The following is a 59,975-nucleotide window of genomic DNA, read 5'->3' as shown; positions in this document are numbered from 1 at the left end:
GCAACACTGTGTGGATGCCTTACAATCCTTTTGTATTGATTGGGGCCTAAATGTGAACACCAAGAAAACACAAACTATGATTTTATCAAATAGTAAAAATAGATCTTTATTAGATAAACATTATTTTTATTTTGGTCCCCAACCATTAGAATCTGCTACGGAATATAAATACTTAGGTATAGTCTTCAACAATAGAGGTAAACTTAATATAGCAGCTGAAAATCTTGCTGATAAAGCACGTAAGGCATATTTCGCCTTGAAATCAAAATTACCATATTCTAATTGTATTGCAGTGGAAAAATGGGTAAGACTTTTCAACTCATTAATTTCACCAATTATGACTTATGGATCTGAAATTTGGATCTCAGATTTTAATATAAATCTTGACACTGCTGATAAACTACCATTTGAAAAGGTTCAGAATATGATTATGAAAAATGTTCTTGGTGTTCATGGTAAGGCTTCCAATTTAGCTTTACGTACAGAACTTGAGCTATATCCAGTGTGTTTTATATCATATAAACTAATGTTTAAATACTATGCTAGATTAACTGACATTGAAGTTGGAAACAACCCAAAATTTGTTCTATTAAAATCTGCATTCATTGAAGATAAAAAACTGTATACACAAAAGAGCGCTTGCTGGGTACAGTCCTTACATAAATTAAAAAAGTTAATCAACTTTGATTCACTTCAAATATCACATAATATGTTTGAGGACTCACTGAAAAACTTTTATAAATGCAAGATTTTGGGTCAACTTGAGAATATTAAATCTAATAACACAGGTAAACTAAGATTTTATAGTAAAATGTGCTCATCATTTGACTTGAAAGCTTACTTAAGATTTGATATTAAAAAATATGATAGGTCACTGCTTACAAAAATTAGAATAAGTGCACATTCACTTGCAATTGAAACTGGGAGGTATAGCAAACCAAAAATTTTAGCAAGTGAAAGATACTGCAAACTTTGTAAAGATAAAGTGGAAGATGAAGTTCATTTTCTTTTACATTGTCCTCTATATAAAGACCTTCGAGAGAAGTTTGATATTTTCAAAAACCTTAATAATGATGATGATATTAAATCAACGATCTATTTACTTAACCCAGTAAATCTAGTTAACACCAGACAAATATGTAGTTATTTAAGTCAAGCTTTTGAAGCTCGTAATAATAATCTAATGTCAGTTGGTCTACCATAAGTATAATACTATGTAATACTGTGATATTATATATATAATTGGTACTTCAAATGTTTTCTTTATGTTGTATTTGCATAAATTGTCATGTTTAATGTGTTTATATCTTGGAATACGCATTGTATCATATGTGCTTTGTCCAATAAAATATTTGAATTTGAATTTGAAATAAACACGAGGAGAATGAATGAAGTTCAAAACGGCTGACCACAGTAGTTTATTCATCTTGTGAACTGTCACTCTCGATAACAAATCGGCGTTTCTTCTGAGGAGGCTGAACTGATGGTGATGTATTGTTAATATTGATATTAAATGTCCCTCCATAAATAGGTGCCCCAAAGATATAGTTCATTCCTGAACGCGGTGCATCGTGACTTTGGCTTTGCCCAACCACGAGTTGTGTCTCTGTTTGATGAACTGCTTGACGTCCCATCGTAACCGTCCTCGTTGTCTGCGAAGACTGTATTTGTTGCTCATTTTCATCCTGGTTACCTAAGATGCATTGACGTCCCATCGTAACCGTCCTCGTTGTCTGTGAAGACTGTATTTGTTGTTCATTTTCAGCCTCATGATCCTGGTTACCTAAGATGCATTGGGCTATCTGTTTATGTTTCTGAGGGTTCAGTTTTGAGTAAGTGGTGATACTCTGTATGTTTTTGTGTCCAGATATCTAAAAAATCAGTAAAAAAATCATAAACTTTCTAGTATGAACCATATGTGAATTTTTATGAAATAGTGTGGATCTGAGGAAGAAGTAAAGGTGGACTAGAATTTAGAATTGTGAAATATTAAATAAGGGTGTCTCATTGACAGATTGAGGGGTTCTGATCCTGGATCCAACTTACTGTTTTGTCAAATTCCTGTATCCGCTTACACTATGTATGTAACTTTGTAAGCAATTCTCATTTTTTGTAAATTCTTGTGTCCCCCCTAGTCCAAATAATTATGACGTCTCGTTAGGCTATTTTTTTATATTTTTTTTGGGACGCTGTACATTGATGTACGGCGTCCAAAAAATTATAAAAAAATAGCCTTTCAAGACGTCATAATTATTTGGACTAGTGTCCCCCTAGACTTCCTAACACAGTACAGTACAATAATTTGACTAACATGTGTCATGCTCTCAAAGAGTTAGCAATTCAGGGTTGCACTTAGACCCTAATGAGATCCACAAATAAAAAATAAATAATCCGACAATTTTAAAAAGGATTTCTTCAATTTTTGTGCTATTTTTACATTTCCTGACCGGTGTGAGAAAAAATATTTCTCCTCACTAGTGAAAAATCTGTTCTTGGCAAGTGATTTATTGAATTTCAATGGTTCAAATTTTGCCGTTATATAGCCTTTTTGTGCTAATGCGGCGTCAGCTGTGTGGCGTAAAGCAACTAACAATGAATCAATGAATTTAATCTTTGATAAAATTAGAGAAACAAATTCCACCGATATGTGTTTCCACTTTCAACAGTTAAATTTTTAATATTGAAAAGCTCAGCAAGCCTTGTGTTTTAAATTGTAAAATTTAACGTTAACTGTCTCGAGTGGAGAATTTCGTAACACTCTGTGAAATCTATATTTTCATATCTCCAGTTACAAAATTTTCTTATCAGATGATTGTTCAAAATTCAATCATGACAAAAATTGAGTGGATGAAAACTGTAATTAATGTAGTCAAGTGGTGTTGTAGTAATATTTTTATGATTAATAACCTGTTTGATATGATTATGTTCAATTCCCTCATCGTCAAGCTTCTGAAGCATAAACCTTCTAGCTGAATGGTTGGTTAGGCGCCTGTTTGTATTGTCATCTAGAGGTTGGTTCTCATCATTTTGATTGTGTTCTTTAATAATACCTACAAGTATATGTACAGTATTAATAATTAAAAGCAGTGATTAAAAGAACATGCTGGTTATACACATGTACAGTGTTTATATGGGGAAATTCAAATATGGTATCAAATTTTCTTGATTTCTTCTGAATTTCCTATTGTGACGTCATGAAAAAAGACAACCATGATGACGTCACTTACATGTATGCCTTCAAATTGATATTTTATTGTGTGTTTTTCTATGTTGTGATGTTATACTATTCAGTTTTGTGTCAGTAAAAGGGAGAAGGTTTGGTACCATTAAAACATTTAATCCCTCTGCAAATGTTTGCACCTGTCCTAAGTCAGGAATCTGATGAACACAACAGTAGTTGTTGTTTGTTTATGCAATTTATACATGTTGCTTGTTTCACTTGTTTTTATAAAAGACCATTGGTTTTCCCGTTTGAATGAATTTACACTTTAAATTTGGGCTCTTTATAGCTTGTGTTATCCAAGGCTACATGTTGAAGGCTGTACCTTGACCTGTAATGGTTTACTTTTATAAATTGTAATTGGATTGAGAGTTGTTTCTCTAGTTTTCGTGCTATTTTCACCTTTCTCGACCGGTGTGAAAAAAATATTTCTCGTCTCTAGAGAGAAATTTGTTCTCAGCAAATGATTGGTTGAATTTCAATTATGACATCAAAATTTCTTGCATTCTTCTGAATTTTCTATTGTGACGTCATGAAAAAAGGTGATTGGGTTGAGAGTTGTTTCTCTAGTTGTCGTGTTATTTTCACCTTTCTCGACCGGTGTGAGAAAAATATTTCTCGTCTCTAGAGAGAAATTTGTTCTTGTTCTCAGCAAATGATTGGTTGAATTTCAATTATGACATCAATTTTTTTTGCTTTCTTCTGAATTTTCTATTGTGACATCAGGAAACTAGGTGAATTTAAAAATTTAACTGTTTGAGTGGAGAAATATTGTAGTACAGTCTTGATGCAGTTGTGAAATCTATATCTCATTGGCACTCATACCATATCTTCCTATGCATGTACATTGTACCAATAAAGAGCACAACTTTCAGCAAATCTCTCAAAAGGAATATCTCGTGTATTATATTTCTCCAGTCTTGACAGTTAAATTTTAAATATATTCAAAATATTGGCACGCCTTGCATTTTAAATTTTAAAATTTAACTGTCTCTCGTGGAGAAATATAACACGTAATATGTGTCTTTGTGGCATGTACAAATGTTTTATGCTTGCGTTAAAACTTACATGTAATCTTTTTTTTTAGGTTAAAGGATAGGGTTAATTTTGGATTTTTATCAACCTTAAACAAAATTTTAAGACGGCAGGGTTGAGGAATTTTCTGGATATATCGAGAATTTTTTATAAAAAAAGGGGGGAAACATATCAACCAAAGTATTGAGTATTTGACACAGATTATTCTACATGTACATGTATTTAAACTATCCTTGTTAGTACAATGGTCAGTACACTCATCTACAGATGAGGGATCTGGGTTCGATTCCTGGACTTGGAGTTTACATGTAGAGTCAAAATGTGTCTATTTACTCTTGCTTAAATTTGAATAAAAATGTACAAGTAACTTAATTTGACCATTGTTGAAATTTTAATTATCAACATGTTGTTCACAGTTCTACCTTCATATTGGTAAATACTCAATGATGACTTTCATTTTTTTTTTAATTTCAAAATTAAACTGATTTATAAAAGAAACAGATTAAACAGTTATCTGTCACTGTTGACAAATAGGTTTCTCAAATCTTTCTCCAATCAATGAATTTGGGAAAACCTGCACATTTCTTGAGTGGTGTGAGTAAACTATTTTTCACCACTAGTAAAATATCTGTTCTAAATCAAAATTGATTATGACGTCATCATGTTTTGTTTTTTTCAGAATTTTCATATTGTGACGTGGGGGAAAAAAGGCGACCTTGCCTGATGACATTGCATATATTAAAGGAACACAAGTTTCTAAAAATCTTTGAAAAAGAATGATACAAATCATTAAACAAACTAATTTCGACACTATAAGTTATAACTCGTGTATTACAATATTTCTCCACTCGAGACAGTTAAATTTAATTATTTAAAAAGCTCGGCAAGCCTCGCTCGTTAAATAATAAAATTTAACTGTCTCGAGTGGAGAAATATTGTAATACACTTGTTGCAGTGTATGAATCAATATATACATTAATAACAAGTAAATGTACCTGTTTACAATATTTTATTACCTGTATTTAAAGCCATTTTCTTCATGAATTTTCCTAATTTATTGATACCAATTCTTTGTGCCTTAAACCAAAGGGCTGACTTGTCAGGGTTGTTGTTCTCCTGAATGTAGAAGGGATCTTCAGGCTTACTATATTTTGTAGGTCTTTTTGACTTGTAAAGCTTGTATGCAGCTACAGGACATTTTGTTTGATCAGTTGTGGCCCAGGCCCTTTGAGGAATTTCTCTTGTGTTTTTCAGATTTGCTCCAGTTCTTGTTTTAGTATTTCTCTCGTTCATTTGCAAGTATTCCTGACTTTTAGAGTCTTTACATAGTTGGACATCCCCCCATGTCATCTGATAATGTTCAGTTACACCATGTAGGCCAAAATATATTGTGTTAAAAAACCAGAGAGTGTGCAATAGAGTTGTAGGATTGGACAAGCCCAGCTGCCCAGTTTTAAACATTGCTTCAATGTCATCATCAGTGAGTGTTTCAGCTCTTTTATCACCATTTCCTTTACCCATTTTTTTTAACGCTATCTGTTTTGCCGTAAGAACATCTCTGGTTTTAGCAAATTCTACACTTTTACTTAATTCATAGCCATAATCATTGCTCCTCAGTATTCTATCAAATGAACACATCATTCCACGTAGTGAGGATGGCTCATACTCTTCTCCATCAGTTTTTCTCACAGAGAAAAAGTACTGACATAAAAGACTGTTTAATTCTTCAGGTGGAATTTTATAAATTTTTCTTTTTTCATTTTTCTGTTGTAGGAACTGTGTAAGTGTGCGCATATCACTTATATTTTTTCTGGCAGTGCCTTGATTTTCCTGATCTTTAACAAATTGTTCTACAGTTGATTCATCAACTGGAACAAACTGTCTTGGTTTTGATGCTTTTGAACTAGGCTTTTGTGTAGGTGCTTGAGGTGGTGCTGACACATTTACAGGAGCTTCATTTGGCGTTTTATCAACTTCATTCAACTCTGGCTCAAACAGATACAGGAGTTCATCAGGAACATGTGGTGGGGAGTCATGTTCTAATGGGTGTGTGACTGTTCTGTCAGGCTCAGAAATAATGTCAAACCTGTATCTGGCCTCAGTTACAAGTTTACCACCTTCTAGCTGAATTTCCCACAACGGAAACCCAAAGTTGTCTGTTTTACCTTTTATAACTCCCATTTGCCCCCCTACAAGTCTGACTTTTTGTCCCCTTGTCAAGTTTTCGTTGAGCGACATTTCTTTCTTATAATGAAAATTGCAGACGACGAGTTCTCGATAGTTTGTTTACACGTTACTAAGATGTTTATGGAAGAAGGCCGAGAATTCTTGTTAACCTTGAAAAAGTAGTTCCGACAGGTCACGAACTTTGATTATCCAATCAATTGCTGAGAACAAATTTCTCTCTAGAGACGAGAAATATTTTTCTCACACCGGTTGAGAAGTGTGAAAATAGCTCGAAAATTAGAGAAATTCAGATATACAACAGAACAACTGGTCATGGAATTAATAACTTTAAATTATGCATAAGACTATGAAGGAGAAGTCGCAATTGATAGGGAATTTAGTGTATCAGTTTTTACACCCAGTGACATGTACACATGATGAACATTTATTCAACTAAAGTCTATTTAGTAGAACTTTGCCATTTCTATAATCTCTGTCTTTTCAATACGACCTTGACCCTGAATATATAATTGAAATTAAATTTTAGATTGACATATGCAATCTTTATTTCACTTCTTTTTTCATTTTTTCCTTTTTTTTTTGAGGATTGAGGAATACTTCCTATTTCGTGCATACTCTATGTTTTGGCTTTGATCATATCTGAAGACAAGACAATAATAGAGCAGTATTTGAATGTACATTAAAATAAATTCTACGAAATTAAAGTAATCACACAAAAAGATGTCACAAAGAAAGTTAAAGCGATAACCTCTCATGACAAAATTATCGCTTTTATATTCATATCAATCGTAAGTTGAAAAATTCGACTAAGTAAGAATAAAGTATTCTACCTGTTTCAAATAACTTGAAGGGATAAGCCGACTGAGTTCTGCCAAGCAGTTATTCATGCGATCTCTTCGCCTCTTCTCTATGATTCTGTGTGACATTGTGTCCTAAAATAACGTATCATAATGGTTTTTTTAGAAAATATATTAGTTACGATAACCATAGTACTTATTTTAAACTAATTGAATTGGCAGCCGGTACTTAAGTCAGTTGACATTTGTTGGGTCTCCAAGTTCAACTGAAAATTCGAGTTTTTCAAAGAGAGTTTCAACCTTTATTTAGTACTATAAAATGACAAACAATTGAAGCTTGACATGTATCATTGTAATGATTACAGAACAGAAATCCAAAGTTACAGGCAGGTCATTGGTAGCAATATCAAATAAGTTGTAGTAATTAAATGTACGATTCCATTTAAGATGCGCGTTACACATGTTTCTACAATAACATTCATCAAGTATAATAGAACCTAAAGATCAAATATTTTTACTGTCCCGTCATGTAATCAATTCCGTTGTTAATGTCAACAATATTCTTTAACGAAAACCAGTTCTGTTCCTTTGTATAACATTTTGACTTTTAATACGTCAATTTTCTTTTAGGAAATTTATCAAGGGTCTTCTTCTCAGACTTATCAAAATGTTGACAGACTAATTAGTATGTTTGCATTCTCAAGCGTACCAATCCGATTTATCTCGGACAATACTTTCCGTTTTGATTTTTCCTAGGAGTTCAGTATTTTTGTGATTTAACTTTTTACATTCATTAATTGCATTGTATTAATTTAATGCAAACATACCAAGCAAACACAGACATTTTGGAGTTTCTAGCTAAAGGAACTATTTTAATTAGATATATTAATAGGACACAATAAATTTTCGAATGCTTGTAAATATATAATTTTTTTTTGAAGACCATGTCTCTGATTTATCCAATCAACAATGGAGTTTTCAAGTCACTGCTGTATGTGCTTCTAGTTTACTTATTGTTTTTTCGAGAGCATACTAATTATCCAATAAGATTTTACATTACATTTGAACTAACCAATTGTCGAGAAGACCGCGGGACCGGCAACGTATCTATATCGTAACATTGTATCTAAGGTCGACGTCACCCGGTGACGTCACCTTATATTTGGTTAGTAACAAGTAAACGCAAGCTGAAAAGCTGTTGTGTATTTATTAGAACAAGATAGTAAGATATCGTCCACACATTTTTGGTGCCGTGACCAGGATTAATCTTGTGAAGGATACCGAGATACAAGAAGATTCAACGATTTTACACGCGTCAGCACAATTTCACTCAAATGTATTGTTGAAAACTGCCGCGTGGCTTTAGTCAGATCGTCATTGCACTGATACGAATAATTTGTTTGATGAAGGCGCTCAGAGATCTTTTGTAACGGTGAGTCTTGCGCGTAAATTGAATCTACAGAGAGAAGGAACCGACAATATTCAACTCTCATCATTCGGAGAAACCAACACTTATGCTAGGCGACTTGATAAAGCCACAGTTTATGTTGAAAGTGAATCAGGACATAAAATACCAATACAGGTTTTAATCGTTCCAATGATAGCTACGCCGTTAAAGAACCACATTCGTTATATTGACAGGAACAATAATTATTTGAATGGACTAAAACTCGCACATCCAGTTACGCAACAAGATACCTTTGAAATTTCGTTATTAATTGGAGACGATTTGTATTGGGGAAATAATTGAAGAAAAAGTTGTACGCGGAAACGGAAATCGCAGTCAAATCGAAACTAGGATACCTACTTTCTGGACCGTTACACTCAGGACAGGAAAATCACAGTACTCAACAGCGTTTAGTATTTTCAATGTGCTTATTTCACGTAAAACTAAGGAACACGACTTAGAAGCGTTTTGGAAGCTCGAGTCTATAGGAATTGAATCTCCGGAAGTACACGAAAAAGAGAATGATTACATACGTAATTACCAAGAATCTTCAATTGAATTTCGAAACCACAAATATTACGCAAAGTTACCCTGGGAAACCGACCACGATGAGTTAACATTAAACTATGCTGTAACAAAGAAAAGAAGAGAAAGCGTAATAAGAAGACTGCACCAAGAACCAAGTATGTTAATGAAGTATAACGATATCATAACGGATCAGGAAAACCGCTGATTCATTGAAAGAGTATATGAAACTGAACCGATTCCGAACAAAATTCACTACATTACACATCATCCAGTAAAAAAGGACTCAAGAACGACGCCAATTAGAATAGTGTACGATTGTAGTTGTCGGATTTCACCAAACCATCCCAGTTTGAATAACTTTCTCATGAACACTCCGCCGATACTGAATGATTTAACGAAGATTTTAATTCGGTTTCGACTCAACCGTTCTGTTATAACAACAGACATTGAAAAAGCCTTTCTACATGTTGGACTACACGAAGACGATAGGGATGTCACACGTTTTCTATGGCTAAGCAATCCATCAGATCCTGATAACCATTTGATTGAATACAGATTTAAAGCTGTATTATTTGGAGCAATTTGCTCACCTTTCATTCTAAATGGCACCTTATCAAAACATTTACAGCAAACCGACAATACAACAACGAAATTATTAGAAAGGGACCTGTATGTTGGCAACATATTGTCTAGCTTAAATACAGAGGATGACGCCATTGTTTATTTCAAAGAAGCTCGTACATTAATGAACAAAGCCGGTTTTAATCTGAGATCTTGGACTTTAAACAGCGAAAAGGTTCGTACATTAGCAGCAAGAGAAAACATACTCGATACAGATGAACAAACACAGATTTTATAAATGTGATGGAACAGCGTAACCGATGAACTGTTTTCCCCAAAACGAGAAATTCTTAATTCTTCACAAATAGTAACCAAACGAGAAATTTTGAAACATTCGTCACGAATTTATGACCCTCTCGGACTGTTAAGTCCAGTTACAATTAGAAATGAAATACTTTTATAAGAAATATGGAAAAGAGGATTTGACTGGGACCAAATGTTTGATGAAGACATATGTATTTCATGGATGGATCTTGCCAAAGACGTTGAACAAGTGACACATGAGGTATTTAATAGATACTTATTTTCCAAAACTAGTTGTACCTCAACAGAAAATAATTTACATGTATGTGTTGATGCTAGCATAAATGTGTATGGTGCAGTAGCATACTTGTGTAACGGAAGTGATAGCACACTCGTGATGGACAAGACAAGAGTAGATCCGCTTAAAGAACTTACGTTACCGCAACTTGAATTAATGGCCGCCGTTATAGGAGCACGTTTAGTAAATCACTTTAAATCCACATTAGAATGTTCAAGCATAACTCTATGGTCCGACAGCCAGATAGTCCTACATTGGTTAAAAACAAAAACGTTAAAACGTTTTATTACAAATCGAGTGAACGAGATAAATGATTTGACGTGTTCTCATCTATGGAAATATTGCCCAACTGACTGTAATCCAACCCGTGGTATAACAAGCGAGAAGTATAAGGAAAGTACAATATGGAAAAAAGGACCCAGTTGGCTAATGGAAACTTCTAAATTTCCAAATACGACAATTGTAAGCGACGAATCATTGTCTGTTTTAATCAATGACCAGGAAAACAGTCAAGCGACAAGAGACTTTTCAACTAATGGAAATGAAAATCAATGCAAAATACCCATATATACTACCATCAAATACGCATTATCTGAACTAATCATAATGGACGCGCATAGGCAAGTTTTACATTCAGGCTGAAATATGACAATTACTCATATAAGACAGACATTTTGGATACCTACAATTCGACAAGTTGTTAGAAAAATGCTGAGAAGATGTGTTACATGCCGTAAAATAATAGAGAAGCCATATTCAGCACCCGATCCCCCTCCTTTACCAAAGATAAGACACTAAGAAGCGCCACCGTTTAGGCGTTTTGTTAGCAGGAAATCTTGACCGCGATTGATTCTATCAGACACTGTATCTACTTTTGTTTCTGCTTCAGATGAAATAACACGACTATGTGAAGCTGAGAAATTACAGGAAGCATTTTCTTTACAAGGAATTGACTGGCGGTTTATACCGAAACGCGCACCATGGTTTGGAGGCTGGTGGGAACGCCTTGTTGTTTTAACAAAAAACTAGCATACGAAAGTTACTTCGGAAGTCGCTAATTGATTTAGAAACACTTCAAACAGTAACAACGGAGAATGAATCTATTCTCAATGATCGACCCTTAACTTACATTTCTTCAGATTTAGTGGATTCGGAACATCTTACTCCAGCTCATCATTTATAACAACAACAATACAACAACAATACTTTATTTTAAGAGGGTTACACAGTTAGCTGTATAACTAATCTTCCCTGAGGCCCTCGACATGAGAAATCAAACAAAATGCAAACATATACATTGCATACATTAGTATCAAAAGTCAAGTATGATAATAATGTTCATACAACTTGATAAAATGTGATGAAAAAAATAAACATGATGACATGATCAGGTTTTTTTTATATATTATTGATACAGCTAGATTGATTTCAATAAATGATCTGTTATTTTGTATTTGAAAGAATTAACATTTGTAATATTTCTTAACGGTATTGGCAAATTATTCCACAAGAATGGTCCAGAATACATAAAAGATTTTTTGAACAATTCTGTTTTTGGTTTAGGGGGTATGAGGTTTCCTTGAACAGCATTTCTCAAGGGGTATGGATTTCTGTCTGAAACATAATGAAACTTGTTATTAAGATATGATGGGGCATCACATTTAATGCACTTATACGGACGAGAAGATATTGATATTTAAAACTATGATTTCATGAACATTAAGAATTTAGATAAACGTGCAAAGAGACAATCGTTAATAATTCAACAATTTTGGAATCGATGAAAATCAGAGTACCTGACTTCCCTCAGAGAATTTCACCAAAAAAACGGGAATAATAAAAGAAGGAATGAAATCGGAGACTTAGTACAAATTCACGATGAAAAACCGCAATTGGTGAGGATTTAGTTAACGGAAATGACAGACACGTTCGTTCAGCAGTTGGAAGAACTAAGAACAGAATTACAAATAGACCCATTGTAAAGTTATATCCGCTCGAAATCCGTATAGAGAGTGAAAACACGGACACGGAACAAAAAACAACACACCCGATGAAGAAAGACGATGTTACAGAACTACAGTTATCCACCAAAGAAGCGTCTAAGCGTGCGAAAGAGAACACTAAAACATTGTATTACCTTTCGAAGTAAAGTGATCAAGCATATTTGTTTAAAAATACGTTGCGCCAAGATTATTACTGTTAATGTTATGCGATTTTGTTTTATGAACTACGTTGCGCCATGATTATTACTGTTAATGTTATGCGATTTTGTTTTATGAACTACGTTAGTTCAACTGTGAAAGAACTGTGAATTTAGTTTTAATTTGAGAGACTTTAATTTTAATTTAATGTAATTTATATATTGTATTTCAATTTTCTTTTCTACGTAAAGTATTTTTTTAGGCCCCGAGAAAGGCGAGAAGACCGCGGGACCTGCAACGTATCTATATCGTAACATTGTATCCAAGGTCGACGTCGCCTGGCGACGTCACCTTAAATTTGGCTAGTAACAAGTAAACATCAAACTGAAAAGGGTTAGATAGTAAGATATCGTCCCCACACAATCAGCTCTTATAAGAAGAGATTTTTATCAAATTGTATTCTTTTCCCCAAACCTGTGTGTGTTCAGTTCCAGAATCACCTACATTAACTGTTAGTTTAATAACCAATAGGTACTAATTGGTTTCTATATTTATGAATATTCAATTATCACGTATTGGTTGCTCGTCAAATCACCTTGCTTTTCGCTCATAACTCAATTTTAAACCGTCAAGTGCCCAGTTTGAATTCTTGGCTGGAAGAATTGATCATATTTAAATATGTGTAATAGTAGCATCATTATGGACAAGTGACATCAGGGTTTAAATGTGCTGTCGATTGTTTTGTAACATATTGAATATTAACGATAATGTGCATCAAAGTTCTTGGTTTTCAACAGAACGTCATCTTGTTTGTAGCAAGATTTCTTATTGAACCATTTTCTTTTTGTATACCCCCAGATGTCTTTCCATCATTTTTTTCAATTAAAAAGTTTTTAAAATAAACATCTGCTAAAAAATACTTTCATATATTATAAGTTGCATCTTCTTTTTTTTAAACCCCATAGACATACCTCTGTTTCCAACATTGTGTGCTTAGATCTTAATATCTGAATAAAGTTTATTTCTGGGAAATGACTAAGAACATCCCTTAATTTATATGCCAACACATTAGATTCAATGAAAATTATTAATGCTGTTTTGACTGAACAAAAACTTATTCAAATTTCTAGAATTTTTTATTAATCAAGATGTTTCCTTTTCAATTTTGTCATTTAAATCGTATATCCATTCAACTGTTATTTTATACAGATTCTATAATACTGCAATTGTTGCACCTTTATTTATTTTCTATTTATAAGCATTTACCAGATACTCTCTTTCATTGTTACAGTACTTATTGGAATCTTGCTCCATTACAAATTTTGGACCTAAAACATTTTAGAAAAATGATAATCAAATTCCTTTAGGAACCTCATATAAGGAGTGGACAGACAATATCAGCCATGTTGGCTTATTTGAAATCCTCTCATACTGATCATGTTGCCTTTTTAAAGTTTCTCTCTATGTATTAGTTTTCAAGAAAGAAAAATAACATAAAAATCTTCAGTAAAATAGTTTTTTTAAGAATCTTATTCAAATAGACATAAATATTCTTCATATATTTGCCACTGTTATAGTTCTTCTATCTGCAACTGTTTTAAGACAACAGATAACAGCATCATTTGAACTTTGGTAGATAGTTGTCATTTTGGCAATCATACAACATCTTCTTACTTTTATATAAAAAAAAGCGTTTTACCCCTGCGTTCTATTTTAACTAAATAGCCATGTTGATAATCAGGCAAACCCATTTGAAACGTTCTTTCTAATATAATATATGTAATGTTCATACAAACAGCCATTCCAGCTCACACTTAATAATTAATATTACTTAAAAGATGCCTAAATCCTGGACAAATTTATTTAACATGCAAAGACCACATGTTATACCTGGAGGTTAATTTTTTTGGCATTTAACACTTCAAAGTTACAACAACATTCTGACTGTCAGACACACTAATCTTTTCTTAAATCAGATAAATGTCAAATTGCTGTTGTTGTAATCATTATTGATACATGTTCTAATTATAGGTAAAAGAAATATTATAATTCAAAGTCATTGCTTTGTGTTTCGAATAAAGTGTTCAACCCACTATTTACTTAAAATGTCCTGTACAAGCCAGGAATATGACAGTTGTTATCTATTAGTTCGTTTCTTTGTATGTTGCATTGTTGTGTTGTTTTTTTTTGTTGCACTTCAGTGTTATGTTGTTTCGTTGTTTTCCTCTTGTAAGTGATGTGTTTCCCTCGTTACTTGTTTGTAACCAGGATTTGTTTTCTCAATCGATTTATGACTTTTGAACAGCGGTATACTACTGTTGCCTTTATTTATTTATCAACCTGTGTTCTCACCTGACATTTGACCATTAGATGATTTTTTCATCATTTGTTTACTTTCAGCAAAGGCAATTAAAGATTGAGATGAAACCAGCATCATGAAGATATTGTATATAAAGCAATAAAATGTTCTCTAACAATTGTTATGTCTACCTTGGTTGCATTTGCACTCAGTTTGGAAAAGTTTTAAGTAAACTGTTGTTACTGGTGAAAAATTACTTTACTCAAACTTGATATATGGCTTCTTATGATATAACTATATACCAAATATCTAACCAAGAGCTCACTGCAATACATAACAAAGTGAATTAAACTGAGATTTTAAGCTAATATCTCTTTTCTGTTAAAGTCTTTTAAAATTTTAATTACTTTTTAATAAGTTTTGAGGACTTTAACTTGTCAATGATAAAGCTATGAAAAGTCAAGAGAGAACATTTTCCCGCCAAAATTTCAATGGCTAGTAATATATCGAAAACGAGCACGGTGACCTATATTTTTTTTGCTCTTTGGATTCCTTTATTTATCCCCTATCAATATAAGCTAGTTTTTTGAAAGCTAATTACTTTGAAACTGAGAAGCGAACTCCCTTAAGATTGGAGTTGAGTGCACCTGCACGAGCGGGGTTCGAACTCACAACCTCAGTGTTGACTGGCTAATAATTACAGTAGTAATTACTTAGATTACTTAGATTACTCGGCCACCGAGGCCCCTCTCTTTAGTGGATGTATTAAACAAAGATGTCCCCATGACAAAGGAAATTATATGGATATTATCAAGACTTCTAGAAATTTTCTCATCAGTGTTTGTATTAATTTCTATCTTACTCTTTCATTAGTTTATTTGATTTTAAATTGGTCTCGTGATAAACGCATGAATTGTCTATCTTTTAAATCATGAAGTTAATATAATATGATGTAAGACAGATTGGGTATAAATAATAAAAAAAATTAAAGCAATGATAATAATAACACTGATAAAGTTATTAAATAAACTATTTAACATTATATCTAGTCTTAAAACGACAAATTAAACAGCAACACAATCTATTGTTTGATGGTAGATGAGAAAACTTGATGCAAGAAAAAGAATTTCCTCAAAAGAAAATTTGATGCAGCAAATTTCCTGACAGGAAATATAATTTTCTCAAAGGAAAAAAATATTGAGCAAATTTACTAAGGGAAATCTTTTTCCTTTGAGGAAGAAAATTTCCCTTGAAAACAATCTTTTCCTATTAGGGACATTTGATTTCCCTTGAAATTGTTAAAAACAAAAGGGCATATCTTTTTTAACAGTGGTGCTAGAGCCAAAAATTTTAGGACAAATATCAGGGAACAAATAACAACCAAGATATTAACTTCATTTTGACCTAACTCCAAAAATTAAGGTGACACATTTAGCACTCAGCAGACTTGCAAACTTGTCCAGGAGACTGTTCATTTCCCGATTAATACTGGGTAACGGCTCTTTTCGGGCAATTTTTGCTTCTCTGTTACATATTTGATGGGGTCATATTTGTATGTTTTTAAGTGATTAAGATTGATACATAATGTTGACTGCTGTATTTTTGACATTTTTACCTATTATGTACGTTTGTTTTGTTCATGCATCGTTGTCAATATAATGGAATTTGATGCTTTTGTCATACAAGTGACAGGTTTAGCTAGCTATAAAACCAGGTTCAATCCACCATTTTCTACATAAGCCTAACCAAGTCTGGAATATGACAGTTGTTGCCCATTCGTTTGATGTGTTTCAGCTTCTGGTTTTGCCATTTGATAAAAGACTTTCCGTTTTGAATTTTCTCTGAGTTTAGTATTTTGGTGGTTTTACTTTTTCTTAATGTATCATTTCCACATGTATTCCCCTATCCACACATTGCAACTGCATTGCAGAAACATATATACATTGGTGTTGTCTGGTCAACGTGCAAAAGTAACTGTTAGTATTTTAGTTTATTTAATTAAACTAACGTATATTGCATGCCTTCGAAATGGTTAATTTCTCCGAGGAAAAAGGTGTCACTTTTATATGGTTCTGTATTGAAAATTCCAGATTTAGTTTTCGTTGTGCATTTAGAAATGAGTGATAAAACTCCGCAGGCACTTTCTTCTGACAATAAGGGGCTGTTTTCTATTCCCGCTCGTACATTTTTTGTGTGTATTGTAAGTTATTCAAACAGTAATTTTTTATCATTTGACATGTTCGAGTTTTTAAAATTTTTAGTCTCCTGATAATGTTTAACGTTTATCTATAAGAAAAACGGAACTACCCGGAGATTAAATGTTCATCAGATCAAAACAGTCAGGTCAAAAGTTATCTACCCTGAAACTGTATGGCACCCCATTACCGGTTTAATGTGACTACCGATTTCTTACGGATATAAGTTTTAAAATAAATAATAGTTATATTTAGAACGACTTTGAAGACGTCAGCAAATTTAATTTTATCAACGACATTTTCCATGAACATATTCTAATACTACCTTCAGCAAACAAAAGAAAGATAAACATACGATTTCATAACATTATACATTTAAAAACATTGCAACATATATAGATTTTAGGATGTTGTTTAGAATGTCCAATATTTTTTTTTATTTGCTGACTTGGCAACGTTGAATGAACACAATTTAGAAAATAGCCAATGTAATACGTTCCTTGTCTCGTCATGAATACAAGTATGCATAAACATTGTTGAACGTAAGGCATTAACAATTAAGTAATCAACTCATTTGATTGAATGATTGTTAATTGATTTACATCCAGTTGCAAATGTGTCATACATGTGCAGAACAAGAACGCATACTTAATAAAAATTGGGGTGTAAAAGCGTTGACGAGCGCTTCATTCTTAAAATGTGCGCACGGTCAACGCTTTTACAACCCTATGAAAAGAAGCAATCAATGCTTATAATTACAGTTTTTAGCTAGGATCAAGAAAACACGATTTTTTTCATTTTTTTTTATTTAATTCACCTGTGCACTTTATTGTCGGACCTCGTGTTATCATGAATGATAAGTTTTATTGTGTAATTAATGCAATTGCTTAAAGAATAACACGTGATGTGCAGTTAGCCAATCAGAATAACGTATTATAATGAAACATATATCTAATGTAATTATCATGGCATATACTCAACACACGAGACATCGGATTTAACTCTGATCGGCTCCTATTTTTTTTTATCGGATCCACATTATTTGGAGTTTCCCTAGTGGATCATTAATTTGCCTAAGCTCTATGTTTAACCATATTTGTATCGACAAATCCTCCTAAATCTAATTTAATTCATTATAATTTTCTTTCTTAGATTCGTTAACACAAATGTAACTTTAGCAATTGAATTGTTCTTTTTGTAATTTTATAGATATGAAAAGCGTTGATCGTGCCTTGGTCAAAACTTTTGACCCGAAGTAAATTGCAAAAAGAAGTTTTCAATAATTCTTTAAATTATTTTGAAATTTGTTAACGATAATTTTGAGCAGTAAGAGTTTGATATACAAGTTTTCCATGTGATTTTACAGGTCAACAGCATGAAGACATCCATGTTTGTATTTAAAAAAAGAATCGGATAAATACCAGAGAGAATCTTGCGTCTGAATGTTAGAAACACAAGGAAAAGAGCAAGTGAACAGCTTTTCCTTGAAGACAGTAAAGAGAAGCAAAATCCGTCCTTGTTAAGCAAAAATGAGGATAAGGTCTAGAATTAAACTAGTGAATTCCTTTAATGCCTTTGAGCTGGGTAATAACATCAGATTTGAAAGAGTCTGCTTTCTTCCAAAAACAAGCTTATATCAGACGAAACCAATAAGTCTGTATACATATGTAAAGCAAATGAAAGTATTTTAAAAAGGTTTACTTTCGACGATAAACCATGTGACGTCTCGGTATCAATTGGTCTAAATCGAGCCTTTGTTAGTGGACTTTTCGGTATTCAGGTTATTTCAACTTTACAGTTAGTTAACCAATCAGATCTGACTGTGTGAAGAAAGATACATGGATAATTAAGGAAGATAAAAATACCCTTCACAAGGTTGACGTGAACGAGGCTCCGTGAACGCAAAACTTTGACGAAAATGAAAGTAAAAACTCGTTTATGGGTTTTTTTGTCATTTTGTTTGTTCGGATACTGTTTATTATACAGGTTTATCTGACGAAATGATATACAGAGTACAGGGCGACGGAAGTAAAGAGGAGGTGTTTTACAGCAGCCCTGGACTAGACTATCCATATGGTATTGCCATTGACTTGACAGCAAAGATAATATCTACGTAGCAGGAAATAGTTCCAATACGATTCACAGGATATCAAGTGATGGCCATGGAGAAGTTATATTGACGGACAAAGATGGAATAAATAGTCCCCAGGCACTTGACTACAATCACAGACATCACACTACGAATGAGCTATTAGTTATTAATAACAGTCTTAAATCAATTTTCATTTATAAAAACTATTTGACTTAATTGTTATTCAACTTATTTTTAACAAAATAATCAACTAAACAGAAATATGATAGACATGAACCAACGACCACCATGCACTGAACTACAAACTACAATTATACTCCTGACTTTGATCAGGTACATAAAGAATGCGGGTGCTCAAACATGTTTGCGGGCGCTCAATCGATTCATCCCCTAACCTGGGAAACTGGTGTAACGGCATAGCATAAGAACAAACTATAATAATCAGTTGGAAAAATCTTAACTAATCAGATCCACACAGAGTAGAAAAAAAAACCGGACGTTGTAGGATATTTGTTCACCCTCATCCATTTGCTCATCCTTAACTACAAAAAGGACACAAATTACAGATCTGAGAGTACTCGCAGTAGCTGACAGCTAGTTATAAGCTAATAACAACTTATAAAAAATATCATGTACCTTAAACTAAAATATCAATCAGTACATATCCACTATATAATGGATTAAGGTGGATCGGGACTATTCGACTGAGCATAATTTCACGCATGGATTACAAGGCACACGAAAAGTATGTGTCGTAAATTCGATCATATTTTTTTAAACATTTTGATTGATTAGAAATGTTAAATCATTGTAGTTATCCCTAAAAGAATATTTTCGTTAATATGCGTATCTGTGAAAGGCTTAAAATGTCATTTCACCCATTTCCCCCATTTTCCCGCCAAAATTTGTGTTTTGAGACAAAATATGTCTTTTTCCTTATCGGTGACCTATGTTTTTTATTTGCCCATTCTTTGAAGCTATATTTCAGCTTTTTATATTACAGTTTAGGACCAAGTGTCGTAGAACGTTTTTTTGATATTCCGATAAAGATATGTTATCACCTCTATTTTCCCTATCATTTCATTGAAAAATGGTCCCTTTTACATACCTGTTTAAAAGTAAAATTTTGAGCTTAAATGGTCCGTGAACCCCAATTTTTTCGATCAATTTGATTCATTTTCTGTAAAGAATATAATAACAAAAAATACGGCACTTCTGATAGAAACTTCGAATTGGCGTATAAAGACGTCATCAACAGTCAGAGAGAAAAACATGACATTATCCTCGAGGCCCAAAACATAACAAATAGATAATAAGGTTTTGGCAGTATTTGGCCACAGCTTTATCTTGAATAAAATATAACATATATGATATATAATATGTATTTAAATTGGCAATCTTGCTCTGAAATATATTTATCAATGTCTGTATTTAATATATATGTAAATTATAATGTGGCTACCGCAAATTATGGCAAACCACTAATATAAATATATTTAAGTAATATGTCTGGTACGAGAAGTTGACTGATGAGCCCTGGTAATCAGAGGCTATCATTACTGTTCACTGAATATATGAATGTTAAATCCAGCGCAGCGAAATGTGCCAAATGTGCTCTGCCAATGTCCACTTTTACATCTACATTGTGTTCACTAGTTGTCTCCTAATCTCCCATCTCAGTACCATTAGCAGAATTAAGCTGAAATATAAACTTAAAAGCAGTATCTGGTTTCTTACTTCCATTCAGAACAAATACACATGTAACACAAAATTAATTTACATTGGGAGGGTGGTGGGTTTTTTAAGAAGATTATTTTCTCGTCCAATTTTCGTCTGCTGCAATCTTGCCGACGTATTTCGAAAAGACCAAAGCGAGGTTGCGATCAAACTAATAAACACAAATGTTAAATACCCAACAGTGAACCACCACCTGCCCAAATTAAAATCTTCGAGTTTGTACCCAATGGATAACGGGCTTTAAAATTGTAGATTTTAAATCCTTTTATCCTCGAGGCCCAAAACATAACAAATAGATAATAAGGTTTTGGCAGTATTTGGCCACAGCTTTATCTTGAATAAAATATAACATATATGATATATAATATGTATTTAAATTGGCAATCTTGCTCTGAAATATATTTATCAATGTCTGTATTTAATATATATGTAAATTATAATGTGGCTACCGCAAATTATGGCAAACCACTAATATAAATATATTTAAGTAATATGTCTGGTACGAGAAGTTGACTGATGAGCCCTGGTAATCAGAGGCTATCATTACTGTTCACTGAATATATGAATGTTAAATCCAGCGCAGCGAAATGTGCCAAATTGTCCGATAAGATCAGGGTAACAACTTGATCTGATTGGACAACCGCCACTGAAAAGAGGGGGTGTAGCTGCGCGAAGCTGTGCCAAATACAATTTAATATATTAACTTTCAAGTTACTTCCTAGTAACTTACTTGAAACGTCAGATATAAAATGTTAACATAACAGTTGTATCTATTTACAGTCGGGGAAGGTTAAATTAATGCCAAGATTCCTGATGATCATTTCTAATCCTCCCTGGAGGGTATTCAAAAAAATGTTATTTCCCAAAGACGTCAAATGCACTCCATCTTTCATTAAGAATAATTCATTAGCCTTTATATCAGGGTAACGGAGGTAACAACCATCTGTTTTGGTTAAAAATGATGCTATAGAGGTATTAACCCTCATTCTACATTTTTCCATGGCATTAATATTGTCAGAGTAACGCCAACTTGATCTCGGAATAATTTGAGACCAGACAAAAACTGTGTCCAACATCAGTTGACGCATCCAACTGAACTGTTTCCTTATTAGTTCACAAAGAGTTTTTGAACTTTTTTCCCCTATATCATTGCCTCCAATATGTAAAACTAATATAGTTGGCGGATCTTCATATTTTAACATGGTTCTTATTTGTTGTTTCATGTCCAGCACTTTACCTCCACATTTTCCCTGCCACCAAATATTTACTCCCATCCTCTGCAGCCCCAAGTTTACCCCTCCCGGTCTTCCTCTGGCTTCCCCAAAGGCATGCTTAATAATCGAGGATCCAACGATCCAAACTGTAGCATGTCCTGCAATTCTTAGAAAGCAATTATTACTTGCTTATATTGATGCAGGACATACCATTTATTTACATAATACAATATTATTTAAATGCCAGCTCAAGACTGCATTACAAAATAAGCAAATATAGAAACATATTTACACAAATAAATGTACATATATGATGTTCAGGCATTTAAATCCTAATGTAACGCAAAAAGGCCTGTGACTTCCAACGTCCCATTTCTTTAATTTGTTCATCAGAAATACCTTCTAATGCACATGTAGTTGCCATGCCAATTCTAAAGGAATGGGACTTAAATCCATTGTTTTCTATACCAATTACTGACAGAGACCTTTTTAATAATGCTGAAAACTGGTATCTTGTAAGGGGGGATCCATCAAAATGACAAAATAAAGGTCCCAGATAAGGTGGGCGAACTTTAATAAAATTAGCCATTATTTGTACTGGACATACATTTTTGTTTTTCTGCTTAGAAATAACGATTGTTGTTCCAGAACCAAACTGATCAGTTTTAGATGACGTCAATAAAACCTCTAATCTTGCATCACAAAGCTTTATATTTTCAAATTTTACAGTATGCATCTGCTTATTTTTACAATCAACTGTTATTTCACCTACTCTCATAAAACCATGAAAGGCTAGCGAAAATGAAGCCATAAACAGTTTTGTCTCATACCCGTTTTTGCAAATCACCGCCAGTGACCTCAATAATTTTTCCAATAAATCTCTCGTTATGGGTAATCTAGTGTCCTTTTGATTTGGGCCCCCCAACCTTTTTATTCCTTCAATCAATTTTCTGACAACAAATTTCTGTGTATTGTCTTCTAAATTGTTGATTTTATTAAAGTAACTTAAGCCTGAAATATAGCCAGATACTGTTGAGTGGGACAATTTCTTTCTAAACATATAAACAATGAATGATGTCAAGTCATCAAGCGGAATAGGCCAGACATCAGAAAAACCATGATTTTCTCTGAATTTAACAAATATGTCCATGCTATGCAAATATGCTTTCTGTGTACTGGGTGCTAATGAATTTATAAGTAAATGATTCATTTCAGTTCTGAAATCATCGACAGGAATTCTTGTGGGATTGCTGCTGGAGAACTGTCTGCATTCGGGACCAAGTCCATAAAACGTTGTTCCTGAAATCGAGAAAGAGCATCTGCGATTGCATTATGCTCACCCTCAATATGTTGTGCCCTAAATTGTATGTTATTGTTCATAGTGAGAAAAACTAGTTGTCTTATCAATATCATAACTCTCTTTGATTTTGATGTTCTTTTGTTCACAATGCTTACTAATGCCTGATTATCTATTCTCAACAGAATCTTTTTATTTCTAAATGAACGACCCCATATCATGAACGACAGCACGATGGGAATAAGCTCCAAACATGTTATATCCAATAAAATGCTAGTATCAGCCCAACTACTTGGCCACTGGTATTTTACCCAGTGACCTTGAAAATAAGCTCCACAACCTAATAAAACATTACCTGCACTATCAGTGAATAATTCCAGACTTTCATTAGTCGACCAAAATCTATCAGGAAAATAACACTGACCATTGAATTGATCTAGAAAATTTAGCCAAACTCTAGCATCTGCTTTGACCTCTGAATTCAATCTGACAGTATAATAAGGCTTTCCATTCTTAACTGAAGCTATCAAATCGTAAAAACGACGAATAAAAGCACGGGCTGATATAATAGCCCTTGAACAAAATGCCATTAAACCAGTAATTGATTCAAGTTCCTTCAGTGCCATTTTCTTTTTCGACAAGACCTGATCAAGCATAAATTTAAGTTTATCCAGTTTTTCAGGGGGGATTCTAACCAACATAAGTACTGTGTCAATTTCAAGGCCTAAAAATGTGATACATGTGGTAGGACCTACTGTTTTATTCTCTGCTAGTGGAACACCTAGCTGCCTACATACTTCATTAAAAGTGTCCATCAAAATGGTACAATTATCCGTTGAACTTTCACCAGCAAAGAAAAAGTCATCCAAATAGTGGTCTAAAGTCTCAATGCCAGCTTTCAATGCAACTGTTTTATGCAAAAAAGTGGCAAATTTTTCAAAGAGGGCACATGATATAGAACAGCCTTCAGGCAGACATTTATTAATATAATATTTCCCATCAAAGAAAATTCCCAGAAGGTCAAAATCAGCTGGGTGAACCAATAAAATTCTAAAGGCCTGACTAATGTCCATTTTTGCGCAAAGCACGTTATTTCCTAATTCAGAGATCATCCCAACCACTTTATCAAAAGAAGAATACTTTACTTTACAAATTTCTGGATCAATGAAATCATTCACACTCCAGTTTAGAGGATATGACAAGTGAGTTATAAGACGCCATCCACCGTCATTTTTTGAAACTACCCCAATAGGAGATATTCTTAAAGTTGAAATTGGTATTTTTGAAAAGGGGCCCAACATTCTACCAAGATGCACTTCTTTTTGTAATTTTAAATTCGTTTCAGTTTTGTGAACTTCTGCCGAAATGAGATTGCTTGCAAAACTCGAGATCCTTGGACCAGTATAGTTTAATCTAAACCCCTCTATAAATCCCAATAATAACATTGCTGCATCAGTTTTGTTTTCATAATTTGACAGTAATTCTCTTAAAGATTTAATTTTGACTGGGGTTTTGCCTTTGTCCCATAAATGCTCCAGGAGAACGGAATCTTGTGTTATTTTGCATTTGCCTAGGTGCAAAGGGTTGAAAATTAGATGCTGTTTTTTGTGGTGCTTGAGGCCGGGCTGATCTGAATCTCTGAACAATCCCAGGTGACTGAGGATTATTAGAGTTAGTCACTTTGCTATTAGTGCAATATATAACCGGATGTACCCCACTGCATTTTAAACAAGCATGTTTGTATGTGCAATATTGTTGGGTGCACGTCCCATTATAATTATATGCATAGCATTTAAGAAAATTGTTTGTTGGTTTTTGTGCAATATTGAACTCTGGCCCATTAATTGGACCTGCTGGTTGCATATACAATAACCATAGCTCAGTGTCTATGACAGACCAGGATCCAGCAGGCTCCTGTGATCTACGTAGTCTAAACTGTTCATCATACAATTTCCATCCTAAACCTGCATAGCGTTTAGCCCCTAACCTGACAGTTTGCATATACTTCAACAGTTCTTGGAACTGAGATGTATGTATAGTACAATAAATACTGATATATATTAAAAAGGCATCCGTCCATATACCTATTGTGTTAATTCTTGTATCCTGTTGCTTAGGTTGTAATATAATCTGTCCCTGATTAAATGTAAGTGTTTGATTCACTCCTGTTATGTTTTGTGAATTATTTAACAAACTGCCCATATCTACATATTCCCCATTTATTACTTTTTGTTTGACATTTTGCGATACGTTTCGCGCTATGTCATCTGACGCCTTAACCGTTTCAATGGGTAAGGCATAACCTGTGTTAATTAGGGGTTGGTGTAATGTTGTATTACCTGGAGCAGGGTAAATTGTTTCTGCTGGCAGTGTTGCTGGGATCATTATTGGACTGTGTGGTAGTACATTAGTTGTCACTGTGTTTGAGCCGAGCTGTACAGGTGGTGTTCCACTTGTTCTAGGTAATCTATCTGCAATATTAGCAGTCGCCTCTTCCTGTTGCTGTTTCGACTTCTTTGCAGCAGCCGCTGCGCCTCCATTATTTGCCCTGCTTGTCGGCACCCTTTTTCTGCCGGACCTCCTATACATGATCTGAAACTTAAAGTGTATGTGTTATCTTCATTCAAATACATGTGCTTTACCTTATATATATATATAAAATATTAAAAGTGAATATCCAAAAACATACGTATTTCACAAATCTCTCTCCGATTATATGCCTATAGTTTGCTCTTTCGTGTTATTCTCAGGATATATAAACTAAGAATCAATTACTACTTACTAAAATGATTGTTTTGCCATTTGTGCAAATCCGAAACATACGAGTTTATCAAAGCCGGTTCCGGTTTTTATGCCCACCGTTAACCGGAAGTTTGTCATTACAAGTTTGTCAATAAATAGAGTCGAAACACTCAACTTTTTGCTCATTTTTGTCCTGTATTTAGATGAACTAAGTTATCGACTGCATCAATTTATATGCTGACAATAAGCTATTTCAAAATTTCATTGTGAAAATATTTGGTTGATTTGAAAACCCCTTATATCACTAAAGTACGGCAATAACAGTTATAAATTCCTTTTTATTTTTTTTTAAGAAGATTATTTTCTCGTCCAATTTTCGTCTGCTGCAATCTTGCCGACGTATTTCGAAAAGACCAAAGCGAGGTTGCGATCAAACTAATAAACACAAATGTTAAATACCCAACAGTGAACCACCACCTGCCCAAATTAAAATCTTCGAGTTTGTACCCAATGGATAACGGGCTTTAAAATTGTAGATTTTAAATCCTTTTGTGCAATGCTAAAATAACGATATAGACAGACTGTCACGGTAGAACCGTTATAATGCATATGTGTATAACAAAACTATATATTCAGTATGATTTTAATTTAATGATATCAAAATCAATAATTATATACCAATAAAACAATATTCAAAGATGAAATAACAAGAGTGAAATGGTAAACCTTTTAAAATAAGTGATAAATTTACCCAGATCGTGTATAAATTTCCGGGCTCGGTATACAGTATCACTTTAAATTTCGGATCTGCGTTTCCGTCTGAAATAAGTTTGTTTCAGGTACAGCAAACTTGCAAACCAAATTTTTGTATTTATGGAAAGATTAAGTTAAGGATTTACATAATTTGTGGTAACTAAATCCTTGACTGAATAACTTACAAAGAGTACGCTCATTGAAATTCGAATGCACTACAGACACAGGCATAACGAACAACTTGGGATATATAAACACCGTAAGATGGTGCTTGAGGAAAATCTCCGTCCAAAAAAAGAAAATTAACAATAATGAAAGATAAATTATAACTTACTTCGTAAAATTTTGTTTGGAGCTTCTGGTGTTAAACTTGATAATCTAGGAAAGGACACTTATTTTACAGCAAAGAGAACACAGAGAACATCGTGAAGGCTGTAGAGCCTAATTGGAGCCTAAACTTTCTTGATTATCTGCTTTGGCAGAGAGGCTCAGTTGCGCATCTTTATGCTAGTGATTCAAAAAAACTTCACAACGTTTATTTAGCTTGACAAAATGTTCACTATATAGTTAGATTGGTACTCGAGTTTTAATCACACAAGATATGAGGTCCGCGTCTCTGTGTTTTTTGTGTTAAATATATCTCACTATTTTGATAAATTGCATTATCTGTTCTCAGTCATTCGATGGACAAGGCCATTTGAGTTTAAATATTATATATTAGAGCACTGGACACGAGGCTAAGCGATTGGAGTTGTAGTACTAGTGTATCAAAGTGTGAGTTTCGATCCTGTTCAGGGACAACAGCTTAAAAATGTCATTATCATAATTTGAGGACTCTCAGGAAGATAACTGATTACTAGTAGTTTTAAAAAATAGGATCATCCTCTTGAACTTTAGATTATTTATTTATTTACACACAAATCAATCAATTATTTTATCATATACTTAGACTAAATAACAAATGATTTTTACTGTATGATACTAACATTAAATTAACGTAAACTCCATATCTTACGCATTAGTGCTTAGCGGGCTGATATGAAAAGTTTATCACATGCTTCGATTGTTATCACATGCCTTTCCGTAACGTTATCACATATTAAAACATTCCGGTGATACTCGGATAATATCGGAAAATATGCCTCAATGCTACGTGTTCAGTGACAAGCATTACAAAGTAGTATACAACACAATTATTTGGATACTGGAAAGTATATTCTGTAAAAACAAAAAACAAAAACAAAAAACAATTATTAAATAAATGCATTTTTTAAGTTTCAAACATAATTTAGAAAGGTTACTTTAAAAGAAGTTGACTTTTCCAAACAGTGTTCATTATGTATATTGTTGAATTATTCATTTTGTTGATTCGTCATATTAAAATATTTTTCTTCTCTGTTGAGGCATATAAGTTATCATATCGAATGTTCTGAATCTGGGGTCCGACGTCCGTGAACTTTTCAATCTTTGAACTTTTATATTGGAACCACGTAATAGGATCAATATATGAATCTGTTATTTTTCTCCATTGTTGAAGCATATGATAAAAAGATCCTAGTAACATGTAATTTTTCATATCTCATGTATTATCAGACCTCGGTCAATATCAGCCATCGAGCCATTTTTCATATCGTATGTATTAGATCAGCCCTAGGTACATATCAGCCCAAGAGCCGCATGGCTCGAGGGCTGATATTGACCGAGGGCTGATAAAACATGCGATATGAAAAATGACATGTTATGATCTTTTTATCATATGCTTCAACAATGGAGAAAAATAACAAATGCATGTATTAATCCTTTTACGTGGTTCCTAAATATAATTTCAAAGAATGAAATGTTCACGGACGTCGGACCCCAAATTTAGTACATTCGATATGAAATCTTTCTATCATATGCCTCAACAGAGAAGAAAAATATTTTGATTTGGAAGAATCGAAAAAAAAACCAATCAATTCAACAATATACATAATGAACACTGGTTGGAAAATCCAACTTGTTTTTAAAGTAACTTTCTAAATTATGTTTGAAACTTTTAAAATATGCATTTACACGATAAACGAATATTGAAAAAAAAATCTAACACGTTTCTTTCTCCACAATTTGTACATTGAGCTACACAAACGTAAACATATGAAATAACCATCGTAAACACGATGCACGAAAAGATCTCCTTTTACCATACACTCCTCTATACACTCTCATTTAATAATATTTATCAAATATAATCCTGTTTGTTTACGTTAATATTTCCTGACAAGTCAATAAGATTATATAACCATTTGAATCTACAGAGTTAAAAATTAGAACGCTTAATTCTATTTATCTCGTTGAAAATTACAGTATCCTTGATGTAAACATTGACCGATAAATCCGCGTTATTCAGTATAGTTCATTCAAGCTGTTATTTGCGTGAAAAAGATGTCAACGCGTGGTGAGTAAAGCAATTCTTATATATGTGTACATATTTTGTAATCGACCTATCTTTTTAGCATTCTAACATTTTCATGTGTTTATTTAACAACAAAACAACACCAGTTATCTTTTTGTGAAGGTGCAATTGAGACTTAATTTTAGAAGTTGTTCGACCCATATCTTAACCTAATTATTTACAGTTTTATTTTTAACTTTTATTCAAGTGCTGCAAGATATAGAAAATCTATAACAAAACTGAAAATAATGCAAAATATATAGATTTTGCTAAGCTGTGTTGTATTTTATTATTGATTTCCGCGTGTGTAGTGTACGTAACGCACGGATATCATATATCATTTACTGTAGTGTGTTAATTGTGTTGCGCTCAAGTGTTGCGTTATATCATATAACTTATATGATATTTATACTGTATAATAATACTAGTCACTGATTAAATGGAGGGGTTAGTTGAGAATACAAAGTAATGGCGATGTATTTCAGTGGTATTTGTCTCTTCCGTCAAGTGCATTGCATTATTTGTACAGCTTCATTTAGAAATTTTATATGGAATAAGCTAATAAAAACTATTTCGGGAATATTACGTAAAGTTTGGTTGTTGTTGGGTTTTTTTTTTTTTGGAGGGGGGGATGGGGGAGGGTTGAAAGGGGGCAGTAGGATTTTTTCGGATTAATCATTTATTTTAATCTGTTGTTTTGCATGCTTAATTTTTTGTTTCTCTTTTGTTCTCGTAGAAAGTCCTGACGTATACTGAACCGCTATATAATAATAATAAAAGTACGCACTTAGGTGAAGAATTTAAAGCATTATCTATATTTACAACGGTAAACATAATATTTGTCTAAAGGTCATGATGAAAAACAATAGATAAAACTAAGTAATCCACTTATTTACTGTAATCCCATATAAGAGCTATTAGTACATATACCAGTTGACAAAAGAAATGATACAAGAGGGGGGCAAGGGGGGTTCCAATAACAGCAAAACAGTAAATTGATTTGGCTTAAAACAGATAACAAGGAATTGAAAAGGGACAATAACAGATAACAGTAAATGAAATTTTAAAATCAGTCCGGTCCAGGACCAATACAGTACAGTCAGTACATCTTATTATATAACTGGTTGTATGGATTGCTAGGCCTTAACAGAGACAAATATATTCACTTATTTTAAGGATATTTTGTCGAGAAATTAAATATTTGAAGCTATTAAAGACACATCTTTATTTGCAGCAACAGTTTCTGAGCTTCACTTTTCATTATGTGAACCAGTTAAAAAGTTATCGAAAAACTGATAGTCAGGGTTCTCTTTCATGTAAATACAAAGAGGAGGAGTAGCACTTCTAAGTGTGAATGCTAAAGAAATATGTCGTGTAATTCCCAAAGGCAACATTTCACTCACATGCTCAAACAAATGATACATATATACTATTTTTGTATTTTGTAAATAAGTATAAAAGGAGATGTGGTATGATTGCCAATAAGACAACTATCCAAAAGCGACAAAAAGACACAGAAATTAACAACTATATAGCTCATCATATCACCTTCGACTATGAGCAACAAACCAATACTGCATAGTCAGATATAAAAGGCCTTGAAATGACAAACGAAAAACAATCAAAACGAGAAATTTAACAGCTTGATTTATCTAAAAAATAATAAACGAAAGAAACCACTGAATTGCAGGCTCCTGACTTGGGACAGGCACATACAGAAAGTGGCGGGGTAAAACATGTTAGTTGGTGCCTAACCTTGGACAGTGGTGTAACAGTACAACATAACGTTTATTGTGTGGTCATTGAATTAAAATTATATACGGTGTATCAAGGCTTTTTTTTATTAAAAAAAATCCATATGATAAGTTATTGTAAAAGTTATACATTGTTAAAAGTGATTTTTAATCAAATTTTATATACAAATTGTCATTTTCACAAATTATAATTTGTACAAAAAATGTGTACAAAGTCAAAATACAAATTATAATTTTTAGAAAAATGTGTACAAAGTAAAAACAAAAATTATAATTTGTACCTATTTTATGTACAAATTATAATTTGTACAAAATTTTACATCTAAAAACATGTTCACAGACAATGGAATTTATTACAAAGAGTAACAATAATGTATACGGGAATGGTCCTGGACCCCACTGTTTTTAAATATGTTTATGTGATGTTTGTTACTGGAATCCTTCTGCAAATATGTCACCTCCATATCACCAATGGAAAGACCCCAATAGTGATAATAAAAAGATGTGGTATGAGTGCCAATGAGACAACTTTCCATCCAAATCACAATGTTCATTTTCTTCAATTTCTACTTAAGATTGGCTGTCAAACTGCTAACATTCCAATTTTCAATAACAGTTAACAGCAAAACAATCTCACAATAACAGATAACAATAAAAATAATAGTCCTATAACAGATAACAAGGAATAAGACAATAACAGCTAACAGTAAATATATTTTCAGAATAACAGATAACAAAGAATTAAATTACCCCATAACAGCATAACAGTTAAACCCCTTGCCCCCCCCCCCCCCCCTCATACAAGACAATTATATATATTTGTATTTTCAATACCATTGATTTAAAAGGCAAACACGTTTTTTTCTTAATTTTTTTTTTATTTCAAAACATTCTAAAGCAAGTAATAGCTACACATGTCCTCGGGCGCCTGTCATTTTTTTTTTTAATTTGTTAAGTTTTGTAGTTGTTCTCAAGTTCTAGAACTTTAATGCCAGAAATAAAGGGAACGAGCACACAGAGCACTCAAGAATGTCGCGACTGTTTTCTCTGTATACAATTTATGCCTAGATACATAATTATGTACACACTATGCATATAACGTGTGTGTGTGTTACTAAACATGTTGTTTTCTTCAATCTATTTTGTTTTAAATCCCTGACCCAGTTTAGCGTACAAAAAAGCATGACATGTATACATAATATTATCACTAGACTAATAGACTAGTATAGTAGGTCATAAAAGCGTGTATTAAACTGTTAACAAAAAAATTTTCAAAGGCAACTTAATTAGTGCAAAATAAGTCTTTGCAATTTGAACAATTATAAATTATAAAAACAAGTATGTTCTGATTATGAATTAAATATACCAAAGCTTTATACTTTGGGAAAATACTGTGATGATAGTCAGTCTGACATATTCGTCTTTAATAAAACTATATTAAGGAATATATATGCCAGGGGCGGATCCAGTCATTTTGAAAAGGGGATGGGGGTTCCCAACCCAATAAAAAAAGGAGGGGTTCCAACTATATACTCCCATTCAAATGCATTGATCGTCCCCAAAAAAGGGAGTTTCCAACCCCCGGACCCCCCCCCCTGGATCCGCCAATGTATATATTAAAGATTGACATTGCATGGTTGTGTACATTGTTGAAATATCGAGTTAAGTACGTAAATGCCTTCTGGTTGATCACCCAATTAAAAGTCATTAACTTGCATGTAATATTTGTCGCTGGTCATTAAGATTACCAATGAATTAATTTCTCTTCATTTATGAAATCATTATCAATTGCATTTAAGGATTGATTGAACGTTTAAAGAATGGAGAGTGTATCCTTAATGCGGAGGGTTACATGTGGGAGTTTGAAAGAAGAGGATATCTTAAGGCAGGGGCTTTTATCCCAGAAGTTGTATTAGAAAAACCGGAACTTCTACGACAGATGCATTTAGAATTTGTACATGCAGGCACAGACGTTGTCGAGGCATTTACTGTAAGTTTGGTATAAATTGAATAGAGATATCAGCTAAAAGAAAAATGCAACCCCTCCGTCCTAACAAAAATGAAACAAAAAACAAAACCTATTAACAAACAAAACCCAAAACATGAAAAGTATACCTTAGGTGTTCAATATGTCATGTGTCGTTTCCATGTGTCAACCTTAAAATAAAGACGACAACAATAAATCGATGTTAAATTCCCGTAAATCGATTATTGACTGATAATTCGATTTTTGATTGATAAATCGATTATAATTGATTGTTGTTGATTCGTTTACTGTAAGTTTGGTATAAATTAATTGAAAGGAGATATCAGCTAAAAAAATCAAACGACTATACTGGAGTAAATAGACCTAAGACCGATCAAACATGTCGCTAGTGAGTTGAGACACCGACAAAACGATTCTAATCGCTCAAATATAGACAAGTTGTAAATAAATTAGATACAGATGCGATCTACCATCATTATCGATCCTAAAATAACAAAGCATAAGCTCTTAGGATATATATTCAGTGGAAAAGGTCAGAATGAAAGTACTTTAGTTAAAAACATCTCGATATAGATAATACTTTGTTCAAATAACAGCTGGGCTGACTGCTTTTTCAGCTAGTTAAATAGTTCCTGTGGTATTTTATTTGTTTTCTAGTCTTGATGTCGTTTTCGTAAAGCAATTTTGTTAAAAGTTACTTTCGAAATGTTCAATACGTACGATAATTAACTAGTAGGTTCAGTCAATTTTAAATGCTACAAAAAAAACCATTTCCGACGTGAAGGCTACGGTCTTTTAGACGAAGTTGCTAATTTTAAACTATTATTAAAACTTGTTCAGTTCAAGTCAACTCTTGATTTCCATTATATTATAAAAATTACAGTACTATGGTCATAGGGAAAAATTACGGTTAATTGGTCGTGAAGACGATTTGGAAAAACTCAATCGCATTGCCTTAAAGATAGCCAGAGAAGTCGCAGACGAAACTGGAACGCTAATGGCGGGAGGAATATGCAACACAGGCATATATGTTGTAGGGGATGAAGAGGCCAGCGACAAAATACGAGCAATGTTCAAGGTAAATCTGTCATAAATACAGTTTCAATTGGAACATCATATAATAACTACATAGATGGATGAATAAATATTCGAAAAACAAAAATCTGTGGCGTATATAATACTGTTAACTTCTATTCATATTTTCCATTTAACAGACTATACTGCATGACACTGAACGAGGTAATTGCAATCTGGGGGAGGAAGGGGGGGGGGCATATATATATGCTTCTCTTTTTAATTCCACATTTTGGTGACCCTCAAAAACCATTGTTCATCTTTTTATACTATATCAATATGGCCCCGATCCCATGTTCGAATTGCTGTCATACGCCTATAATGTTCCCGACTGTCTTGACAATGAAATTACAGTCTGGTCATGTCTTTGTCGGTTTTATAGAATGGACAAATTATACGGGAAAATATTACCCAAAAAATCAACAATAGAGAATAATCATAATGAGCCGGCAAATCTGCAAAAAATGGGCCAAATCTACAGAAATATATTAAAAAAAAAAAAAAATTATGGGCAAAAAAATACAGAAAATTTCCCTAAAACGTGAAAGAATACTGAAATGATGTCTAGAACACGAGATCGAAATATTTGTTTTACATTTCCAGGAACAAGTAGAATGGGCTGTAGAGGAGAAAGCAGACTTCATTATCGGAGAAACTTTTAACGACTTAGGGGAGGGCCTGTTAGCATTAGAAGCAATAAAGAAATACGGCAATGGTTTGTATCGTTTTATAAGTCGCCATTTTAATTTAAAACACATTGACATTTATCAATTTGCACTACAGTCCTACCTCGTGTCGAATTCGGTTATGTCGAAGTCTGATGAGTCGAAGTAATTTTTAGGTCCAGGTAAAATTCCCGTTTGATTAAAGCATTATGACCTCTGATGGTAATTTTGGTGAACGGTACAAATACCTTGCAGCCGTTTAGCGATGAAAATGTTTGGACTTTTATCTTTTAGCATATGTTTACTGAGTGTATGTATATTTTACAGTACAAATTAGTATTCAGTATGATTTGGAATCCATTACAATTGTAGTTGCAGTTTATACTAGTAGAAATTTGAATACTAATATAAATCCAGTGCAAGACAAAATTCCGACATTTTCTTATTTAAATATTTATGGTGAACCTTATTTCTACATTTTAATTCTTCTTAATCGCATCAGTTGATACAAATGCCATAGGATCAATATATATTGTTTTTTTCTGGAGCATATAAAATAAGTTGACAAACTGAAACCATCTTCATCTATCTAGGTCGTCAACTTGTAAAAGGTCGTATATTTTGGTTATTACCTGTAAAAGGTCATTGACCGATAGTACAAGTACTATATATAGGTACATTCATTACATCGATTATCATATGATAGCTTTAACGTATTGCGTATCGGTGTCAATTTCTATACTTGCATATATTTATCAGCAAAACGATCTGATTTTGGCAATTGAACTAGAAAAGTATAGCGATTCATACTGCCATACAAAAGAGTTGATAAGGTATTGATTTGATAGGGAAAAAAACTATCCATGCATATCTACAAAACATTTTCAAAAATGTCACTGCACCTGGAAAATTGAATATATTATGATGTCACTTTTCCTGTTTCATTAAACTTATTGCTGTTATAAGAACAAGAGAAAAGAAAAGAGAAAAGGTGATATAGTCTTTGTAAAATGTAAAAAAAAGGGGCTAAAGATAACAGCAGGACAGTCAAACTCGTAGACCGAAAATAAACTGACAATAAAATGGCTAAAAAAGAAAAATACAAACAGACAAATAATAGTACACAAGACACAACATAGAATACTAAAAACTAAAGCAACACTGACCCCTGCATAAACTGGGGGTGATCTCATGTGCTCCGGAAGGGTAGCGGCAGATCCTGCTCCACATGTGGCACCCACCTTTTCGCTCATGCTATCACAAAACTATTCAGATCTAATCAGTTAATATCTTCAGGTGACGCCCCTCAGATACGAGAAGCTATCATCTTTTATCGATTGTTTGTGCATTTTTCCTTTGATCTTTTTTGTGATAAGTTTTCATATCATGCTACTCGCTTGAGATGAATTATCGCTAAAAACTAAGGAGGCACGTGGCGTTGCTAACGAAAATGACATGAAATTGACAACCTCGTCATAGGTAAAATAGCGATAAACAGATTATCATTGGTCATCTCAACTCTTTTGCATTTCTCGCTTTCGCCGTCCCGGCTCAAGCGAGAAAATCAATCTCGTTGAGATGATCAACGATAATCTATAAGTACATAAAGTTTTTGTTGCAAATATTGGTCCGTGTTACAAAAAGGAGATGTAAATTTTGAAAATGAAAAATGAAAAAAACAAAAAACAAAAATGATTTTAAGCAAATAAAAAGGATGCCGGCGTACATAACACTCCACATAAAACTGAAGATGCAGCAACAAGAACTTCGCCAAAAAAACGGGATAAACTCAGGGACTCCAGATGAGTAGGCAGATCCTGTCCCATTAGTGGCACTTGTCGTGCTACATGTTGCTTTCAAATTTTTAATTTAAATTTCCGGTTTACAGATAGCATTCAATGATGTCATAAATCAGGCATATTTGTTTTATGAAAATATTTTGTTTTATCGAAAACATAAAAAGGGTTAAATATATTTTTCTAAATGGTAATGTATTGGAAATCTTGTAGGTGTACCCGCTGTAATAACTCTAACACCATACATTCCCGATGAAACAACTGACGATGTACCCTTCCCAGAAGCCTGTCGTCGTCTTGAAGAGGCTGGCGCAGATGTTGTTGGGATTAATTGTGGCAGAGGCCCAAGAACTATGCTTCCATTGTTACGAGAAATTAAAAAGGTTTGTCAGGTGAGTATCTTATAAATATCCTTTTGTTCAAAGTTATTTTATGTTTTGTTGTTACACCACTGTCCCTGGTTAAGGGAGGCTATTGCGGCTGAGAAGCGTTTGCGGATCACGAAAATATAAAAAAAAAGTCTGTAGAAAAACGGATCACGATAGCGAAAATTCGCCGATCACGAAGAACGAAAATAACCCATCAGGCCCCTCTAATATAGGAGATAGAGAATATCATAATTTAACAAATAATCCACCGAAAAAAATCATGGCTGAAAGATGGAATGACATACGTGTTGTCATATTATTTGAACTTGATCTTGACAGTATATTCCGCAGAACAGGCTGACAATACTAACCGTGGGATCTTGACAGTATATTCCACAGAACAGGCTGACAATACTAAACGTGGGATCTTGACAGTATATTCCACAGAACAGGCTGACAATACTAACCGTGGGATCTTGACAGTATATTCCACAGAACAGGCTGACAATACTAACCGTGGGATCTTGACAGTATATTCCACAGAACAGGCTGACAATACTAACCGTGGGATCTTGACAGTATATTCCACAGAACAAGCTGACAATACAAACCGTGGGATCTTGACAGTATATTCCACAGAACAGGCTGACAATACTAACCGTGGGAATATGTTTGCATTGTGATGAAGTTTTACAAATATAATTTTCACACATGCACGACAAATGTGTAGTGTCTATAATTAATACAGCGTAATAAAAAAAAGTTAATGTTACAAACTGTCAAGTTTGGTAAAACATCAAAGCCAATCATCAATGCACACTATATTTTTTTCGTTTATCATATACTTAGACTAAATAACATATGATTTTAACTGTATGATAATAGGATTAAATTAACGTAAATTCCATATTTTTCGAATTGGTGCTTAGCGGGCTGATATGAAAAGTTAATCACATGCTTCCATTGTTATCATATGCCTTTCCGTAATGTTATCGGATGGCATTCCGGAAAATACACCTTAATGCTACGTTTTCAGTAAAAACATTACAAAGTAGTGTACAAAACAATTATTTGGATACTGAAAAGTATCTTGTATAAAATAATGATATAAAAAAATTAAAAAAGCATACAAATTATTACATAAATGCATTTTTTAAAAGTTTCAAACATAATTTAGAAAGTTACTTTTAAAAAGTTGACTTCAAAGTTCCAAACAGTGTTCATTTTGTATATTGTTGATTTTTTTGTCGATTTGTCCATATTAAAATGTTTTTCTTCTCTGTTGAGGCATATATATGGTAGAAAGATTTCATATCGAATATACTAAATTTGGGGTCCGACGTCCGTGAACTTGTCACTCTTTGAACTTCTATTTGGGAAACACGTAAAAGGATCAATATATAAATCTGTTATTTTTCTCCATGATGAGTGCCAATGAGACAACTCTCTACCAGAGACCAATTGACATAAAACGTAATAAAATGCAATGTTTCCCCATTTAGATCCGAAAAGGAGGAAGATAGTCTATATTTTGCTTTACTATAAAAAGTTTGTCGGGAATTACCATAAATAGTGTACCCCGAATAGACAACGTTGAAAACGTATGAGAATCGTCCAGTGGACAAACTTGCAAGACATTTCATTTCTTTGAAAACTAAGTCGGTTTGACTACGCAAATTATCAAAAAAACTATGTAGCTGTTGTTTTTCAAAGTTAAAGCACAATTACGGAAAAGCACTATGTAGCATGCAACTAATCTAATTTTTCAATGAATAGCGTCGCAAATATCAATTTATTTGTAAAAATCGGCAAAATCCGACATTGGACATCTTGCAAGACATTTGTCAGAAGCCGTTGCATTTTTATATGAAGTGCGAGTTCTACAAAAATTCGATTCTGATATAGTCTATGTATGTACTTTTGTGAGCACAATTTACACAAACGAAATATCATATAATCTTATATTTTAAAACCTATAAATTTTGATAACTTAACATTTTCCAAAATCTTAATGACCACTATTTGTTTTTACCAAAAAATAGCGTTGATCGTTACAGGAACGCATATTCAGTAATATTGTAATAATTTATATATAAAGCATATCATTCATTCGAATTTTCGTGAATATAACACTGTTTTGAAGAACACACACACCCCTGCTAAAGTTATTATGCGTATAGTCTGTTACGTCTGACACGCATATTTTTGACGCTATGTCAATATGTTGTCCTTGTTTTAGACTATAGAAAAGTATGATAAAACAATTTGCACTTTTTTTCGCAATAGTATTCACCTGTCTAGTCTATGGATATAAGTTTTATATATCTTAACTGTTATGATTTTAAAGAAAAGCTGTTTATTAGTGTGGACTTGTTGAATACACAGTATTGACGCAATCAAGTGCGTAACGTCATGTACAAAGCAATGAACGTAAAGCAAATATGATATACAGCAACAAACGACAACACAACTACAGGCTTCTGACTTGGGACAGGCATATACACTATGTGGTGGGTTTAAACTAGTTTGAAAGCGCAAACCCTCCCCTAACCTAGAATAGTGGTGTAACAATACAACAGAAGAACAAACTATAAAAATCAGTTGACAAGGGCTTAGATCGATTCACAGCAGAAAGACATCTAACATTAAATGTTTCTGATTTAAAACCTTCTTAGAAGAAAATATACAAGGATGTTATAATGTAATTTTTTTTATTTCTCCATGTATAATAGTCAAGCATAGATTCTAAAGAGATATTTCGTATTTGTTTTGTTGTAGTATTGTTTCATATCCTTAATTTGTCATTAACAATTATTTAAGTGCATAACTGATATATTTTAGGGTCCAGTAGCTGCAATGCCGGTACCTTTCCGAACAACAGATGATCATAGAACATTTCAGTCCTTGTTGGACCCAGAAACAGGTTGGTGTGTTTAACGTTTGTCAAATATTTATAAAACAGCGAAGAAAGTAAGCCTAATTCCCTTTCTATTGGTTATTTTATAGAAATATCTCGATCAAAATTTACTGTATTACGACATTCGCTTTTAACTTACGGTTATAACGACACAGGCGCGGATCCAGCTATTTTAAAAGGGGGGATGTCCCAACCCAGAGTAAAAGGGGGGTTCCAACTATATGCTCCCATTCAAATGCATTGATCGGCAAAAAAGGGGGTTTCCAACCCCGGAACCCCCCCCCCCCCTGGATCCGCCACTGCGACATGACGCATGCATTTCTTAACATTCAAAAAACATCAATAAAGACAATTGACATTTCAATGATTAAATTGAGGACTAATACATGATAATTGGAAAGGTGGAAACGTTTTTAACTCTCTTTCGAGATTGTGTTGGTAAATGGTCAATTATTTGTAAGTTAACAATGTGAGGAATGTTTTCTGCTTATTGGTAGGATTGTTGTCTTTGACACATTCCCAGTTGCATTCTTTGTTCTACTGACAAGTTAACTAAAATGTGTAAGTGTTATTACCTAATTTAACCAAGATTTTATTCTCTCCGGTTATAATTATTTAAATATCTTTCCTATTACCCTTCTGTACAGCTTTCTAGATGTCAGACCAACAATTTAAAATCCCTATCTTTTCAACCAAATTTTGCAATTGTCTGCGTCTACTTTGCAGTGACCGCCTTCAACACGTTTTCTGAAAATTTTACCTTACTTTTAACTTCATATAAACCAGGTATATCATGAATTGTACAGTTATCACTTTTCTACATGAAAATTGTCAACCCATGTTTAAAAACTTCCAAGAAAGAGATGTCTTTCGGAGGACAAGTACTACTAAAAATAACCCCTTGTTTTCTGGAAATATTAAATCAGTATACCATGGAGCGCATTAATTCTCAATTTTAATGCAAACTCATAATCAAGTAAATGTTGGCTCAAAATGATTATATTTCTCTTTCACCAAAAGTTTCATTTCAGCAAATTTTTTTGTTAGTTTAAGTAAATTATGACATCAACAGCACTATTTTGTGTCCGAGTAAGGCTACTTGTACTTCTAATTTGGAGGGAGTAAATTGAATAAATCTTATTGTGTACACTATATTTAAGATTGTTTACGTCTTTTGTAGGTAAATCTTTGTATCCACTAGATTTAGCTTGTGCTATGTGTAGCCGTTCAGACATTCGACAGTTCGCAACTGAAGCAAAAGAAATGGGAATAGAATATATAGGATTATGTTGCGGAAATGCACCAAATTATTTCCGAGAATTGGCACAAGTTTATGGAAGACAGCCTGAAGCATCAAAGTATTCACCCGACATATCTCAAAGCTTTATATTTGGAGAAAAAATTAGTAAAAAATATTCAAGCTCTGACAAGCTAAGGCAGTACATGGTTACAGGAAAACCCACCGAATAAGCTATCATTTAAATTGCAATGAGTTTAGTTTGAAGCTTCTTGCACTTGTTCGCTGCTTTTTTGGCTAGTAGAATTATTGACATATAACATATCATTTCATTTGTAATATTAACAAAACAACGTTCTTCTTTTTTATATTCACTACATATCTTGCTAAATCTAAGATGACATGCATGTCAAATATATCTATACTATTAAACGAGAAGACCTCATTTTGTGTGTCGCTTCTATTCCTTCCACAATAAATTAATCATCATGCCTCTGTGTTCTTTAGGTAACGTCATGCATAGTCGCATTTGTCATCCGTTCTTATGATTATTCAGATTGAGTTATTTTGGGAGAAAAACGACAAAATAGGTGTCCGGATATTGTTTCCGTTATCAGACTGACTTTTAGTCATAGATAAGACTTCCGGTTTTAAACATGCAATAGAACAACCAATCGTATGATAGATTACAAAAATGAAAAATAAATAAGCCAATCAGAGCGTTCTCAATATCATGGTTTTTAGATCGCAAGAACCACAACTATTATACCTCCTTAGAGACAATTATTTTTTCGCGTTTATCCACCTGTAAACTACAATTATACGATTATACTCATTTATCATATGTTTAGTAGTAAATACAGTAGTTTTGCATATTTAATAAATAGCCTGCTGTTTAATCCATATCGCGCAACTTTGATGCGCACCCTTTATCGCATACCCTTTATCACACCCCTACTTTTTAATTTTTTTGGCACACTAAATGCAACTATAAAAAATACAAAACACACAAATAAATACAATAAACAAAATATTTTTAAAACAACGTACAGCACGCAAATTGTAAGGTAACCCAGGTGCTTCGGATAAGTCATTGAACAGTTCTTTTAAGGCCTTTGAAACAAGACAAAAGTAGAACTGAAAGCTATGGATCAGAAAACAGTTCATATACTATAATACTCTTCTGTTGAAATATATGATAAAGCGTATAATACATGGCCAAATCCGTATCACATGCCGTATCACCCTCGACCAATATCATCCCTCGGGCCCAAAGGCCCTTGGGCTGATAATGATGTCTCGGGATGATACGACATATGATACGGATTTTGCCATGTATTATTCTCTATATAATAAACAGAGGCTCTCTGTATTCTGTCTACTTTTTTCTAAAATATTTACTATCTAATGGGTCATACCAGTTGCATATATATATATTGAAATAAGTAAAACATGTGGAAACAAGAATGTGTCCATAGTATACGGATGCCACATCGGCACTATCATTTACTATGTTTAGTGGACCGTGAAATGGCGGGGGTAAAATCTCTAATTTGGCATTAAAATTAGAAAGATCATATCATAGGGAACATATTTACTAAGTTACGAGTTGGTTGGACTTCAACTTCATCAAAAACTACCTCGACAAAAACTTTAACCTGAAGCGGGACAGACGGACGGACGAACGAACGAACGGACGAACAGACTAGAAAACATAATTCCCATAAATGGGGCATAAAAATGTATTGTTGAAAGTGAAAGTATGTGTTTGGCCAAAATGAAAGTAGGGTAGAGATTAGAGGGAGGCAGGACTTATTCGGGACGTCGGGATCGGGTGTTTTTAAGCTCGGGATTTCGGGATTGATCTTTACGGGATGCAGGAATGTCTTTTTTAAATTTCGGGATGTCGGGATATAAATTTCTTTAAAATACGCACCTCGGGACTTCATGTTTTTAAGCCCAGGATTTCGGGACCAGGGCCCCTCAGACCACCTCTCAAATGAGACTTGGTCATTTTTACGAGATTCAAATCCTGCCATTGGCATTTTAACTTAATAGGGCTCTCAAAAGGAAAAGCACTGATGGATTGTCCTAGAAGCACATTTTATTAGAATAATAATGGTCTATAAGCGGTTTCATTTATTTCATGTTTGAAGCGGTGCAAATTTTTAATTTAAATTTGACTTTTACCAAATGCATTGTAGCAAAGGGGAAGAATAATTGTGGTATAAGGCCAGAAACACGAAAAATAATTGAATTTAACAGAAAGGAAACACATAACGGACTTAAAAGGGAGAGGGCTTTTGATACCTTGTATGAAATTCTCCAGTCGTAATATCTTTTACAAAAATTCATCCTACAACAGTTAACAAGCTGTATATGCCCGCGATTTCGCGGATGTATTCTAGTATATATAGAAAGGAATAAAATATAACGTTCAGAATGCTGTCGGCATTTATTATTTGATTTTTGTCTCGCCTTGACGGAGTCAAAAGGCGAGAAATAGTTATTTTATTTGCGCGGCGTCGGCGGCGGTATCAACAATTGTATTAGTTTGTGATTAGGTCTAGATTATGGTGAACCACTTGTTGTAATTCAATGATATTTGGTATACAGTTGAATGATCATTATGGGAATCAAACCCCTTTTCAGCTTTCTACGACAAAAAAGTCTGCGTACCGTGAAGTACACTTTTTATATTATTTCATCCATGAAGAAAACCAAATGCTGGTTTGACACCCCATCTAAAATTCATAACTATTTTCTTTAACAGGAGACTTACCGTTGTTCGATGCAAACTTATTTTTTGTACCTTCTTTATTTGTGCCCGACCCCACTCACTTTCTTACCGATTTTCGCCACGGGGACAATCAATTGAAAGAATTATCATTACCCCCGCTCCCCTAAAAAAAACCCAACCAAACCCAAACCATCCAACAAAAAAAAACAACAAACAACCAAAAAAATTCAATGGGTGTTGATTCCATCGAAGTGGTATGAGATATTACTGATTTAACTGTGAAATAAAGTTTATTTTACTCCGATGATGAATATAGGCTCAAGAGCGCTTATACTTTGTTCTGAAAACAATTTCCAAAGCGTATCACTTCTCAAAAATTTGCAGTCGATTTTTCGAACTCTTCTGAGATGTTGCTGACGTTATTTAACCGTTGACATATAATTTATTTAACTCTAACTCTGATGAATGATTGCACCAGAGCTCTTGCAATAGTGACTTTTCTCCCCACAAATAATTAGACGACACTTATCGAATTCATCCCTTGATATTTCTGGTGTTAACTTTTGACATCAGTTTCATTGTACCGATGATAGCCAAGATGTTAAAAGTAATTATTCATACGTGTATATATATATATATATATTTTATTATTTATACGTGTATATAATTCTTTTTTTTTATATTCATACATGTCTTGTTTCGGAGTGGTAAGGTAAAATAAGGTTTGCAAGTTTTTTTTAAGTTAATATACTCGGTCGTATATGGATTGTTGATATGGGTTGTGAGTTCGAACCTGCATGTGGTAGGGTTGACTTCAATATTGATACTTAGTACTGACTAGGATTGTCAGTTTTTCTACCGAAGTCGTGTATTCTAGCTTCGTCCTTCATCAAAGACTTGCCCTCACGAAAATGACAATATTACTGAAAGTGGTGTTAAACACAAAATAAGCAATCAACCAAATGCTCAAAGACCATATATTGATATATGATGATGTGGTTTAAGTGTCAATGAGACAACTCTCCATCCAAATCACAATTTGTAAAAGTAAACCATTATAGGTCAAAGTACGGTCTTCAACACGGAGCCTTGGCTCACACCGAACAGCAAGCTATAAAGGGTCCTAAAAATTGCTAATGTAAAACTATTCAAACGAGGAAAACCAACGGTCTAATCCATAACAAGAGGCTGTCACAACGACAGCAAACCGGATTTATTAATATTTATTTGTGTCCTGGCAATATCACAAGAACCATTACTGATGAATGGTGAAAGTGAAAATCGTCAATATCAAATTTGACCTTCATTTTGTCATCAGTATCAACATCTTAAAATTTGAAAAGCTTAGATTGAATGGTTCATGAGTAAATGCAACAACGTGAATGGAAACGCCATTTCACAATCAAAATCGTCATTATTGAACTTGACCTCTAATTTGCCATCAGTAACAACATATAAAAAATTCAAAAGCTTTGCTTGAATGGTTCATGAGAAAATGCACTGACACGACTGGAAACACCATTTTTCAATCTTTCAAGAACCATAACTCCTGAACGGTAAAAGTCAAAATCGTCATTATTGAACTTGACCTCTATTTTGTCATCAGTAACACCATATTAAAATTTGGGAAGCGTTGGTAAAACAGTGCAAGCGTAAATGCATGGACACGACTGGAAACACCATTTTTCAATCTTTCAAGAACCATAACTCCTGAACGGTAAAAGTCAAAATCGCCATTATTGAACTTGACCTCCATTTTGTCATCAGTAACAACATATTAAAATTTGAGAAGCTTAGGTAGAACAGTTCATGCGTAAATGCACGGACACGACTGGAAACTCCATTTTTCAATCTTTCAAGAACCATAACTCCTGAACGGTAAAAGTCAAAATCGTCATTATTGAACTTGACCTCCATTTTGTCATCAGTAACAACATATTAAAATTTGGGAAGCTTAGGTAGAACAGTTCATGCGTAAATGCACTGACACGACTGAAAACTCCATTTTTCAATCTTACAAGAACCATAACTCCTGAACGGTAAAATTCAAAATCGCCATTATTGAACTTGACCTCCATTTTGTCATCAGTAACAACATATTAAAATTTGAGAAGCTTAGGTAGAACAGTTCATGCGTAAATGCACGGACACGACTGGAAACTCCATTTTTCAATCTTTCAAGAACCATAACTCCTGAACGGTAAAAGTCAAAATTGAACTTGACCTTCATTTAGTTGTCAGTAACAACATATTAAAATTTTAAAAGCTTTGGTTGAACGGTTCATGAGTTAATGCACGGACAACATTTGATTGACGCCCGACCGCCCGCCCGCCCGACCGCCCGCCGTACATCCCCAAATCAATAACCGACATTTTTGTCACAAAAATCCGGTTAAAAAGTATGTATTTCTCAGCTATTCGTTTCAGTGTGTCTATCGTTTGTAAGGGTCATGTTTCGATTTATATTGGTTAATTATTAACATTTTAATAACAATAGTTTAATGAAAAAATAACAATTTAGTGAAAGTCTTTCGATCATCTAGCATCTATATACATGTTAGAGTCAATCTGTCTTATCTTATTGTCTAGGAAATTTGTAATCTTATTTCTGACAGCATCATATCTTTCCATTTCCATGGCTATTTTTTGTCTTGATCTGAGTTCGTCTTCATCAATAGTCTGTGAATTTCCTTCTGTTGAATTCTTTCTACGATGATCTAATCCACTGTTCATTGAAACATTCGTGAGACTTCGTAACATTCCGGGTGTTGTCGGAATAGGTGGCAGTGCTGCTATGCTCTGTGACCTTTGCAAAGCAGGAACGCATACTGAATGTCTTTTTTGTTGACTCTTCAATTTTGACACGTCAGGAATACTGGCCATTACCGATTGACGACGAGGGTCGGACATTTGCTTTTCCAGAGCAGCAAGTTTCCTCTGCATAGAAGGCGGGAGTTCATAATTTGAATTTGACTGTTTTCGTTTCCTGTCAATTTTACGCTTCATTAGTGCACATGCGCCGTTTGTATAAACATTCAGATCCCCGTCACTTCTTGAAGGTCTAAGAACCACAGTTAACGGAGGTTGATGTTCATTTGCCTTCATTCTCGTCGATATATTTTTCCGCAGTATTTTGACTGCGTGTGTCATCTTGACAATTTTGTTAACGTCTAAATCTGTCACATTTTCTTGCTGATAGAGAGGAGTATCTGGGACTAACTGTTTTGAGTTTTGGTTTTTAGGGATAGTTAAAGCAGTTAAAATCTCAGGAATAACAGATGATAGTTTTCGATGTTCCTCGATAAGATAATCGTTAACTGACAAATCTTGTGCAGCCTTAGCAGACGTTCTTCTAGCACGTGCTCTTGTCGCTGTGTCCGGTATAAATCCATTTCGGTTATATTTTCCCATTGCATTATTTAACTCGCTTAGTGTTATCTGTTTCTTGCTATTTTGTTTCCATTCTTTCTCAACACGGTTCTTTGCAAGATCCATTTCAATTTCTCGATCACGTGATTTCAAATGAAGTTGTTCCAATTTATATTGTAGTTGCTGGTCCTCTTTATGGTTTATAAACAACATTTTCTCCATATATTTTGGAGGACCGTTTTTCCTCTTCTTAGAAGAAGACTTTGAACCCATTTTCATCACTTTAGCCTGAAAAACAAATTAAAAAAATGATAGTTGTGCATGTAGGAAATATACTATTGATAGATACCAGGATTGAAATTTTGTATTTGCGCCAGACGAGCGTTTCGTCAACAAAAGACTTATCAGTGACGCTCGAATCAAAAAAGGTTAAAAACCCCAAATAAAGTACGAAGTTGAAGAGCATCGAATCCTTTGAGGCTGATCAGCACTTGTAAAGGCTAAAATATAAATACAATTTTATAACAGCCAACCAATATTAAAAAAGATTTATTAGTTTATATTTGTTGGAACGGCAGATTCGTTTACAAATACGGCTTACGCAGACATACAAGTTTCCCCAAAAGTTTACGCTGTCTTAACTTTAGGATATAATCTATCATCTTCCCTTTCATGAATGTGACCTACCGAATAAGACTATTTACCGGATTTGTAATCACATAAGCAACACGACGGGTGCCACATGTGGAGCAGGATCTGCTTGCCCTTCCGGAGCACCTGAGATCACCCCTAGTTTTTGATGGGGTTCGTGTTGTTTATTATTTAGTTTTCTATGTTCTGTCATGTTTACTATTGTTTTACTGTTTGTCTTTTTCATTTTTAGCCATGGCGTTGTCAGTTTGTTTTAGATTTATGAGTTTGACTGTCCCTTTGGTATCTTTCGTCCCTCTTCTACATATATATATAAGAAAAAATGCCCATATTTCAGGGGAAACACCGGATTATTCCAATTACATAACACTTTAGAAAAGTGTAAACCTTTAATATAGGAAAATTGATAAATTAGACATATTTTTTTAACTAATAGGAGGAGGTTTTCTCTATGTTAAAAATTTTAATATATAAGTATGATTTCCTGTGATTACTGGTCAAAACATCTATGGCAACTTACGCGCTTTAAAGCTTTTTAACTAGAATTTACAATTAATTTTGTTTTGAATATTCAATGTGTGTTTTATTCTGTTTGGCTTTGAAAGAAAATGGATTCAGTTTTCTTTTGTTTTCACACTTTTAGGAAAACGATTAGAGAAAATTAAATTGTAAATACCATAAATGTATCTGATTTAAATTATCCAAATAATTTCTAACGGCAGGAACTATTAAAGCATTACCTTATTTTACGACTTAATATTCCAGTATATACATGTGATATGTTAAGATTCGTCAGAGTATACGTTTTTATCACCAAGTAATCGAAACAAGCCTTCAAACTAGACATGCGAAAATGTCTCATGCATTGGTATTGTTTTGGTTTACAACAATCTTTAAAAAGTCATTTATTTCCAAAATTTATCAGAACTTGTCTTGAAGTTTATTTAACCACAATTATATTGAAACATTTGATGTTGATTTTCTACATTCCCTGCCCAAGATAAGCCTTTCACATGGGGTGTCGAACACCTAAAGTTTGGTGATAACAGCGACGTTGATTTATACACATTCGGTTTTCTTACGTGATAGTTTGGTACTACTTAAATAGTACGACTAGCTTTACATGAAATATATGTTCCTTAAGGTAAAACATACATAAAAAGGTCAACCTTATTTCGAAATCTTATTAAAAAATGATAATAATAATGAAAATGGAGAGGTCTTAAGGAACGGAAACTAAGATTGATTTTCGCTCCGTATACGTAGGGTTGATGATCCAGTACTTTTGAAGGAAAAACAAATTACGCGAATGGAAATTGTTTATGAGACTTTTTTTGTGACAAAAATAATTCAAATACGGATGGAAATGAGCTTATCATCCCCTAACACTAAATCAGTACCGAAATAATCATTTTGCCAATTAAAGTATGTATGCAGGGATAGCGAACAAGGAAAAATCATAGCCTCCCCCTCCCCAGTATTTCAGTGAATAGTCTAATCTATTGGTTATTAGTCACAGTTAAAATTAGAACTGTTGTTATGAATATCTCACTTCATTTTTACAGAGGATGACCTTGAGGTCACTCCGATGTATTGTTATCGCTTAAATTTCCGTCATGCATAAATTAGTCAAATTAGTTTTGGGTTTTCAACACCAGTGAAAAAAGTGCATTTTCATACTTGCGATTTCTGTTCTCCGGTTGTACGATGTTTCAACAAAATATGGAATCATTTCAGTTGTTGATTTAGTGGTGAAAATTTGACTGAATTATATTTTCCCTGTAATAGTATGAACTCGTTCAGTAACTTTAGTGACGTTAAAAACAACTTAATTCTACTCAAAATGCTTGAGATTATTTTTTTTAAATAGTAATCAATTTTTTTTTTCTTCTTCAAAACATAGTATTTCTAAAGTCAAATTGTAAGTAACTTACCTGTAAACAGTTAAGTGACAAAATGGTCATATTTTAGGGGGTTGTATAAATTTTATATTACTTTTATTATGGAATTTTAATTTGAATATCTAGTTTTCGATGGAAAGTGAACTTGATGGGGCCTGGGGTAAACTTTTTACTGTAAAACTTAGCTCGCAAAACTAAATTTTCATTAAATTATGGGGGGTATGTTTAATGTATTATACGCGCCTTGTAATGATGTGTTGCTTAGATTGGAATTGGATGCTCGAAGAACAGGATGAAATAATAATAAAAAATAAAATAATAAAACGAATTTTAATCTCATTGAACAGTTTCCCCTTAGTCCGATTATCTAAAATATATAAATGGAATGTTGAATTGATATTGAATTGATGGCGTATACAAATACATTAAGGGTCTTGTATCTGTCACGATGCATATTCAACAACCCATTAAGTGCTTTATTGCAGTAACATTATCATAATTGAACTAGTATTAATATAAAGTACTATAATTTAGGAAATGAAACATGTCAATAGGTCAAGTATGTATTGTTTTTAAGCTTTGAAGTATTTATGAATAACTTTTACTCGATTCTATTTTATAGGGAAAAACAAATACATTGCATCTTCAATAAAAATATGAATTTTCCAAAATATCTATAACCTTTTGTTTTCATTTTTTACATTACTGGATATATACCTCTACTCGTGGACTCTCAGTTCTCGAGAGTGTCAACAGCTCAGTAGTCAGTACTTCGACACTGACATGATACTTAACAAGCCGGTCTAAAACTGCTCTTTAATAAATTTCGAAATCATAAGGAAACCAAATCAATTTCTTTGAGCAAAGTTGTCCTAATGCGCATTTGACTATTTTGTTTATGTCCTTTTTGGTTATATACAAGTGTGTCGGTTCTTATACATCATTGGTTTTCAAATATTCGGTTTGAGCGTGCCTGATGAAGTTGCTTCAAGAAAAGCGCGTCGGACGCATGAAATCATATAATGTGTTGTTTTTATTTGTTTTTTTAAAGTTCAGTTATCTCTTTTAATTTGATAATACATGCAATTGAAAGGATAATAGAAATCACTCAAAATCCTGGATAGTACACAACAGACCACATAAAATACTAACACTCGACTACTCAGTAGAAAAAACAATGTGTTCATAGTACACGGATGCCCCACTCGCACTATTATTTTCTATGTTCAATGGACCGTGAAATTGAGGTAAAAACTCTTAATTTGGCATTAAAATTAGAAACATCACATCATAAGAAACATTTGTAATAAGTTTCAAGTTTATTGGCCTTCAACTTCATTAAAAACTACATCATAGCTCAAACATACGACCAACAACTTTAACCTAAAACGGGCGCCGGACAGACGGACGAACAAACAGACGCACATAACAAAAAACATAATGCCCCTATTCTATCGCAGGTGGGGCATGTTGCATAATAGTTGGTGTCTGGGTGAAAAAGGGGGACGACAATGATCTTGTTAATCATTTACACCTATTCAGTAGGGATATATAAATAATATACGACGAAAAAGGCTAAGCGTTAATTACATCCTTTTGAATTCAAATAAGATTAGAGACACAATTGAATTGTATAAGTTGTTCCAGAGGTAAACTGTCGAACGGAAACTAACAAACATTAAAAACTGGCATCGAAACCAGTAAAACCCATCAGTAACTTAATCTTGTTCCAAAACTTGAAAACATGGAAAGTCGAATGTTAACGCGCCATAAATTACAGTCAGAGAAAGGAGAGAGAAAAACAGCGTTCGTTCAAATTTCTACGAAATTTTACACACAATTAATAACGTTTTTAGACCTTTTAACACCCTATAATGTTCAGACAATTTTTACGAATCCGATGACTTTAGGGTCGCATATCCCCATCGTTAACAGAACAACGTATATTGCAGTCAAGACAACTACAGGCTACCAAAAAAAGTTCACATCCCAAATTCAAGCGAATGATTGAGTAATGGATGCTTAACGCCACCCTGGTGCAAAATGTTGTGTCTGCGTATATTCCAGTGAAAAAACACAAAACATCAAATTATTCAGCCATATAGCAGTAGATATTTAAAATGAAGAATAATTAAAAATGAACAAAACACATTACCTTAGGTGGCCATAGAATAGATGCACAGGCAGGGTATACACCCCCATTAGTGCAATAATCACACGTTGTAAGATCCATAGTCATATCCAGAACTTAGTCAGATATCATATTCATATAGAGTAACAATTCATATGTAAAATATCAAACTGTTGCTGACCCAAAAAAAAATTTGACTGTACGTCTGAAATCTAATCCTAATCAAAACTTCTATTTCATACATATAATAGGTTCCCTCAGATTTAAAATTGAGACTGTTGATCTATAAATCAAAACAAACAGATAAATAACCAAATTACGTGATCTTAAATAAATGTGTATTTACAAGAATAAATGGATTAGACCTAACAACTTTATTTTGAAAGAAATTAGTGAATTTCATGTCTGAATCGGAGAGTTAATTGTATTTATTTAACACATAATAGATGAAAGACCAATTGTTTAAAATCACATTAAATACTTATGGTTATTTCTTATTATTGTAAAATGTTAAATGTCTATTCTGGATAGAGTAGAAGTTTTTGATTATTTTTATGAAATAGAATTTTGAAATAATGTATTTGTACAAATTTGAAAAGAACAAACGTTCTCAACACAATGATATCTAAATATAATAACTTTATTAAAACATGAAACACTTTATATACCCTTGTAACTTTAGGGAGAAAGTACATAGTCAGTGAAACGACACCGTTATAACGACAGTCATTTCGTGTAGCATAGTTGGATACAACTGAAACTCTCTAAATGAGAGAGCAAATGAAACGCGCGTAGAAATGTATGTACTCGACAAACAAACAATATTTTGTTTTTGGTGTTGTTCATAATTGTTTCTCGTTTTTGTCGAGCCTTCGACTTTAGTCGAAAAAGCGAGACTAAGCGATCCTACATTCCGTCGGCGTCGGCGTCGTCGTCGTCGGCGGCGTCCACAAATATTCACTCTGTGGTTAAAGTTTTTGAAATTTTAATAACTTTCTTAAACTATACTGAATTTCTACCAAACTTGGACAGAAGCTTGTTTATGATCATAAGAAAGTATCTAGAAGTAAATTTTGTAAAAATAAAATTCCATTTTTTCCGTATTTTACTTATAAATGGACTTTGTTTTTCTGCAAGGAAACATTACATTCACTCTGTGGTTAAAGTTTTTAAAATTTTAATAACTTTCATAAACTATCCTTGATTTGTACCAAACTTGGACAGAAGCTTGTTTATAATCATAAGATAGTATCAAGAAGAAAATTTTGTAAAAATAAATTTCCACTTTTCCGTATTTTACTTATAAATGGACTTAGTTTTTCTGCGAGGAAACATTACATTCACTCTGTGGTTAAAGTTTTTAAAATTTTAATAACTTTCATAAACTATCCTTGATTTGTACCAAACTTGGACAGAAGCTTGTTTATAATCATAAGATAGTATCAAGAAGAAAATTTTGTAAAAATAAATTTCCACTTTTCCGTATTTTACTTATAAATGGATTTAGTTTTTTTGCCAGAAACAAAACATTCACTCTGTGGTTTAAGTTTTTAAAATTTTTATAATGTTCTTAAACTATCCTGGATTTCTACCAAACTTAGACAGAAGCTTGTTTCTGATCATAAGATATTATTCAGAAGTAAATTTTGTAAAAAAAAAATTCACTTTTTCCGTATTTTACTTATCAATGGACTTAGTTTTTCTTCCAGTTAACATTACATACAGTCTGCAGTTAAAGTTTATACAACATTTATTAGATTCATAAACTATCCTGGATTTTTTACCAAACTTCTTTCAATCAAAAGACAGTATCGAGAGGGAAATTTTTATTGATGTTTTTCCTCATTTTTTGAGTCTGCGATTAACAGCAAAAGTAGGCGAGACACTGGGTTCCGCGGAACCCTTACAAATTTTTTATATAGATTAGACCGTTGGTTTTGCCGTTTGAATGGTTTTACACTAGTAATTTTTGGGGCACTTTATAGCTTGCTGTTTTGCGTGGAGCCAAGGCTCATTCATTACTGTGATTTGTAAAAATAGATAATTCTTACGTCCATTTTCGATTTGACCTTTATATAGTCTAATACAAGAGTGAACACACTGAAATGTCTCGCCTTCTTTACTAACCATTGGTATTGTGTTGATAGTCCTAAATATAAGGCTTTATTACAACTGTCACATAAACTTAACATTAACCAAGATTCGCACATTATATACAATGATTAAATCAAAAAATACTTTAAATGACCCAAAATTGTAATTACCCAATATCCTCCAACCCCAAAACTCAAGATTAAATTAAAAAAAAGTATAATGTAGGTTCGTTTCTGACTAGCATTTCATGTTTATTCTACTCGTATGAATGAAGCAACTGTAGCAATAAGATATAGAATAGAATATGAAGTGACAATAATGTTTTATTTGTAAACAATTGAAGTGTCTTATACCTGTCAGTATTCATACCCTAAGTTATTTCAGTGGCCAAGTATGGCCATCAGATTGCCCTTGAGAAAACATTTACTAATTTAAGTAACATATACAAGTATTCAGTGTCAATACAAGTCAAAGACTTAAATGTCCAATGATGTTTACACCTGTACAACGTACCAACATAAATAATGTTCAAATGTTTGAACGTCCAGTTTAAACAACAGTACATACATTTGTAATTAATAAAATTGATACAGGAATCATCAAATATACTAGACATTACAACAAACCAAATGTCAAAGTTGTGTTTTTAATTCAACATTAAATATAAAAAAGAAACCACATTACAATTTGGCTCACTTCGAAGACTTTACCTTCGATATAATTCAGTATTTTTTTTCTGCCTGAATGCTTATTATTGTGCGATTCGAGTAAGTTTTTGGGAATGCATTCGATTGAAATTACTTTCATTTTCTAAACAAACTATACTAGGATATACAATTTTTCATATTTGCACCCTATTTAGATATTTAACCACAATTGCACTAATAACTCAGCTGAGCGAAGTGGCTATTATACACAGTGACCGTCGTGTCCGTTCGCACATTTGTGTCGGGAATGTTAATGTTTTGATCTGAAGAAGTTTTATTCGGAATCCAATGGACTTTAACATAGCTATACATATGAGAGCGTATATAGTATGAATTTGCGAGCTTATCGTATTGTTGCAAGTTTTGTGTTTGAAGAATTGACGAAAGATTTGAGATATAAACACCAGCTTTGTCTACTACGTTTTCGGGGTGTTCTTTTACCCGTGCAATAAGCCTGAACAAACGTAAAAACTTTAATAACAAAATCACTGGGGTAAAGCTGATGACCGTAACTGCATTCACGGTCATCCCAAAATGTCGGATGAAAAATTAGGTCAGTTTCTGTATTGTCTATTAAAGTGTTTCTATATCATTTTCTTTACAAATCATACATTGAAACGATGAAAATTAAAAAAAGAATCACTCGGATATCACTAATTACTTCCGAGAAATGTGCATGAAACGGGAAATTCGATTTGAAAAAATCGTGAAGATGACCGTAAATCACAATCAAAATATTTTCAAGATGACCGTAACATATAACAAGGATGACCGTGATTGGTAAAAAGATGACCGTAACTTGTAAAGGATGACCGTAATTTGTAAAGACTGACTGTAATTTATATACCTGACGACCGTAACTTTTATAGGATGACCGTCAATTCTAAGAAATATCCGTATTTGTATTGAAAGCTTTTTGTTGAGTTTGTTGATCTCAATAGGGGCTCGGTTGGCGGATATAAATATGTTTCATAAATTTCTTTTTTTAAACTATAATATAATTGGCCGTATTTGGGATTTATGACAATGATGGTAAATTGCATATTTATCGTAAACAATGAAGTATTTATTGATAACGACGTTAAAATTTTAACACAAATTGACAGCGATACGACGAAAATTTGAAGAAACATGAATGTGTCCCTGGTACACGGATGCCTCATCTACACTATCATTTTCTATGTTAAGTGGACTGTGAAAATGGGATAAAACTGTTATTTGGCATTATAATTAAAAAAATCATACCATAGGGAAAATGTGTACTAAGTTTCAAGTTGATTTAACTTGAAGCTGGACAAACGGACAAAAAAACAGACGAACGGACGAACGTACGCACAGACCAGAAAAACATTATGCCAATTAATGGAGCATGAAAAACATTTATAATACATATGGATATTCGGTAATCGAGCCCATGTGTACGGTTCCAGAGCAAACAGATTAAAATCTTAATTTGTTTTAATATATGCAGGCGGAAACACTCTTGAAATAGAACAAAAGAATCGAAGCTCTTTGTTAGAGAAGGCGATAAATGTTTACTGTAATGTTTACTATAGTGACAAAATTTTAAAAAGTTAATAGAAACAAATACAACGACAATTTTCTTCTCAATTACGAAGTGTTTCATTTTAAAAACACCATTTGCATAAGTTTTCAATTTATCTATTACATAGTAATGCAAAACAATAAGATATCAAGTCGACGGTATTGGATGTAGAAAATGCTTAACCTCCGATTTATTTAATTTTTTTAACGAGGGACGGAGAACATATCAATCTTTTAGTTCAGAAATTTTCGTGTCTGCCCTTCCATTATGTGAATCAAGAAAGAATTCCCCAAAATAGGTAACGATTGTATCGAAAAGAGAAAATCGAGTGCACCTTTTTATGTTAGGGCATGTTTGAGGTGTATATTTTGTCTTAAAACGTACAAACCAAGAGTATTTGATATAGCATCTCGCTTCAGATTCTATCATTTTTATATATCAAAGCTACAGGTTGACTTTATAACGTAAAAAAATGACAGTACGAAAAGATGAAAATTGAATATATGGGTCAAGTGAAATACCTATCTAATGAATCACAAAAACAGTAGGTGTGTTCGAATAGCTATTTTTTTCTAAAAGTTCTTGACGACAGTCTTTTAATTTGGATGATGAAAATGAATATCTTCGAAGAAATATGATTTTCTTGTGTGTGATAACTAGGGTATATAATCTTCAGCCACTGAACATATTTAGTCTGCCCTTCCACGAAATATTTAATTAGAATTTTTTTTAAAATGCTTAAGAATTTTCGAAAATTCCACCTGACATCCGATCAGACAATATTTTTAAGTTGAATCAATGCAGACAAGAACATTAGGCAGCAACCATTTGATTTTCTCGGGGGGCTATGGTTTTTTTTTCTGGACAAAAACAATCCATTTTTTTCGCGACAAGTCAAAAACTATTTTTTTCTTTCAATTTTAGCATTACATATAGTGGCAGCTGAGGGTGAAACAAACAATTTTTTTTTCTCAGAATCAAAAACAAATTATTTTTTTCTCCAAAAACTGGAAACAAACTTTTTTTTCCAAAAAAAACCATAGCCCCCCCCCCCCCCCCCCCCCCCAGAAAATCAAATGGTTGCTGCCTTAATTGATGCTCATTAGCTAGTAGATACATTTGTCTTTTAAAATACAACTGACACATAAGGATCATAATGGTGCTATGGGGATAAATTTGTCAGTTTTCAAGAGCAAAATTGGCAGATCGTCATCCCTACAATGGCTTCCATTTCTACGATTGTGAGCATGAACTGGCGTAATGGGGAGATAATTTTGACGAAGTATAATCCTGACTGTATGAATTATAACATTTCTGTATATATACAAATTGACAACGTTCCGCCTTGTGATACGCTATTCGTACAAGACTATTTTAAGGATCTACTTTGCTGGAGCTCACCTTCACTAGTTTAGTCGTATGATATTTTCAAAATATTTTCTGTGATTTTATTTGCACAACAAAATGGAAGACGATATAATATCAATGGGTGTACATGCATTGGCATTTTTAAAAATGTGTATTTATTAGAATGCATCAAAAGGAATCCCAGAAATTAAAAAAATCTTTTCTCGTGCAGTTGGAGGCTGTGCACCGCATTTCTTTTCATTATACTTGTAAGGTGTCATTTTATCGCGCTTTTGTAGCATGTTTTCCCTACCTGTTTATTTGCATGTCTTTTTGCAAATTCATTTTAAAAATCAAACCCTCTACCGTAAAAACGATACATATGGTAAACTTTGCATTTGAAGCACGTCTTATTTTCTTCTACCTATAGGATAATACTCTCATATTAATATGTTAATACCAACACGATTTATCATTTGATACAAAAAGGTAGTTATATAAATACGAATATTTCTTAGAATTGAGGGTCATCCTTTAAAAGTTACGGTCATCATTTACAAATGACGGTCATCTTAAAACCAATTACGGTCACCTTTGTTATGAATCGCTGTTTCTGTTACGGTCATCTCGATTGTGATTTACGGTCATCTTCACGATTTTTTCAAATCGAAATTCCTGTTTCATGCACATTTCTCTGTAGTAATTAGTGATTTCCGTGTGAATCTTTTATAAATTTTCATCGTTTCAATGTATGATTTGTAAAGAAAATGATATAGAAACACTTTAACAGACAATACAGAAACTGACCTAATTTTTCATCCGACATCTTGGGATGACCGTGAATGCAGTTACGGTCATCAGCTTTACCCCAGTGAAAATGGGCTTTATAAATATACTAACAGAAATTTTAAACTAAAGAAAATTTGACGCTTTTACCATGCACTCTTAATATCTTTTACCCGTGCAATAAGCCTGAACAACGGTAAAAACTTTAATAACAAAATGGGCTTTATAAATATACCAACAGAAATTTTAAACTAAAGAAAATTGACGCTTTTACAATGCACTCTTAATATCAAAGTTTACTCTTCATATTTCGTTTTGTATACAAACATGGACATTGCATTGGTTTTTTACGGCTATTTTATTTTAAAAAGCTATATTTAACAGTTTTGTGCAAGCGTAAAAAATAACAACTTTTTGTCTGAATAGTACTATATATAACCCCATTTACATTAAATTATATTAACCTTAGAAAAGCGTTTAGCTATAGTTATTTGTGGAAACATATAAAATAAAATAAAGGAGTAGGTTCAGTAAGACTGCTTTTTGGCCCCAAAATATAGCAGATTTAGAAAATTGTGAAAATGTAATCTTTAAGCTTTATTTTGGAATGTAAAATGCTTCTGCTACATAAATATGAGCTGTTTTTGACTATACAAAGCACAAATATCGCGCTCTAGCATCATTAAGTCATGCTAAATTACTGAAATCTTCAAAATTTTAGCATTTTGGTTAATTTTTAGACGGTTTCCGCATTCGTGTTCATTCATAATATTGTAACGTAAGTTGTATTTGATGATAATACAAAACATATATAAAGGTTGAGGATGAACACGGATGCGGCCACTTTCATTTTTGACAAAAACCATCTGAAAAGTGACGTTTTTTGGCACATTTGATAAATTTTTCATATTTAAGCTTGAATCAGAGCGTTTTAAATGACTAAATCAGTTGAAATAGACACTTAAGTGTTTAAAAAGTGTCCAAAAACTTTCGTTAGATGAACCTGAAATTAGAGGCCAAAATCGGCCCTTACCGGACCTACTCCTTTATTTTATATTCAACAATTTGCATGCAAAATGTCAAAGATATGGATAAAACATTAAATTTAATTCAATCTGGCCTACTTATGCCTGGCTTGTAGATCTTGTGGTTTGTATATATGTTATTTTGAAGTTATACACACACACATCAAAAGCACGTCAACCAAACATTAACTGACTTTATCTTACCTCTTTCTATAAGACTTCCATGGTTCTACTGCGATATTTTAAAGATTCTATCGCTTTTGTACAAATCGAATAAAAACAGTTGATAAAGGTAGAAATCTCGAACAAATTAAGATTAATTTCAAAGGTCTACATTAAGTCGAATTGTTTACTTAGTACGTACATTTGATTCTGTCTTTTATTGTAAATATTATTTGTAAGCGGCCAATAGCATATTTATGACCGATTGAATGCTTAGTGTACATTGGGTGTAAGAAAATATTTATGGAAAACATCAAACAAGGAAAATTACAAAAAATGAAAGGAAATTAAGTTCAAATTGAATAATAATTTAGAAAAATAACTAGCGTCATTGTACCTTTCAACCTTCATTGTAACAATGAATAATTCTTACGGTCCATT

The 59,975-nt window shown here is 33.2% G+C and overlaps 3 protein-coding genes across 5 annotated transcripts; 1 reads left to right on the top strand and 2 right to left on the bottom strand.

The window, feature by feature from the left end:
- Positions 1 to 1,371: 1,371 nt before the first annotated feature.
- On the bottom strand, positions 1,372 to 6,436 carry LOC143049517 (uncharacterized). The gene is made up of 3 exons (XM_076223124.1): positions 5,272 to 6,436; positions 2,908 to 3,050; positions 1,372 to 1,871 (listed from the first exon to the last, which is right to left on the bottom strand). The coding sequence occupies exons 1-3, from the start codon at positions 6,434 to 6,436 to the stop codon at positions 1,419 to 1,421; spliced, it is 1,761 nt and encodes a 586-aa protein (XP_076079239.1). The 3' UTR covers positions 1,372 to 1,418.
- Positions 6,437 to 29,172: 22,736 nt separating this feature from the next.
- On the top strand, positions 29,173 to 41,520 carry LOC143047762 (betaine--homocysteine S-methyltransferase 1-like). Its single transcript, XM_076221009.1, has 7 exons — positions 29,173 to 29,280; positions 32,831 to 33,021; positions 33,902 to 34,096; positions 34,696 to 34,807; positions 36,767 to 36,945; positions 39,763 to 39,844; positions 41,019 to 41,520. The coding sequence occupies exons 1-7, from the start codon at positions 29,268 to 29,270 to the stop codon at positions 41,306 to 41,308; spliced, it is 1,062 nt and encodes a 353-aa protein (XP_076077124.1). The 5' UTR covers positions 29,173 to 29,267; the 3' UTR covers positions 41,309 to 41,520.
- A 4,778-nt stretch (positions 41,521 to 46,298) lies between these two features.
- On the bottom strand, positions 46,299 to 59,655 carry LOC143047761 (uncharacterized). 3 transcript variants are annotated; one of them, XM_076221008.1, is made up of 2 exons: positions 59,577 to 59,655; positions 46,299 to 47,472 (listed from the first exon to the last, which is right to left on the bottom strand). In XM_076221008.1, exon 2 carries the CDS (start codon positions 47,461 to 47,463, stop codon positions 46,351 to 46,353), a length of 1,113 nt encoding a protein of 370 aa, XP_076077123.1. In that variant the 5' UTR covers positions 47,464 to 47,472; positions 59,577 to 59,655; the 3' UTR covers positions 46,299 to 46,350. The 3 variants fall into 3 exon arrangements, with proteins under 3 accessions (XP_076077123.1, XP_076077120.1, XP_076077122.1); XM_076221005.1 differs by lacking the exon at positions 59,577 to 59,655 and adding an exon at positions 51,892 to 52,077; XM_076221007.1 differs by lacking the exon at positions 59,577 to 59,655 and adding an exon at positions 48,576 to 48,830.
- Positions 59,656 to 59,975: the final 320 nt, after the last annotated feature.

The sequence above is a fragment of the Mytilus galloprovincialis genome, chromosome 10, assembly GCF_965363235.1.
Source record: "Mytilus galloprovincialis chromosome 10, xbMytGall1.hap1.1, whole genome shotgun sequence".
Classification (NCBI taxonomy): Eukaryota; Metazoa; Mollusca; class Bivalvia; order Mytilida; family Mytilidae; genus Mytilus; species Mytilus galloprovincialis.
The sequence above is the reverse complement of the archived record's forward strand: the minus strand, read 5'-3'. Positions and strand labels throughout refer to the sequence as shown.

What these genes read in the sequence shown, in the direction of transcription:
- LOC143047761 (XM_076221005.1), bottom strand. Translation starts at nt 51,975, where the DNA reads ATGACTATGGATCTTACAACGTGTGATTATTGCACTAATGGGGGTGTA. An exon ending in CTATTCTATGGCCACCTAAG is followed by an intron (nt 47,473 to 51,891) that starts GTAATGTGTTTT and finishes TTTGTTTTTCAG; the next exon opens with GCTAAAGTGATGAAAATGGG.
- LOC143049517 (XM_076223124.1), bottom strand. Translation starts at nt 6,436, where the DNA reads ATGGGAGTTATAAAAGGTAAAACAGACAACTTTGGGTTTCCGTTGTGG. An exon ending in GAAAATGGCTTTAAATACAG is followed by an intron (nt 3,051 to 5,271) that starts GTAATAAAATAT and finishes ATATACTTGTAG; the next exon opens with GTATTATTAAAGAACACAAT. An exon ending in AACATAATCATATCAAACAG is followed by an intron (nt 1,872 to 2,907) that starts GTTATTAATCAT and finishes CTGATTTTTTAG; the next exon opens with ATATCTGGACACAAAAACAT.
- LOC143047762 (XM_076221009.1), top strand. An exon ending in AAATACGAGCAATGTTCAAG is followed by an intron (nt 34,097 to 34,695) that starts GTAAATCTGTCA and finishes TTACATTTCCAG; the next exon opens with GAACAAGTAGAATGGGCTGT. An exon ending in CTTGTTGGACCCAGAAACAG is followed by an intron (nt 39,845 to 41,018) that starts GTTGGTGTGTTT and finishes CGTCTTTTGTAG; the next exon opens with GTAAATCTTTGTATCCACTA.